General features: G+C 52.9%; 8 protein-coding genes across 13 annotated transcripts; all 8 read left to right on the forward strand.

Moving 5' to 3' along the window:
• Positions 1-304: 304 nt before the first annotated feature.
• S100A13 (S100 calcium binding protein A13) lies at positions 305-4,725 on the forward strand. Its single transcript, XM_029055639.1, has 3 exons — positions 305-398; positions 1,444-1,660; positions 4,493-4,725. The coding sequence occupies exons 2-3, from the start codon at positions 1,508-1,510 to the stop codon at positions 4,625-4,627; spliced, it is 288 nt and encodes a 95-aa protein (XP_028911472.1). The 5' UTR covers positions 305-398; positions 1,444-1,507; the 3' UTR covers positions 4,628-4,725.
• Positions 4,726-7,061: 2,336 nt separating this feature from the next.
• On the forward strand, positions 7,062-8,698 carry S100A14 (S100 calcium binding protein A14). Of its 2 annotated transcripts, XM_029055956.2 has the most exons (4): positions 7,062-7,137; positions 7,419-7,564; positions 7,691-7,837; positions 8,216-8,698. In XM_029055956.2, the coding sequence occupies exons 2-4, from the start codon at positions 7,535-7,537 to the stop codon at positions 8,369-8,371; spliced, it is 333 nt and encodes a 110-aa protein (XP_028911789.1). In that variant the 5' UTR covers positions 7,062-7,137; positions 7,419-7,534; the 3' UTR covers positions 8,372-8,698. The 2 variants fall into 2 exon arrangements, with proteins under 2 accessions (XP_028911789.1, XP_028911791.1); XM_029055958.2 differs by lacking the exon at positions 7,062-7,137 and having other exon boundaries at positions 7,169-7,564.
• A 2,142-nt stretch (positions 8,699-10,840) lies between these two features.
• On the forward strand, positions 10,841-18,438 carry S100A16 (S100 calcium binding protein A16). Of its 3 annotated transcripts, none has more exons than XM_029055617.2 (3): positions 10,841-10,915; positions 15,471-15,641; positions 17,659-18,438. In XM_029055617.2, the coding sequence occupies exons 2-3, from the start codon at positions 15,489-15,491 to the stop codon at positions 17,815-17,817; spliced, it is 312 nt and encodes a 103-aa protein (XP_028911450.1). In that variant the 5' UTR covers positions 10,841-10,915; positions 15,471-15,488; the 3' UTR covers positions 17,818-18,438. The 3 variants fall into 3 exon arrangements, with proteins under 3 accessions (XP_028911450.1, XP_028911447.1, XP_028911449.1); XM_029055614.2 differs by lacking the exon at positions 10,841-10,915 and adding an exon at positions 13,292-13,374; XM_029055616.2 differs by lacking the exon at positions 10,841-10,915 and adding an exon at positions 13,296-13,374 and having other exon boundaries at positions 15,475-15,641.
• Positions 18,439-24,417: 5,979 nt separating this feature from the next.
• S100A2 (S100 calcium binding protein A2) lies at positions 24,418-28,806 on the forward strand. The gene is made up of 3 exons (XM_029055966.2): positions 24,418-24,516; positions 26,972-27,118; positions 28,579-28,806. The coding sequence occupies exons 2-3, from the start codon at positions 26,978-26,980 to the stop codon at positions 28,729-28,731; spliced, it is 294 nt and encodes a 97-aa protein (XP_028911799.1). The 5' UTR covers positions 24,418-24,516; positions 26,972-26,977; the 3' UTR covers positions 28,732-28,806.
• Positions 28,807-32,014: 3,208 nt separating this feature from the next.
• Positions 32,015-36,249, forward strand: S100A3 (S100 calcium binding protein A3). 3 transcript variants are annotated; one of them, XM_029056146.2, is made up of 3 exons: positions 32,015-32,100; positions 34,717-34,873; positions 35,967-36,249. In XM_029056146.2, exons 2-3 carry the CDS (start codon positions 34,733-34,735, stop codon positions 36,141-36,143), a joined length of 318 nt encoding a protein of 105 aa, XP_028911979.1. In that variant the 5' UTR covers positions 32,015-32,100; positions 34,717-34,732; the 3' UTR covers positions 36,144-36,249. The 3 variants fall into 3 exon arrangements, with proteins under 3 accessions (XP_028911979.1, XP_016080939.1, XP_001513302.1); XM_016225453.3 differs by lacking the exon at positions 32,015-32,100 and adding an exon at positions 32,259-32,330; XM_001513252.5 differs by lacking the exon at positions 32,015-32,100 and adding an exon at positions 34,169-34,230.
• Positions 36,250-36,731: 482 nt separating this feature from the next.
• S100A4 (S100 calcium binding protein A4) lies at positions 36,732-39,778 on the forward strand. Its single transcript, XM_001513181.4, has 3 exons — positions 36,732-36,818; positions 39,190-39,333; positions 39,495-39,778. Exons 2-3 carry the CDS (start codon positions 39,193-39,195, stop codon positions 39,657-39,659), a joined length of 306 nt encoding a protein of 101 aa, XP_001513231.1. The 5' UTR covers positions 36,732-36,818; positions 39,190-39,192; the 3' UTR covers positions 39,660-39,778.
• Positions 39,779-42,062: 2,284 nt separating this feature from the next.
• On the forward strand, positions 42,063-44,395 carry LOC100093336 (protein S100-A6). Its single transcript, XM_039910952.1, has 3 exons — positions 42,063-42,081; positions 42,920-43,084; positions 44,137-44,395. The coding sequence occupies exons 2-3, from the start codon at positions 42,947-42,949 to the stop codon at positions 44,275-44,277; spliced, it is 279 nt and encodes a 92-aa protein (XP_039766886.1). The 5' UTR covers positions 42,063-42,081; positions 42,920-42,946; the 3' UTR covers positions 44,278-44,395.
• Positions 44,396-54,833: 10,438 nt separating this feature from the next.
• LOC114807899 (protein S100-A6) lies at positions 54,834-56,775 on the forward strand. Its single transcript, XM_029054714.1, has 3 exons — positions 54,834-54,907; positions 55,621-55,785; positions 56,501-56,775. The coding sequence occupies exons 2-3, from the start codon at positions 55,648-55,650 to the stop codon at positions 56,639-56,641; spliced, it is 279 nt and encodes a 92-aa protein (XP_028910547.1). The 5' UTR covers positions 54,834-54,907; positions 55,621-55,647; the 3' UTR covers positions 56,642-56,775.
• The last annotated feature ends 10,645 nt before the right edge of the window (positions 56,776-67,420 follow it).

A 67,420-nucleotide genomic window follows, 5' to 3' on the forward strand; every position in this document is an offset into this window, starting at 1 on the left:
AGCGCTCAACAAATGTCATCGTTATCATTATGTTACAGATGAGGTCGCTGAGGCCCAGAGAAGTGAAATGACTTGTCCAAGGTCACGAGCGTTTAACAAATGGTGCAGTTATTGTTGTGGTTGTTACCCCTCCCCTGGGTCCCCATTCCATTCTTCTGGCATCGGGGGGCCCCCTCCCCACTGTCCCCCATGCGCGGGGGAGAGGGCCGGTGATCCGGGGGCGATCCGGGGCGGAGTCCCGGCCCTCCAGGAAACTCGACACTGGGAGCGACGCCCCCGAACCGCCCAGCCCTGGCCCTCCTCCTGCCGACCCCGCCCTCCAGTTCTGAATAAAACCGTGGCCCGCGGCGACCCCCGCCCGTCCACCCATCCGCCCGGCCATCCGACCACCAGTCCGGGTAAGGGGACCACCCCCTCCCCCCCAGGCCACCTCTGTGTGTGTATGTGTGTGTGTGTGTTGTCCTGGCCCCCTCCCCTGCCCCTGGACGGGACATCAGAGAGGGATGGGGGTGGAGGGGTGGGTTTGGTGGGGAGCAGAAGTGAAAGGTCACAACTTTCATCATCCCATCCCCAGGGGGAATGAGATCTCAGAGTTGACCCACAGATTTCTCGGGGACACGGGAGAGGAAAAGCCCCCCCATCACAGCTCCCTCCCACCCTTTGTCCCCCACCTCCCAGAGAGCTACAGAGACCTCCCCCAATTCCCTCTTTCTTCTTTTCCCACTTCCTTCTGCGTCACCCTGACTGCTCCCTTTATTCACCCCCCCTTCCAGCCCCGCAGCACTTATGTCCATATCTCTCATTTTATTTATTTCGATTCACGTCCGCCTCCCCCTCTAGAATGTCAGTTCGTCGTGGGCAGGCAGTGTGTCCGTTTATTGTTCTACTGTCTTCTCCCAAGCGCTTAGTATAGTGCTCTGCACAAGGGAAGCGCTCAGTAAATATGATTGAATGAACTGAATCCCATCCCCAGGGGTAATGAGATCTCTGAGTTCACCCACAGATTTCTTGGGGAGCTGGAGGAGGGAGAGGAAACTCCCCCCCATCACCTGGTGCCCCACTGCCCCCCTCCCCACCCTTGTCCCCCACCTCCCAAACAGCTACAGAGACGCCCCCCCTTAAATCCCCCTTTCCTCTTCTCCCACTTACTTCTGCGTTATCCTGACTTTGCTCCCTTCCATCCCCACAGCACTGAAGTCCACATCTGTCACTTTCTTCAGTTCTGTTCACGGCGGTCTCCCCCTCTAGACTGTAAGCTCGTCAAGGGCACGGAATGTATCTGTTTATTGTTCTAGTGTCCTCTTCCAAGCGCTTAGTACAATGCTTTGCACACAGTAAGCACTCCATAAATACAACTGAGTGAATGAATGCAGGTACCCAGCCTGCGGGGACACCCCGCTGTCCAGGGACCCAAACCCAGAGACCCACTGTCTCTCTCTCCAGCCCCTGCCTGGCCCTACCCGCCGAAGTTCCCGATCTGCCCCCGGACCCCAGTCCCCTGGCGACGATGGCGACTGAGCCCCTGACGGAGCTGGAGGCGGCGATCGAGACCGTGGTGACCACCTTCGTCACCTTCGCCGGACAGGAGGGCCGCAAGGGCAGCCTCAACGCCAGCGAGTTCAAGGAGCTCGTCACCAAGCAACTCCCGCACCTGCTCAAGGTAGCAGGCCACCGGGGGCTGGGAGCTGAGAGGGGGGGACCCCGGGGGACGGGGCGGGGAGAAGAAGCGAGGCCTGGTGGCTACGGCATGGGGCTGGGAGTCAGAAGGACCTGGGTTCTCCTCCCGGCTCCGTCGTGTGTCTGCTGTGTGACCCTGGACAAGTCACTTCACTTCTCTGTGCCTCAATTCCCTCAAGTGTAAAATGGTTATCAAGAGTGTGAGCCCCATGGGGGACAGGGACTGTGTCCAACCTGATTAACTTGTATCCACTCCAGAGCTTAGTACAGTGCCTGGTACATAGCAAGTACTTAACAAAAGCCAAAAAAAATAAATAAAGAGAGGGTATGGGCCAGGGGACAAGAAGTAGCGTGACTGGTATTGTGGCTCAGGACAGGGTTGTGATGAAGCGCCTATGAATGCTGCGGCCACTGGGGTGCCACTGTGACCGGACACAACTGTGGTTGTGCGACTGGCTGTCGGTAGCTTTGATTGGGCATCGGGGCCATTGGCGATCACGGCTGATGGGGCGATGGTGCGTACGTGGCTGGGATTGGACGGTTGGGTTGTGCGTGGCTGTTTTGGGGAAGGGCCGCCACCATGGGCGATTGCGGCTGATGGGGCGATGGTGCGTACGTGGCTGAGATTGGACGACGGGTCGTGCGTGGCTTTGATTTTGCCCGGCTGGGGTTGGGCGATGGGTTGCATGTGACTGGAATTGGGCAGCTGTGACCGTCGGCGATGGTGAGCGACTGGGCAGTGGTTTGTTTACTGCTGTGACTGTTCACCATGGCTGATTGGGTGTGGGGCAGGGGGGTGACTAGAGGGGGCGGGGGACTCAGAAAGGGGCTGGGTGACCATGACTTTGGTGGTTTGAGGTCAACAGGGGCTTGAAGCACTCTGGTACATATCTTTAAATTATAAATTATTTATTCATAATAACGCCTGTCTCCCCCTCTAGACTGTAAACTCATAAAAATAATGATAATATTTGTTTAGCGCTTACTGTATGCCAAGCACTGTACTAAGTGCTGAGATAGATATAAGATAATTGGATTGGACACAGTCCCTGTCCCTCATAGTCTTAAACCCCATTTTTCAGATGAGGGAACTGAGGTCCAGAGAGGTGAAGCGACTTGCCCAAAGTCACAAAGCTGTCAGGCAGCAGATCCGGGATTAGAACCCAGGTCCTTCCGACTCTCAGGTCCAACATGCTATACGTTAGACCCTACTGCCTCTCTGTTATGGGCAGGGATTGCATCTGCTAATTCTGTTATTTTGTACTCCCCTAAGCGCTTATTACAGCACTCAATAAATACCACCGATTGATCGATTGGAGGTGCCTGGGTGACTCTGGAGATCAATAATTCTGGACGACGGTGAGAGAGGGTAGTAGGAGGTGGCGTGGTTTAGTGGAAAGAGCATGGGCCTAGAAGTCAGAGGACCCAGTCCAGCGAGGCTTAGTGGCTAGAGCCTGGGCCTGGGAGTCAGAAGGAACTGGGTTCGACTTCCGGCTCTGCCGCTTGTCTGCTGTGTGACCTTGGGTAAGTCACTTCACTTCTCTGAGCCTCAGTTACCTCATCTGTAAAATGGGGATAAAAGCTGGGAGCGCCACTGAGGACATGGACTGTATCCAACCTGATTTCTTTCTATCTGCCCCAGCGCTTAGAACAGTGCCTGGCACCTAGTAAGTGCTTAACAAATACCATTGTTAAAAAAGAAATCCCAGCTCTACCACTGTCCTGCTGTGCAACCTTGGGCAGGTCACTTAATCTTTCTAGATCTCAATTTCCTCATCTGTAAAATGAACATAAAATATCTGGTCTTCCCACCTTTTAGCTTGTGAACCCCTGGTGGGCCAGAGATGGTTCAATCTCATTATCTCGCTTCAAGCCCAGCGTTTAGCACAGTCCTTGGCACTTAGTAAACACTTAATCTACACCATGATGATTCATTTGGTCCAAACAAATTCCTTCCACTCCACCCCCGTGATTTGGGGATTGGAATAGTCTGCTTCTGCTTCCCCGCCACCAGTCGTACCCCTATGGATGATGTGTTTGTGTGTTGGGAGTGCTCTGGGTGCCTGAGACGGGGGTGGGTGTTGTGTGAACATGGAATGTGATGCTGTGTGTCATGTCGAAGTATGTGCGTGTGTGTTTTGTGTGTCTATGGGAGTGTGTTTGTGTCTGTGGTAGTCTGTGGGTGTGTAGAATGCAAGGAAGGGTGTGTCTTGTGAGTCCAGGCAAGGGGAATGTGTCTCCCGTAGTATGTAGATGTATAAAATGCAAAGGTGTGTGTTGTGAGTCCGTGGGAGGGTGTGTGTGTGTGTGATTGCGTGAATTCATTGGTGTGGGAGGGGCTTGGGCACAGTGGGGGGGTACTTTCATTCATTCATTCAATGTATTTATTGAGCGCTCACTGTGTGTAAAGCACTATACTAGGTGCTTGGGAGAGTACAATATAATAATAATTTAAAAACCCCTAGTATTTATTAAGCGCTTACTATTTGCCAGGCACTATACTAAGCCCTGCGGTGGATCCAAGCAAATTGGGTGGGACACAGTCCCTCTCCCACGTGGGGCTCACAGTTTCATTCCCCATTTTACAGATGAAGTAATTGAGGCACAGAGAAGTTAAGTGACTCGCCCAAGGTCACACAGCAGACAAGTGGTGGAGCCAGAATTAGAACCCATGACCCGCTGACTCCCAGGCCTGTGCTCTCTCCACTATGAGACTCATTCCCACCACGAGCTTGTGGTCTAGTCTACTGCTTAGACTCAGTGTCCCATCCTCCACCCCTCCTCCCCGGTCCCTTTCCTCTACCCTCCAATGCAGGACGTGTCCCTGGACGAGAAGATGCGGAGCCTGGACGTGAACCAGGATTCGGAGCTGCGCTTCCATGAATACTGGAGGCTGATCGGGGAGCTGGCCAAGGGGCTGAGGAAGGACAAGATGGCCAAGAAGAAGTGACCGACGAGGGTCCAGTCAGCCGGCCGGGTCGGGCCTGGCATAGGGGAGGGTAGCGGTCTGCCCGAACGACGGAAATAAAGTCAGCCCCTCCACACCGAGACGCCTTAGTGATGCTTACAGACCTCCCTGCCCCTTTCAGTCAATCAGTGGGATTTATTGAGCACTTATGGTGTGCAGAGCGCTCGGGAGAGTATACAGCAACAGAGCTGGTAGACATGTTCCCTCCCCGCAATTTTTTTTTTTAATGGTATGTGTTAAGTGCTTACTATGAGCCAGCCTTTGCTTCTCTGGGCCTCAGTTCCCTCATCTGTAAAACGGGGATTGAGACTGTGAGTCCCAAGTGGGACAGGGTCTGTGCCCAGCTTGATTTGCTTGAATCCACCCAGCGCTTAGTACACCACCTGGCACATCATAAATGCTTAACAACTGCCATAATTATTATTATCATTATTGAGCGCTGCGGTAGATTCAAGCTAATCGGGTTGGACACGGTCCATGTCCCACAGAATAATAATAACAGTGGTATTTGTTAAGCACTTACTCTGTTCCAGGTACTGTACTAAGCACTGAGGTGGATTCAAGCAAATTGGGTTGGACACAGTCCCTGTCTCACATAGGGCTCACTGTCTTAATCCCCATTTTCCAGATGAGGTAAGTGAGGCAAGGAGAAGTGAAGTGACTTACCCAAGGTCCCACAGCAGACACATATCAGAATTGGGATTAGAACACTGGTCCTGCTGACTCCCTGGCCCAGGCTCTACCCACTAGACAACACTGCTTCTCATAGTAATAACTGTGGTATTTTTAAATATAATAATAATAGTAATAGATGTGGTATTTGTTAAGTGCTTACTATGTGACAGACACTGTACTAAGCGTTGGGGTAGATACGAGGTAATTGGGTTGGACACAGTCCTTCTCCCACATTGGGTTCACAGTTTTAATCCCCATTTTACAGATGAGGTAACTGAGGTAGACCTAAGTAAGGCACAGAGATTTGCCCAAGGTCACACAGCCCACACGTGAACCCGAATTGTACTTTCCAAGCGCTTAGTACAGTGCTCCGCACACAGTAAGTGCTCAATAAATACGATGGAATGAAAAAAGGGAGCCAATCGGGGTTGCGCAGAAGGGAGTGGGAGAAGAGTCAGTCAGACAATTGTATTTATTGAGCGCTTACTGGGTATAGGACACTGTACTAAGCACTTGGGAGAGGACAAAAGAACAATAAACAGACACATTCCCTGCTCACAGTGAGCTTACGGTCTAGGACAGGAGAAGAGGAAAACGGCTTAGTCAGGAAGGCCTCTTGGAGGAGATGTACCTTCATTAAGGCTTTGAAGGTGGGGTGAGTTATTGTCTGTCAGAGACACCCCCTAAGAGACCCTGGTCTAAAAGACCCCTCTAAAGGGGCTCAAGCTGGAGAGGAACCTCCCCCCTTCACCAAGAGGGGCTCAGAGATCCTTGGCATAGTGGCTAGAGTCAGAAGGTCCTGGGTTCTAATTCCGCTCCCCACTTGTCTGCTGTGTGACCTTGGGCAAGTCACTTCACTTCTCTGGGCCTCAGTTCCCTCTGTAAAATGGGGATGGAGACCGTAAGCTCCACGTGGGACAGGGACTGTTCAGCCCGATTGGCTTGTATCCACCCCGGCACTTAGTACGGTGCCTGGCACATAGTAAGCGCTTAACAAATGCCACAGGTATTATTCATTCATTCATTTAATCGTATTTATTGAGCGCTTACTGGGTGCAGAGCACTGTACTAAGCGCTTCACTGTAGGGGGACACAGGCTGCAGAGACCACTCCACCAAGAGGAGCCCGTAGAGGATGGCCCCAAGAAAGGCCTAAGGAGAGGGGTACCTCTATCCCAGCCAGGGAACCGGGAATAATCACCCGCATTCCTCCCGCTCCGCCCTCTCCGGCTCTGCCCTCTCCGGCTCTGCCCGGCCCGGTGCCCCAGGGTTGGTGGATGGACGACAAGGGCGCCGGGAGAGAGTTGGGGCGTAGACATTCTGAAAGCCCAGTCGTCTCTCCCTCCCCACCCCTCCACCCCAACCCTCTGTCCCCCCACTCCACTTCCGGTGACCCCCCCCTTTCCCATCCCATCTATTCCCCCCCCCCAAAAGCCCACACCCAAACCTGTCCAACCAGTGAAACCTGCTCCCGCCCCCGGGAAGCGGTGGAAAGGAGGGGGTCCTGGAGAAAGAGGGCTGCAGTTGGGTGGGCCATCAGAGGTCAAAGGTTATGTGATCCTTCTCTGCCCCTCTCCCCCATCAACACCTCCCCCTCCCCTGCAGTCCTGATTTCTGGGTCCTGATTCTGGAGGGGGGACAGAGGGAGTTCATGGGCTGGCCTGGTCCCGTCTGAGTCGGGTGGGGCGGGGACAGGGTGAGTTACTTGCAAGGCCCCACCTCCCCACTCCGCCCTCGCCCTCCCCCACACCCCCCTCCCCCAGATACAAAAGCCGAAGCTGACTATACCCCGACTTACCCGCCCGAGGCCGCCGGCAGGTAAGGGAAGGAAGAATTTTGGGGGGTCCCGAAAGATGGCATGGGCTGGAATCTGAGGGAGGGGCAGACCCACCCATTCCCCAGGGCCTACCCCCATGGTGACCCCTGCTCCGGCCCAACTGCGTGAACCACAGAGGCTGTAGTGGAGGGGGTGGGCCCCCACCCAATCTCCACCCTGCCGGAGAAGAAAGCAATGGGGAGGGGGCTCAGAGTCTACAGGGAGGGTCCCCTTGGGACCCACCTCACCCCTTGTCCCTCTTCCTGTACCCCCCACCTCCCAGGTGGAAGATGAGAGCCGGGACTCTTCGGCGGTGAGAGGATTTAGAGAGGAAGACCACCCACTCACTCTCCCCACCCGAGAAGGACCGGATCGTCCTCCGCCAAAGATAAGGACATCATGGGGCAGTGCCACTCAGCCAATGCCGAGGTATCTTCTTGGGCCTGGGGAGACTCGGGGTGGTCCTGGACCCCGGAAGGTGGGGGCTGGCTTGATTTGAGCGGGGGAGGGGGAGGTTACCGACCCCCCCGGATCACCCCTCCCCGTGTTCCACAGGACGCTCAAGAGTTCAGCGACGTGGAACGAGCCATCGAGACGCTGATCCGCAATTTTCACCAGTATTCGGCCCAGGGCGGTCGTGAGACCCTCACTCCAGCCGAACTCCGAGATCTGGTGGTCGAGCAGCTGCCCCACCTCATGCCGGTCCGTGTGGGGGGGATCCCCTGCAGCCCCTCCCACCCCCCCCACCATCTGACCTCCCTCCTCTCCATTCCATCCTCCCACCCCCAGCTCCTTCCATTCTACCCTCAGCCCCTCCCTTCTTCTAGTCCCCTGGGTAGTAAGATCCTTGAAGGGCAGGGATCCTATCTACCAACTTTATTCTAAGTGCTTAGCACAGTTCTCTGCACACAATAAGAGCTCATTAAATACTATCGAGGTAGCCTCCTACCATCCCATTCTCAAGTCCTCTGCCCATCTCCCGGGGTCACCCTACCCACAATTCCCCACCAGAATGGATCTGAAGGGACCACTCTCCCCCAGTCTGACCCTCCATCTCTCCCCTCCCCATCCCTCCACCAGGGCAGCAGTAACCTGGACGAGAAGATTGCCAACCTGGGATCCTGCAATGGCTCGAAGCTGGAGTTTGGGAGCTTCTGGGAGCTGATCGGTGAAGCCGCCAGGAGTGTCAAGACGGAGCCCACCGGGCGAACGGGGACTGGGGACAGCCGGAATTGAGGAGGGGACCCGACAGAAGAGAGCCCCTGGGGTCCGACTGCCCACGCTGAGGTTTCAGTAAAGCCTGCTGAGAGGCCAGGAACATCCCCCTCCCCATGTAGCCCCCTCGCCTCCTCCCAGCCTCCTGGCCCCCCACTTGATCTTTTGGGGTGAAGGCGAGGGGGATAGGAGTTGGCATTGCCAGGGAGAAGGGTGTGGAGAGGAGGATGGGAGAGGGGAAGGGGCTTATTTGGTGCTAAAGCAGGGAGGTGAGGGGGGCTGCAGACTGCCCCACTCCCCCAAGCAGGCCTCCAGTCCCTCCCCGTTATCAGTGCCCACCCCCTACCCTCCCCCGCCACCCCCTCAAGCTTTGCTCTTCTTTAGGGCTGGTCTGGGATGAAGAGGGAGGGGAAGGGAAAAGAGGGGTGGGGAGGGGCGGGGACACAAGCAGGGCAGGACTGGGCAGCTTCAGGGTTAGAATGAGGATCATTTTCTTTTTTTTTGTATGAACTGATTAAAAAACTCTGAAAAAAAATCATATAAAGGTGTCTTTCTGATTGTTTCTCTCCCGGGAAAGTGGGAGGGCCATGTTGGAAGTTTGAGGAGGGAAATTTTCTCTGGTTCTGAGATGGGGGGAAAGTAAATGGAAATGGAAAATGGTAAATGGAAAAGCAGCAGGGCTTAGTGGAAAGAGCACGGGCCGGGGAATCAGAGGACGCAAATTCTAATCCTGACTCTGCCACCTATCTTCTGTGTGATTTTGGGCAAGTCATTTAACTTCTCTGTGCCTTGGTGACCTCATCTGTAAAATGGGGATTAAGACTGTGGCCCCACGTGGGACAACCCAATTACCTTGAATCCTCCCCAGCACTTAGAACAGTGCTTTGCACATAGTAAGCCCTTAACAAATGCCATCATTATTATTATTGTTAGCAGGGGGTGAACCGGAGGGAATCGTGGAAGGGGTCGATTCAGAAAAGCTGCTATGACCTTCGCCCTCAGGTTTCTGGCGGACCCCAGGGAAGCAAAGCTGCACTTCCCAACCCCTTGCCTGATGTTCCGGATATGATCAATTCATTCAATCATTCGATCATATTGATTGAGCGCTTAATGTGTGCAGAGCACTGTACTAAGCATTTGGGAGAGGACAATCCAACAATAAATAGACACATTCCCAGTCCACAGCGGAGCTTATAGTCTACAGGTGGGTAGACAGACCCAGCTCTGAGGCCCAACTGGGTGGTGGGGGGAGGAAATAGGGAAGTAGCCCGGGGCTGAGAGATTCCCCCCACCTCTCCTAGCCCACCAAGAAGCCCAGGCTCTGTCCCTGGATCTCAGCATGGCCTAATGAGTCTGCATGGGCCTGAGGGTCAGAAGGTCATGGGTTCTAATCCCAGCTCCTCCACGTGTCTGCTGTGTGACCGTGGGCAAGTCATTTTACTTTTCTTGCCTCAGTTACCTCATTTGTAACTGATGGGGATTGCCACTGTGAGCCCCTCGTAGGTCAGGGACTGTGTCCAATCTGATTGGCTTGTATAATAATGTTGGCATTTGTTAAGCGCTTACTATGTGCAGAGCACTGTTCTAAGCGTTGGGAGAGATACAGGGAAATCAGGTTGTCCCACATGGGGCTCACAGTTTTAATCCCCATTTTACAGATGAGGTAACTGAGGCACAGAGAAGTTAAGTGACTTGCCCACAGTCACACAGCTGACAAGTGGCGGGGCCAGGATTCAAACCCATGACCTCTGACTCCCAAGCCTGTGCTCTTTCCACTGAGCCACGCTAGCGTTAGTACAGTGCCTGGCACATAGTAGGCACTTAACAAATACCACAATTATTATTTTTTATTATCATTGTGTCTTGAAGAGGCAGGGACTGTGTCCATTCATTCATTCATTCAATCGAATTAATTGAGCGCTCATTGTGTGCTGAGCACCTTTCTAAACATTTGGAAGAGTACTATGTAACAATAAGAGAAAATGCTCACTAAATACAGTTGAATGAATAAAGTGACATATTCCCCCTCCACAGCGAGCTTACAGTCTAGAGACAGACAACTATAGAAATACATGAATACTGCTCATAGTAAGCACTTAATAATTACTATTGCTTCTCCTGTGTGATCTCGAGGCGGTGTCTTGATCTCTCTGAGCCTTGATTTACCCATCTGAGCAGGGTGGGGGTAGGTTTTCCCAGGAAGGTTCTTACGGGGGTGATTCTAAATGAGTCCATATGAATCCCCCGGCCCCAAACACCACCCGGACCCCAAGGTTGGGGGGATGTGGCTCTTTCCTCCAGATCCCCTCCCCTCCAGGGGGTGGGATTTTTCTTCTTCCATGACTGGGGGAGAGAAGAAAAGAAGAAGGCGTCCTGGGGTGTGCTTGTCTCTTTAAAAGGGCTGTCCCCTTCCCTCTCCAGGTAAGGAGGGGAGGGAGACTTTACCTGCCTCACACCCCTCTCGCCTGCAGCCAAGCTGGGGAGGAGTCAGGAGGGCCCGGACCCAGTCTTCCCTAGCCCAGCGCCAGCTCCTGGGAGAACACTTGGGGGGGTCTGAGGAGCCAGGTGAGGGGCGTTGGATGGAGGCATGGCCTGGGTCTGGGGGGTTTGGGGCCAGGGGGACTGGAGGATTGTGTGTGTGAAGGGGACTTTAGGACTGGAGAATTGGGTCAGGGGATTGGCGGTTGGGGGGCTGGGTCAAGGGAATTGGGAAATTGTGGGGCTCGGAGTCGGGTGATGGGTCTGGGGGGCTGGGGATTGGTAAAGGGGGCTGGGGAAGGTTGGAAGGACTGGGGGCTGGTGTTTGGGGGGTCTCGGATGGTCTGGATCTCTAGGAGCATTCTTGGGGTGGAAGGAGGCCTGAAGGAACCAAGACTGGTCTGGGGGTCTGCTTGAGAATGCTGTACTTGAGTGAGGGTGGTCAGCTCTTCCTGGCCGGGGGGGCGGAGAGAGAGATGAGGGGTACCGGAGGTGGGCCAGAGAGGAAAGAGGATGGAATCTTTGCAGGGAGATGGAAGCTAGAGGGTGGGGACTTGTTGCATAAGGTTGGCGCTGGTTGGGAAGGGGAGGCTGGCAGGTAGCCCTGGACCCCCTTCCCCTGCACCCATAGAATCCAAGATGGGGTGAGTGGGTGGCCACCGGGAGCCCCCAACAGGGTCATGGCTGTGGGGCAGTTGATGGGGCTGGAGAGAGTCTCTGGGGGAGATTCTGTGCGAGGAGATGTAAAGGGAGACTTGGGCGTGGCAGGATGACAGGCCTGTGTGGGGTGGGGACTGGGGAGGTGGGGGGTCTCTGGAGGTGGGAGGGGTGGGGCTGGGAATGAACAGGTTCCAGGCCCAGGAGGGCAGGTGCTGGGCCCGGTGGGTGGTTCAGTTATGGAACCCGTGGCCGGGCCACTGAGCGAACTAAATTGGAAGTTGCTGTGTCAAGTAGATGGGGAGCCAAGCATTTTTGTCTCTTCCCTTGCCCTGACACAAAAGGCCACCAGAAGGTCGGGAGGGGAGGGTCAGCGAGGCCTGAATTTTGGGCGGCGGGCATGGAGTCGGAATCTGGGATCAGCATGGCGGGCGGGGGTGATTGGGGTGAGGGAATAAGGAGGAGGAGAGGTCAAGTGAGAGAGGGAAGGAGGGAGGGGGAGGCTGGGGCGATTAAGGCTGTTTCGGAGGAGTCAGCAAGACTGGGGGGGCAGGGAGCGGATGCTGGGGGCCAAGGGCGGAGGAGGGCGGGAGCCGTCCTGAGTTGCTCAAACATGAATCAGGGAGTTAGCAGAAGGAGTGACATCACTGGGCCAGGTGGGCCACCCCCCGGCTCTGACTCACAGGGCCTGAGGAGGAGAAGGAGGGGAAGGGGAGGACCCCCCACCCCAAAAAATAGGGGTGGAGTCACACAGGGAGTCAGAGAAGAGGTTGGGGAACCCGCCTCCACACACACACATGCATACCTCCTCCACAGCCTCCTTCTCCATCTCCCTGGGGCAGAGAGGAGCGATATCTGAGATCAGAGAGGTTGAGTGGCTGACTCAAAGTCACACAGCACAGCAGCGGGGGTGGAGGCCTAAACTCAACAACCTGTTTTGTGGGGTGAGGGTGTTCAGGGCGTCTCCTGGGCTCCTGCCCCCCTCCCCATCCCATATCATACATGTGGACACAAGCATGGGCTCTGGGGGTTAGGGAGAGAGAGAGAGAGAGAGAGAGAGAGAAGAGAAGCGTGGGGTTGGAAGTGAAGGGAAGAGGTGGGTTAGGGTAAGACTGGGATTTTATGGAGACTCAAGTCAGGGCCGAGGAGGTCTCTGTGGAGCTGGGCTTTCTGTGGGGCTTGCGGAGTGGTCAGTGGGAGAATGGGGACTTTTGTGTGCGTTTGCATGTGTGTGTATGTGTATTGGGGCGGGGGGGGGCCAGGTCACAGGAAAGTCCCTGCCTGAGATCTGATTCCTGGGGGGCCTCTCCCAGCTGCCCCCAGAGCTCAACCTCCCTCTCCTGCCCTTTCTGCACCCTTCTAGATAGAATCAAACACTCTACCAGCCTGTAGGCCTACACTTACGTGCACCATTCTGTTATTGGGTCTAGCATGGTTGCTGGGAGCCCTCCGGCTGTGTGGCCACCCCTGGGGTGCAAGCAGAGGCCAGGGAGGAGGTCACGGGGTCACCGTGGGGAATCCGGCCTCACCCGGACCTGGTCAATAACTGGCCTGTTGGCTCAGCCTAGGTGCGTCTGGAAGGTGGGTGGGGAGGATCAGGGAAGGGAATTGGGGGGTGGGTGGGGTTGAGGCTGAAGTGGCCGGGGGGGGTAGGGGATAGGGCGGAGGTGAAACTGGGGTACAGCTTCATCCTGCATTAGACGCCCTCTCCTCCCCACCTTTCCGTATCCTGTTATTCCTATCCAATCTGTATCCTGTTGGGACGTGTCCGCATCCTGTTACCGGGGGGCAGAGGGGGGCGGTTCTGGAGGGCTAGGGAGCTTCTCGGAGTGGGGGGCGGTCAGTAGCTGGAACACTCGGAGGATTCAGATTGGGTTTGGACTGGGCAGGTAATAGCAATGGCGAGGGGTCTCCAGAGCTGGGACAGGAATGAGGGGGTGAGGAGGTGTGAGAGAGGGCTGAGGTTTTCTGTGTGGGAGCAGGGGTGTGAAAAATGGTTAGGGGGTTATCTGTGAGGAACTGGAGGGTCTCTCTGAGGCTGGGATGGGGGTGTATGCTGGGCTGGGATTCTATTTGAGCACGGCTGTGGGGTTGTAAAAGGGCTGTGAGCTGTGTCGGGGGTGCTGAGGGTTTGAGAAGGGGCTGAGGACGAGTCTGTGTGGGGTTGGAGGAGATTTTTGGGGGCTGGGACTGTATCTCTGTGGGACAGGGGTGGTCTCTAGGCAAGGATTGTGTTTTTGGGGGGCTGAAGGGTCTCAGTGTGGGGCTGAGGGGTGTGTGAAAAGGGACTGAGGACATGTCCGTGCAGGGCTAAGGGGTGTCTGTGCAGCACTGGGGTGAGAAGGGGTTTAGAGAGTGTCTCTGTGGGTCTGGGGGGCCAGAAGGGGTTGGGGCAACTTGTCTCTGTGGGACTGGAGGATGAGAAGGGGTTAGGGGTGTGTCTTTGTGGTGCTGGGGCGCCAGAAGGGGCTGATTGCGACTCTAGGGATGGGGTCTTCGGGGTTGGGAGCTGAGCCTTGCCCCCCATCCCCTGTGTCCTGTGTCCCCTGTGGAGAAGCAGCGTGGCTCAGTGGAAAGAGCATGGGCTTTGGAGTCAGGGCTCATGAGTTCGAATCCCGGCTCTGCCACTTGTCGGCTGTGTGACTGTGGGCAAGTCACTTAACTTCTCTGTGCCTCAGTTCCCTCATCTGTAAAATGGGATTAAGACTGTGAGCCCCACGAGGGACAACCTGATTCCCCTATGTCTACCTCAGCGCTTAGAACAGTGCTCGGCACATAGTAAGCGCTTAACAAATACCAACATTATTATTATTATTATCCTGTCCCCCTAGGACCCCATCAGCGTTCTGGGGGTCAGGGACAGCAACGGGAGGGAAGCAGGGCCAAGGGTGACCATCACCCATCACCAAGAGCTGGGGTGGGTGGGGACGGCTCAGCGGGTCTCTGGGACAGGTGGCTGGCAGACTCTATCTTGCGCCTGGGGCTGGGGTGGAGCCGGGCCTGCGGAACCGGTCGCTCAGTCGTGGGGCTACCTGGAGCGTGGGAGACGACCGGTTCCAGTCCCAAGCCCTGCCCTGACCCGCCTGGGGATCCCAGGGCGTGTCTACACCTGCCCCCTCTCCACCCAACCCTGACCCCTTGGGGATCCCGGAGCCGGTCTGCACCCACCCCCTTCCCACCCAAACTTGATCCTCTGGAGATCCTGGGGTATGCCTAAACTTGCCCTCTCTCCAAGGGATCCCAGGGTGCATCTACACCTGCCCCCTGCCCAGCCAGCCCTGACCTCTAGGGGTGTGCCTAAACCTGCCCCTCCCCTGTTATCTCAGGGAGCATCTACACCTATCCCCTCCCTCCCCAGCTACTAGCCTTGGGGCGTGTCCACACCTGCCCTTCCCTTCCCTCCCCATCCCTGACCCTGCCAGGCTTGTCTTCCCATCTGTCAATTGTATGTATTGAGTACTTACCGTGTGCAGAGCGCTATACTGACCTCTTAGGAGAGGACAATAGAACAATGCAACAGACGCATTCCCTGCTCCCAGTGAGTTTACAGTCTAGAGAAGGCATCAGTCCTTAATAGAAATCAGTAATAATAATTGTGGTATTTGTTAAGCCTTTACTATTGCCGGACACTGAACTAAGCGCTGGGCTGGACATCGGATTGGACACAGTCCCTTTCCCTCATGGGGCTCACGGTCTTAATCCCCACTGTAGATGAAGTATCTGAGGCCCAGAAAAGTGAAGTGACTTGCCCCGGGTCACACAGCAGACAAGTGGCAGAGCCAGGATTAGAACCCATGACCTTCTGATTCCCAGGCCCGTGCTCTATCCACTACGCCGTGCTACTTCTAGAAATCAATAAATTACAGATCCTCTGCTACACCCGACCCAGCCGAGCTGGATAAGGGGAAGAGGAGAGGGATGGGATGGGAGAGGGGCCGGGGCCCCGGGGGCCGGCGCTGACCCCCTACGTCCTCCCTGGCCGCAGACAGAGAGGACGGCGGCGATGGCAGAGGGCTACACGGAGCTGGAGCAGGCCATCGAGGTCCTGGTGCGGAATTTCTACAAGTACGTGTCCAAGCACAGCCTCGTCCGCAACAAGATCAGCAAGAGCAGCTTCCGCAAGATGCTGCAGAAGGAACTGAACCACATGCTGACGGTGAGGGATCGCCTGCCCCATGGGACCCTCTACATCCCCCACCCCGCCAAATCATGCACCCCGTATCCCACACCTCGGGGGACCCCCTCCGATCCCCCTCCCAAGACTCCCCTTCCAAACCCTCCCAAATCATACGTCCCATTCATTCAACTGCATTTATTGTTATTATTATTATTTTACTTATATTATTAATAACATAATAATAATAATTGTGGAATTGGTTAAACAGTTACTAGGTGCCAAGCACTGTACTAAGTACTGGGGTGGATACAAGCAAATCAAGTTGGACAGAGCCAACACGGGGCTCACAGTCTTCATCCCCAATTTACAGATGAGGGAACTGAGGAACACAGAAGTAAAGTAATTTGCCCAAGGCCACACAGCAGACAAGTGGCAGAGGTGGATTAGAACTCATGACCTTCTGACTCCCAGTCCCGTGCTCTATCCACTACACCACACTGCTTCTCCACATAGAGCTAAGCACTTGAGAGAGGACAATAGAACAATAAAAAGACACATTCCCTGCCCACAAAGAAATTACAGTGGGGGGGGGGCGACATTGATAGAAATAAAGAAATATGGACATGGGGACCCCTCCGATCCCCTAAATGAGACCTTCCCCAGGGGGCCCCCATCCACACACTCATATGGGGTACCCGTCTCAACCACCCAAGGCACTCCTTGCTTGGAACCCTGCAGCCCCCCAAGACTCCCCTAAACCACACGTCCCCTATAACCTTTTCCAACCCTCCCAGTGGGACTCCCCTCACCCCACTGGATTCCCACCTCTACAGGGTACTCCCGCCCCCCGACAGGATCCCTCCGACTCCCAAAATTGGATCCCCCCAACCATGGACACCCATCCAATCTCTAAATGGGATCTCCCCTGGTGCCCCCAACTCCCCAACTTCACACTCACATGGGATAACTCCCCCCTCCATGTATTACCCACCTTGAAACACCACCCTCGCAAGACTCCCCCAAACCACATGCTCCCCACCCCACTGGGTACCCCCCAAACACACTTTTTTTAATAGGTATTTTTTAAGTGCTTCCTATGTGTCAAGCACTGTACTAAGCATTGCGATAAATGCAAGCTAATCAGGTTGGACACAGTCAAAGTGAGGCTCAGAGTCTTAATCCCATTTTACAGATGAGATAACCGAGGCACAGAGAAGTGAAGTGACTTGCCCAAGGTCATGCTGCTTTCCAGGATACCCTTTTTCCCCAATCCACCTCCCCATCACAGGACAGCTCCAATCCCCCTGCTACAGGACTCCCCCACCATGGGACCCCTTTCTTTTTCAGGACCTCTCCACAGTGCCTCCCCACCAGGGGCCCAGGCCATAGAGACCCTCCAGCGGGACTATGCCCCCCCTCGTGACCCCTTACCAGCGTCCCCTTTCTCTGACCCTGATCCCAGCCCCAGCAGCGACCCCCTTCTCTGATTTGCCCTCCACTTCGGGAGGGTCCTTGGGGGTCTCCCTGATCCGTCCGTCGACCACCTGTTAATTCATTCAATTGTTTTTATTAAGCCTTTCCCGTGTGCAGAGTACTATACTAAGCACTTGGGGGAGTACAGTATAACAATAAATGGACAGATTCCCTGCCCATTATGAGCTTACAGCCAAGAGGGGGAGACAGACATTAATAGAAATAAATTACAGATATAGACTTAAGTGCTTTGGGACTGGGAGGAGGGAGCAAGTCAGGGCGAAGCAGGAGGGAGTGGGAGAAGAGGAAAGTGGGCCTTAGGGAAGGCCTTTTGGAAGGATGGGCCTTCAATAAGGCACTGAAGCAGGGGGAGAGAGATTGTGTGTTGGATCTGAGGAGGAAGGGCGTTCCAGGCCAGAGGCAGGATGTGGGCGAGGGGTTGGCGGCGAGATAGATGAGATGGAGGAACAGTGAGAAGGTTGGCATTAGAGGAGCGAAATGTGTGCGCTGGGTTGGAGTAGGAGAGTAGCGAGGTGAAGTAGGAGGGGGTTAGGGGACTGAGTGATCCCCTCCCCCCCACCAGGACACAGGCAACCGAAAAGCTGCGGACAAGCTCATCCAGAACCTGGACGCCAATCATGATGGACGGATCAGCTTCGACGAGTACTGGACCTTAATCGGGGGCATCTCCAGCCCCATCGCCAACCTCATCCGCCAACAGGAACAACAGAGCAGCAGCTAAATGGACCCCTCCCCTCCCCTCCCCACCCCCCACCGCCCCTGCCCCATCCCCACCCACCTCCCTTTCCTTGGCCTAATTCCATCCTTAATCCATTTACTTGTTTGCTTAAATTCAGGCTGTGAGTTTCAACTCCTTGCATCCACTGGGTTAAGTAACTGACCTTTCAGATTGTGACCTTTAAGACCTTTAAGTGACTTTGAGGTTAAAGTCACTGGCCTTGGAGAATTTGAGCAGTTCTCAGTATGTTGGGAGTGCCAGGCTCAAAGGGCTCTGAGTTTACCCACATCCCGCTGACTTTATAGTTCTCCATTACAACTTTCACGGCCTCCAGGGTCTGAGGAAACCATCCCTGAGTCCTAAGGCTTTGGTCGCCAGCTCTGAGTTTAAGCGGATGAATAGCGAGTGGAATTGCTCAGTTTAAGGATGATGGCTAGCCGGGGGAGGAAACAGGGAAATTCAGGTCAGGGGAGGTGCTGGGTGAAGGGCGTGGGGGTGCGCTCCTGAGGTCATTCCGTCCATGCCCCTGTAGCCACACTCGTCAGGGTATGTCCTTCCCCTGGCTTGGGAGCCAATTTCAATAAAAAAAAACTCCCTCTGGGGCTGTCGTCATGGCCTTTTCAACATCTGCTTCTGTGTGGTTTGCTGAATCCGGGAGGGAGTGGAGGGGAGAGGAGTGGGGGCTTTCCCCATTCCAGCCCCCAAAGGACTCCCCATTCTTCTGGGGGACCCTCCCCCTTCAACTGCACCCCAGATCCTGCTCTGGGTTTCCCCACCTTTCCCAGTCATCCAGATTCAACTGGTCTCCCTAGTTCCCCAGTCCCTATCCCCGATCCCTCCATCCCTCCATAATACTTGTGGTATTTGTTAAGCGCATGCTATGTACCAAGCACTGTTCTAAGCACCGGGGTAGATACAAGGTAACCAGGTTATCCCATGTGGGGCTCACACTTTTAATCCCCATTTTACAGATGAGGGAACTGAGGGCCAGAGAAGTAAAGTGACTTGCCCAAGGTGAAACACCAAACATGTGGCGGAGCTGGGATTAGAACCCGGGTCCTTCTGACTCCCAGGCCCGTGCTCTAACCACTAGGCTGTGCTGCTTCCCTGCTTCCCTCCATCCACCCAGATGCCCCCTTCTCCATTCTGGTCCAAGACCCGTACCAAATTGCAGGGGGGCGGTTCTAGAAAGGCAAGGGAGAGATACTGGGGGTCACCAAGAGAGATTCATTCATTCATTCAATAGTATTTATTGAGCGCTTACTATGTGCAGAGCACTGTACTAAGCGCTTGGAATTGACAATCACATTGGGGTGTGGGAATTGGGAAGGGGGGAAGAAGTGGGGACCTTGGGGGGTCAATACGTCCATCCCCCAGCCTCTGCACACAAGCCATCCCAGCCCTTCGCTCCCGAAGGGGGAGAGAGGGAGGAGTCGAGGGAATTCTTGCTGGGAAAAGGAGGGAAAGGGAGGGAAAAGGAGGGAGGGCAGGATCTCTTTTAGCCACGAGGTGGCAGCGAGCACCCGGTGGAAGCAAGGAGGAAGAGGAAGGGGCTGGAGACCCCCCCCCCCGGGGGGTGGGGTCACGGAGAAGGGGGCGGGAGGCTGCAGGGGTGGGGGAGGAGGAGGGAACTAGAAAGGCTAAAAGTGGGTATCTCTCCCAGCCCCCTGCCGCCTCCTTTTTCTGCTTCTCCTTGTCTATTTCTCCCCTTCTGTCTCTACCAGTTTCGTTCTGCCTCTCCTCCTCCTCCTCCTCCCCGGGGTTGGGGGAGGTCTTGCCCCTCGGGATCCTCTGGATTGGGGGAGGGGGTCTCTGCAGCCTAGGACTCTCTTGGAGGGAGGGGGCTCACAGACTGGGATCTTCTGCAGCCTGGGACCCTCTGGGTGTGTGTGTCGGGGGGAGTTGTTTTTGCAGCCTGGGCCCCTCAGAGTGTGTGTGGGGGGGGGTGGGTTCTGCAGCCTGGATCCCTTTCGGAGGGAGGGGAATCTAAGCCTGGGACCTTCAGGGTGGGTGTCTGCAGACTGGGACCCTCTAGGTTGGGGAAGGTGGGTGGTCTCTGCCGGCTGGGACTCTCTGGGTGGGCTGGGGAGTCTCTGCAGGCTGGGACCCTCAGGGTGGGCTGGGGAATCTCTGCAGGCTGGGACCCTCTGGGTGGAGTAAAGGGGTCTTGGCAGGTTGGGACCCTCTGGGTAGGGTGGTGCAGCTCTGCAGCCCAGGACCCTCTGGGTGCGCTGAGAGATCTCTGTAGACCTGCACTTTCTTGGGGAGGGAGAGCATCTCTGCAGTCAGGACCCTGGGGATGGCAGGGGAAAAATTTCTGCAAGCTGGGCTCCCTGGGGGCCTCGACCAACCCGGTCTTCCTTCGGCCCAACCAGCTGTGTTTTTCCGCTGCCCTCTCCCCTCCATGGACGGTGGGAGCTTGGCAGCCGTGCCTGGAGCACAGGGCGGTGCCCATGAGTCAGGAGCTAGGCAGGCGGGTAGGCGGGCAAACAGGCCTTCCTGGCGCGGCCCAAGACTGTGGTGAAGCCAGGGGTGACTCAGGCCTGGCGTTAGTCACGGGAGGGGAGAGAGAGGGTGGGAGCTGGGAACCGAGGGGAATCTGGGCGCCCCGGGATACCGGGGGTGGCCGCCGGCCAGCCAACCAACTCACTGACCGGAAGAGCGTTGCCGGCCCTGCGGAGTTGCGGGGGGGGTGATGAGGGAGGACTTTGGGGACAACCAGGGGGGACAGGGACTCCCTGTAGCGGGGGGGGGAGACCAAAGGCCACCCTAACCCCAGGGGGAGAGTGATGTGGGTGCTATGTGAGTGGATGACTTTATATGGGTTTGAGCATGTGTATGTAAGTGTGAGTGTGTGTGGGTGTTTTCACATGGGTTTGAGGGAGGAGGGGGCACGGGGACTTCTCAGAGGGAGAGTGTGTGTGTCTTCATATGATTTTGAGTGTTTGTTTTTGTGTGTATATGTCTTTATATGCGTTTGAAAGAGTGTGTGTGTGTGTTTGTGCATGAGCTGATATTTTCATTCATTCATTCAATCGTATTTATTGAGCACTTACTGTGTGCTGTACTAAGCACTTGGAATTTATAATTCGGTAACAGATAGAGACGATCCCTGCTCAACAAAGGGCTCACAGTCCAAAAGGGGGAGATAGCAAAACAAAACAAGTAGGAAGGCATCAATGCCATCAAAATAAATAAATAGAATCATAGATATATACACCTCATTAACAAAATAGAGTAATGAATAATACATACAAATATACACCAGTGCTGTGGGGAGGGGAAGGGCATAGAGGAGAAGGAGGGAGTAGGGGTAATGGGGAGGGGAGGAGGGGCAGAGGGAAAGGGAGGGCTCAGTTTGGGAAGGCCTCACATGGGTTTAAGTGAGGAGGGGGCACAGGGACTTCCCAGGGGGGAAGTGGTGACATGTACGGGGGTAAGTGAGCGTGTCTTCATATGGGTTTGAGTGTGTGTGTGTGTATACGTCTTTATATGGGTTTGAAAGGGTGTGTGTGTGCATGCACCCGCCCCTGGGGAAGACTGGTTTTTCCCCTGGCCCCCTCCAGAAAGCCACCCCCGCCCTCAGACGGAGGAATCTGAGTAGTTTGCAGGAAAACCGAGAGTGACCTCTTCCTCCCCCACAAGCAAGAACACGTGTACACGCACACACACACATTCTTTCTCCTGACCTGGCTCCCCACTCCTTCCAGCAGACTAGTTTCCGGATCTCAGCCGGGCCCTGGCTCAGTTCAAGACGGGCCCAGCTCTCTTCTCTGCCCCCCAGAAACAAGCCCTTTGTCCTCCGGATCCTCCTCTTCATCAGTGATATTTCTTGAGTGCTTACCGTGTGCACGACACTCTACTAAAAGCTTATTATTATTATTATTATCATCAAATGCCATCGAGTCGTTTCCTATTCATAGTGACTCTGCGGATATCTTTTCTCCAGAAAGAAGTGCTCGGGACGACGCAACAGGGTTGGCCGACACGTTTTCTGCCTGGAAAGACAGTCTAAGACAATTCCTTGCTGTGGGAAATGGGGGGGTCTTGGAAATCCCCCCAACAGCCAGAGTCAGAGAGGGAACAACAAGTCCTGGTTTGAAAGAACACCGGCCTGGGGATCGGGGGACGTGGGTTCTAATCCTCGCTCTGCCTATTGCCTGCTATGTGACATCAGGCAAGTTACTTAGCTTTTCTGTGCCTCAGTTTCCTCCTTTGTAAAAGGGGCATTTAATATCCACTCTCTTTCCTGCTTAGACTGTGGAGCAGGTACTGTGTCAGACCTGATTATCTTGTATCTACCCCAGTGCTTATTACAGTGTTTGGCAAGTAGTAGGGACATTTAATAGATGCCACAGTGATTATGGGTAACTCCTTCAGGATGGGCCTGGGGCCTCTGGGTCTTTCTGCCTCTGGCTCTAAGAGGTCTTTCCTGACTAAACCCTCATTTCCTTTTTCTCCCACTCCTTTCTGCATCACCCTGATTTACTCCCTTTATTCACCCCCGCCTCAGCTCCACAGCACTTATGTACACATTTATTTATTTATAATAATGCTTGTTTCCCGGTCTAGACTCTGAGCTCGATGTAGGCAGGGAATGTATCTGTCAAACTGTGCTCTCCCAAGCGCTTAGTAGAGTACTCAACACAATAAGCGCTCAATAAATATGATGGATTGGCCGTGTAATAACAATAATGTTGGTGTTTGTTAAGCACTTTCTATGTGCAGAGCACTGTTCTAAACGCTGGGGCAGATACAGCGTAATCAGGTTATCCCACATGGGGCTCACAGTCTTGATCCCCATTTTACAGATGAGGTAACTGAGGCACAGAGAAGTTAAGTGACGTGCCCACAGTCACACAGCTGACAAGGGACAGAGTTGGAATTCGAACCCATGACCTCTGACTCCCAAGCCCATGCTCTTTCCACTGAGCTATGCTGCTTTGTACCCAGCATTCAGTCTGGGAGGATAGTTGTCAGAGGTTTGGGGTTTTTTTTTTTTTGTGTGTGTATTTGTGAGCAGCACTGTGTAGTGGATAGAGTATAGACCTGGGAGTCAGGAGGTCAAGGGTTCTAGTCCCAGCTCCACGACTTTTCTGCTGTGTGACCGTGGGTATGTCCCTTCACTTCTCTGTGCCTTAGTTCCCTCATCTGTAAAATGGGGATTGAAACTGTGAGCCCCACGTGGAACAGGGATTGTGTGCAACCCAATTTGCTTATATCCACCTCAGCGCTTAGTACATTGCCTGGTACCTAATAAGTGCTTAGTAAATACCACAGTTAGTGTTATTCTCTGTGCTCAGTTCCCTTGTCTGTAAAACGGGGATTGAAACTGTGAGCCCCACATGGGACAGGGACTGCGTCCAACCCGATTTGCTTGTATCCACCCCAGCGCTTAACACAGTGCCTGGAACATAGTAAATCTTTAACAAATATTCATTTGTTCGTATTTATTGAGCTCTTACTGCATGCAGAGAATCGTACTAAGCACTTGGGAGAGTACAGTACAACAATTAACAGACTCAGTCCCTCCCCACAACGAAGCTTACAGTCTAGAGGTGGGGAAACTTGCAATGTAGAGGAGGGGAGCTTGTTATGATTATTATTATATTGGGGGGGGTCAGGGAGGGAGATTGCAGTACAGTGCAGTAGAGTGCTCTGCACATAGTAGGTGTTTAATAAATACGATTGAATGAATGATTGAGGGAGGGAGAGGGGTGGGGAGAAGCAGAGCTGAGCTGGGGGACGGGGGGGGGGGGGGGGGGGGGGGGGGGAGCCTGGGGCCATGAATCCGGTAGGAGCCAGCAGCTGGGTGAGTCATGGGGACAGAAGGAGTGTCTTGGCTCTCTGCTCCAACATGTCCAGCGGGGTTAGTAGCTCACCCTCCGTGGTTCCCACAGCCCACATCACCCCCCACTTCTCCTTTCCCCCCTTTCCACTCCAACCACCCTGACCTTCCTCCTGCTTCAGTTCCACGGGTCATCTGGTCCAACCCCTCACTCTCCCCCGACCCCCGACAGGCCAACCTGAGCAGAGGTTGGGAGAGGAAGGAAAGAGCTTCTCCTGCCCTGGGGACTCGCCACACCCAACCTTTCTGCTCACTAAGTGTTCCCTTCAGCCTAACCTAAATCCCTCTAGCTGCAGAACCCAGGATTATGATCTCCACTCTTCACTAAAGACCCCACCACAAGTCCAGCTCTCCCTTCTCCCTTTCCCCACAACTCTCAGGCTCCTCCCCCATTTCTCAGCACTCCTCCACCCCCGACCCCAATCTCCAGCCTCCCCGAAGGTGCCTGAAGATTCATGACCCTACTCAAGTTGGTGGGCCCCAGCGAGCCCCAATTTCCTCCAAAGACTCCCCCTGCTCCAGTGCCCCCTGCCCCCTGACTGCCCATGGGTTTGGGGGCCCACCTCCAGGCTTCTCGAGTTGTCTCCAGGTGGCTGTCATTCCGTGCATCTGTGATGTCTCCCACAGTGGGAGGGACTCGGGTTAGACTGAGCTCCGGAAAGGGTGGCAGGGGGCCAGGGTTCCAGGCCATAGGAACGGGGAGGAGGGGGCTGAAGGGGTTGGGTCAGGTCTCTACAAGTTTGGGTTTCTCTGGGAAACAACGTCCTTCTGGGATATAAATACAGGGCCCCACTCCCTGATGCCCTGAACTCTTCCTCCTCTTCCTCCTCCTCTGCCTCCTGCTGCTGTTTTGGGTAAGGTTTGGAGAGGGGAATCTAAGTTGGGGAGGATCTGGGATAGGGGACGGAGACCCTAGGGGAATGGGAAGGGAGGTGGTGGAGGAGGAGGATGGGGAGGAGAGAGAGGGTTGAAGAAATAAAGCCCCACCCCTCCCAGGGACAACCACTCTTTGTCTCTTGAGTTGAGGGAAATGATGGGGAAAGGGAGTGGGGGATAATGAGAGACCGGGCGGGGGGGGGGGGGGGCGCATCAGCAAAGGCTTCAGCGTTCTGAGGGGTGGACTAAAAAAAATTATATTAATAATGGCATTTGCTAAGCCCTTTAATATGTGCCAAGCAGTATTCTAAGCGCTGGGGTAGATACAAGGTAATCAGGTTGCCCCACGTGGGCTTAATCCCCATTTTACAGGTGAGGTCACTGAGACACAGAGAAGTTAAGCGGCTTGCCCAAGGTCACACAGCAGACGAGTGGTGGAGCCGCGATTAGAGCCCACGTCCTCTGACTCCCAAGCCCGTGCTCTTTCCACTGAGCCACGCTGCTTCTCAGGATAGTCAGGAGGGGGAGAGGATGAGCCCCACCGCACCAAAAGACCCCCTCAATCAGAAGGGCGAGTGCCTCAGCCCATAGAGACCCCACCCAAAGGGGCTCAGGACTCAGGGACACCTACTATTCCAGTCCCCAGGGAAGTGAGTCATAGAGGATCTTGGCAGGAAGGAGAAGAGGCTGGGCAATCCAGAGGGGCTTCCCGGAGGAGGTGGGCCCAAACAGAGGGAAAAGGGACTCAGGTCTCAGGGTCTTCAGATTTTCCTCACCCACCAGACCTGGCTCACACGGTCCCTCGCTCTCCTTGCCAAATAGGAGAGGGGTCTCCGAAAGGACACTTGCATAACAACTTACATCTCATTAACCTATCACTAATGTCCCATTTTCTCCTCAGCAGCTCAGAGGAGGGTTTTTTTGGGGGGCAGAACGGCTCCCCATCCCCTGCTCAACGGAGAAGGGGAATTTGGGGTTTGGTTTCACCTCTCCTGGAGGCAGGGGGATGGAAGCAGTGACCTGTCCTTGCCCCCTCCCCCCCCTTTTTGGCAGATTTGGGGAGGTGGGGAGGAGGGTGCTGAGGGGAATTCATTCATTCGTTCAATCGTATTTATTGAGCGCTTATTGTGTGCAGAGCACTGTACTAAGCGATTAGGAAGTACAGTTCAGTAACAAATAGAGACAATCCCTACCCAACAACAGACTCCCAGTCTAGAAAGAGGGAGACAGACCACAAAACAAAACAAGTAGACAGACATCAGTAGCATCGATAGAAACAGAATTATGGATATATACATATTAATAAAATAAATGTAATAATACATATATACATATATACACAAGGGCTGTGGGGTGGGGATGGGGGTAGAGCAGAGGGAGTGAGTCGGGCGACAGGGAGAGGAGGAGGCACAGAGGAAGAGGAGGGCTCAGTCTGGAAAGGCCTCCTGGAGGAGGTGAGCTCTCAGTAGGGCTTTGAAGAGGGGAAGAGAGTTAGTTTGGCAGATGTGAGGAGGGAGGGCATTCCAGTGCTCTGCACATAGTAAGCGCTCAATAAATACTAGTGAATGAATGAACTCCAGGCCAGAGGCAGGACGGGGGCCAGGGGCCGATGGCGGGACAGGCGAGAAGGAGGCCCAGTTGAGGAGGTTAGCGGCAGAAGAGCGGAGTTTCGGGGTGGGCTGCCCCTCCTCAGCAGTCTGCAGCACAGATCCTGTCCCTTCAATGTAGCTTCCATACCCTTTAGTAAAGCAGAGGCAGGGAGTTGCCTCAGTTGCTCTCTCCCAGATACAACTCCTCCGTGTGGAGGGAAGAGATGTCGGCTGACTCTCTTGCACACATGTCTGCACGTGTACACACACACACACAAACACCCAGTCACGCATACGCACCACCATATTCAGACTGGCAGCCAGGTTTGCACACACACAGTCACCCATGTGCACACACATAACTGCATGTAGACCTGCAACGGGGCAAGCACCTGCACATGCACACAAACACATAAAAAGTCACGCAGGCACATACGCACACTCCCACATGCAGAGTAGCAGCCAACGTAGACATCTACCCCAGCACTTACTACAGTGCCTGGCTCATAGTAAGCGCTTAGCAAATATCAGCCAGCACGGCATAATGGCTAGAGCTCGGGCCTGGGAGTCAGGAGGTCATGGGTTCTAATCCCGGCTCCGCCACGTGTCTGCTGTGTGACCTGGGGAAAGCCCCTTCACTTCTCTGGGCCTCACTTCCTTCATCTGTAAAATGGGGATTGAGATTGTGAGCCCCATGTGGAACAGGGACTGCGTCCAACTGGATTTGCTTGTATCCACCCCAGGGCTTAGTACAGTGCCTGGCACAGAGTAAGCACTAAATAAATACCATTATTATTATTGTTATACACACACCCATTCTCTCTTTCTCTCTCCCTGACCTCAGCCTAGGATGTGCAACCCCCTGGAGCAGGCCTTGGCCGTCATGGTGTCCACGTTCCACAAGTACTCAGGCCGGGACGGAGACCGGTTCAAGCTGAGCAGGGGGGAGATGAAGGAGCTGCTGGAGCAGGAATTGCCCAGCTTTGTCGGGGTGAGTGGGATTAGGAGTGGGGGTGTGCAGGAGGGGGGCTGGAGGCTGCAGGCAGGGGACGGAGAAGCACGGGCTAGTGTCTAGAGCCCGGGCATGGGAGTCAGAAGGACCTGGGTTCTAATCCCAGCTCTGCCACTTGTCTGCTGTGTGACCTTGGGCAAGTCACTTCACTTCTCTGGACCTCAGTTCCCTCATCTGTAAAATGGGGATTAAGACTGTGAGCCCCACGTGGGACAACCTGATTCCCCAGTGTCTACCCCAGCGCTTAGAACAATGCTCTGCACATAGTAAGCGCTTAACAAATACCAACATTATTACATTATTATTATCTGTAAAATGGGGATTAAGGCTGGGAGTCCTATGGGGGACAGTGACCGTGTCCAAAGTGATTAGCTTGTATCGATCCCAGCGCTTAGATAGTAAAAGTTTAACAAATATCATCATCATCATTATTAGGTGGGAGATAAAGTGACTTCAGCATTAAGGTCTTCCCTACTCCAACCATCCCCCTCACCATATATACATATATATCAGTTAGTTAATTGTATTTATTAAGCGCTTACTGGGTGCAGAGCACTTTACTAAGTGCTTGGGAGAGTACAAAAGAACAATAAACAGACACATTCCCTGCCCACAACAAGTTTACAGTCTAGATTCTACAGTTTACATATAAACATATATGTATATATGGTATTTTAACGATATTTGCTTTTTTATGATATTTTTAAAGTGCTTACTATGTGCTGGGCACTGTTCTAAGTGCTGGGGTAGATATAAATAGTATTTATTGAGCCCTTGCTATGTGCAGATCACTGTGCTAAGCGCTTAGGAAAGTACAGGATACTCTATACTGTAAGCTCGTTGTGGGCAGGGAATATGTCTGTTTTATTGTAATACTGTACTCTCCCAAGTGTTTAGTACAGTGCTCCGCACACAATAAGCGCTCAGTAAATATGATTGACTGACAATACGACAGAGTTAGCAGATGCGTTCCCTGCCCACAGTGAGCTTTCAGTCTACCATCTACATACAAGGTAAACAGATTGGATGCAGTCCCTGTCCCACGTGGGGTTCACAGTCTTCATCTCCATTTTACAGATGAGGGAACTGAGGCACAGAGAGGCCCCAGACACCCCTTCCTCCTGCCCTCCCCCCGGGCCCCTCCCGACCGCCCCTCCCCAGCCACCCCTTCTACTTGCCCTTGCCCTTGGGGGACTCCTACCAGCCCCTTTCCCATTCACTTCTCCCACCTCCCCTCCCCTCTGGGACCCTTCCACCTACCCCCTCTCCATCCCCCAGTTCCCTCCCCACTTGCTCCCTCAACCTGCACCCCCAATCCCATCCCTGGAGTGGAACAAACACCATCCAGTCAGAGGAGGTGAATTGGGACACCCCCACCCGGGGGGCCGCGGGGGAGTGGGCAGAGCGGTGGGCCTGGGACTGACCGTCCCCTCATCCAGGCCCGGGTGGATGAAGAGGGCCTGAAGAAGCTGATGGGAGACTTGGATGACAACAGTGACCAGGAGCTGGATTTCCAGGAGTATGCCGTGTTCCTCGCCCTGGTCGCCATGATGTGCAACGATTTCTTCCAGGGGACCCCTGGTCGGCCCTGAACGCCGACCCCTCCGACCCCCACCCCGTGTCCGCATTTCAGTGTATTTGTCAGAGAAATAAATGCCTTGGTTATAGGGGGTCTCCCAGAGCTTGGGTCTGGGTTAGGGGGGCTGGGGAAGGGAGCGAGGTCCGGGGTGAGGGGAGCGAGACGCAGTCCCTGCCCTGGTGGTATAATTGTAACTGTGGATTTATCGAGAGCTTACTATGTGCCAGGCCCTGAACTAAGTGCTGGGATGGATACAAGTAAATCGGGTTGGACAGTCTCAACCCCCATTTTATAGATGAGGGAACTGAGGCCCAGAGAAGTGACTCTCCCAAGGTCACCTAGCAGACAGATTAGAACCCGTGACCTTCTGTCTCCCAGACCCGAGCTGAGCCACTACACCATGCTGCTGGTTGGGGTGGACGGTGGGGTGGTGGCTGCTGGTGTGGTGGGGAAGACAGGATGACAAGAAGAGACGCACACGTGTACACACCTCACATATGCACTCATATGCATACCACCCCTCCTTTACTGGGGGCTGAGGGAGGGACAAAAGCCAGGTGGAGACAAGGTCCCTGCCCTCGAGGAGCTGCCAGTCTGAGGGGGAGACGGGTCACACTCACTCATTTATTCATTCAATCATATTTATTGAGCGCTTACTGTGTGCAGAACACTACACTAAGTGCTTGGGAAAATATAACAATAAACAGTGACATTTCCACATCCCAGCTCTAAGGTGACCCCAAACCCTTTTTCCCATTTTGCCCACATCCCCTCCTAATCATTCAATCTTTCATTCAACTGAATTTATTGAGCGCTTACTGTGTGCAGAGCACTGGACAAGGCGCTTGGGAGAGGACGATACAACAATTAACAGACACATTCCCTGCCCACAACAAGCTTACAGTCTCTCCAGAGCTCCTCCTCCAGGAGCCTGTCCTGGATTGACTCCCAGCCTTCCTAGTGGATAGAGCCCGGGCCTGGGAGTCAGAAGGATCTGGGTTCTAATCCCAGCTCCGCCACTTTGCTGTGTGACCTAGGGCAAGTGACTTTACTTCTCTGGGCCTCAGTTTCCTCATCTGTAAAACGGAGATGAAGATTGTGAGCCCTATGTGGGGCAGGGACTATATCCAATCCGATTAGCTTGAATCCACCCCCAGCGCTTAGAACAGTTCATGGTACAGAGTAAGCAGTTAACAAATACCACAATTATTTTTCTTCTTATTTCTAGATGCTCTTCCCCAATTCCTAAAAACCTGCAGGCCCTATCTCTCTCTCTCCCCACCCCCTCTGCCTAAGCGGATGGGACCGGTTCCTGAATTTGTCTCCCCACCCCTCCGTCCCCCAAATCTTCCCTCCCCAAACCTTCTCCGCCCCCAGCTCCCAGACTAAAGCTCCGCTGCCCGCATTCCACTGGGGGCCTGGAGGGAAAGGTCCCTTGCTGTGTGACATTCTTCAGCTCACATACCCTCTCTGTGCCGCTTCCTCCTCTCTTCGCCACCGCCTCCACTCTCCCACACGGGCGGGCCCCGGGGAGGGAAGGGGCGTGGGCCTCCGCCCCAGAGAAAGCCCCTGGGGTTCCCCATCTGGAGAGATTCCTGCCGGAGCTCCAGAGATCATTAAGCCGTCACCCCAGCGGGCTGTCGCCGCGTTAATAACGGGGGGCGTGGAGGCCGCCCCAGGGTCCCTCCTCCCGGCCGGGCCGGTCACCCGAGCTTCCTCTGTGCCTCGGTTTACCCATCTGCACAATGGGGGTGGGGAATCTTTGATCTGCGCTCAACCTGGTTATTAAACCTTTGGCCCCTGAGCTCCCGGTGAGAAATTCAGACCAGGCCCTCAAAGCCGGAAGGGAATCGGGGTTGGGGGGAGGTGGGAGAAGCTGGGCAGGTAGCAACAGGCTGGTGCAGCGAGGTTAACCACGGGGCACCGAAGAAACGAGGCACTCAGTTCAACTGAAGGTGGTGGCAGGGAGTTGGGGAGGCTGGGGTTAGGGTTGGGGTGGGGCAGGTTGTCCCCAAGAAATCTGAGGCTGAGCAAGGAGGGTGGGGTGGGGATATTTCAGAGAGAGAAAGAGACCAGAAAGGGTGACGATGGAAAGCCACCCAGCAAAGACACCCCTCTTCCACTGCCCCGGACCTGAGAGATTCGGAGCTGAGCGAGAAGGGTTTGGTGGGGAGATGTTTCAGAGGAAGAAAGGGAACAGAGAGGGTGAGGTGTCTCTGGAAGGTTACACAGCAAAGGCCTCTCTCTCTCCCACTGGCCTTCAATTTGGGGCTCAATGAGGGAACCCTTCAGAGAAAGTTTCATTCAGTCATTCGATAGTATTTATGGAGCACTTACTGTGTTCAAAGCGCTGTACTAAGCATTTGGGAGAGTACAGATACCAATAAACGGACACATTCCCTGCCCACAATGAGCTCACAGTCTAGAGGTGAAGACAGACATGAATAGAAATAAATAAGCGTCTGGGGTGGGAACAGAGACGGTGAGACACCTTTGGAAAGTCACACAGGAAAGTCTGGTCCTGATTCGCTCTTAGTACAGGGGTCTGCACGCAGTAAACGCTCAACAAATATGACTGAATGAATGAATCCAGGGAAGGGGAGGGGGCCAGAGCCAAAGCACGACGCCTCACCCTGACCTGAGAGATTTGGAACTGAGAAACAGAGAGGCTGGGTTGGGAACCGAGAGGATCAGACACCTCCAGAAGGTCACACAGCACAAAGCCCGCTTCAGAATCGGGTGAAGAGTGGGAGATGAAACGGAAGATATTGGGGGTGGGGGAGCCTCTTTCTGTCCCCACCTTGTCCCTTCTCTTGAGGGATTTGAGGATTGAGAGGGCTGCAAATTTCGGACCCCTCTCCCCCAACCGAGCTCTCACCCTGTTCCCCCCACCCTCTCAGCAGAGTGAGCTGCCAGGGGGTGGGTGTTGGGAGATGGGCCCCGTAGGGGAGGCAGATGCGGCGTGGTTTAGTGGCTAGAGCCCGGACCTGGGAGTCAGAAGGTCACCAGTTCTAATCCCGACTCCACCGCTTGTCTGCTGCGTGACCTGGGGCAAGTCACTTGGCTTCTCCGGGCCTCAGTTCCCTCATCTGTCAAATGGGGATGGAGACTGTGAGCCCCCATGGGGGCCAGGGACTCTGTCCAACCTGATGAGCTTGTCTCCACCCCCAGTACGGTGCCTGGCACATAGTAAGCGCTAAACACAAATACCATCATCATCATCATTACCATCTTGGCTAAGACACCTGCAGCGTCTGCAGATCGGGGGGTGCAGGGGGCGGGCGCGGAGGGAGGAGGGGGCTGAGGTTAGCACAAATTTTCCCGATCATAAAGCCGCCCCGTGTCCGGCTCCGGCCTCGAACCCTTTGATGTCACCATTAGGGTAAGTACAGACCCGGCGGCCCGGCCTTGGCGTCGTCTTCGATCTAGATGGGGTCACCGAGGACTGTAATAATGGGAGCGCCCGGGGCGGGTGGAGGAGGGTCGAGGAGCAACCCCCGGGCGTTTCCCCAACACCCCTCTCCCCCCTTCCCCCCCCTTCGAGGAGGAGAGCGACTATAAAAGTGGAGGTTCCGACCTCTTTGCTCCCCACATCTCGCTGGACACCGGCTGGTAAGTTTCTTGGGCTTCAGTGGGGGTGGGAAGGGGTCCCCTTCCCCTTACTTCTCCAATTCTTCCCCCGGGGCTATCAGGTAGAAGGGGCCCTCCCCTCTACTCCCCCAATTCCTCCCTCCGGGTCTGAGTCAGGTAGAATAGGGTCGGAAGGGAAACGACAGAGAGGGCGAGATAACTCCGAAAAGTCACACAGCAGAGGCAGGGTGGGACGGGGGTGGGAGTCGATGGGAAAGCTGGTATGGGAGGCGGGGAGCCCTTCAGGGCCTCCGTCTCCCAGATCTGCTGCCGGGCACCGAGTCTTTTCACAGGAGGGGGCTGGGATTGGAACAGAGAGGGTGAGACAGGCACGGAAAGTCACACAGCAAAGGCAGGCCAAGATTTCTGGAGGAAAGGGAAAGCGCGGTAGCAGGGAACAGGTCAAGAAGGGCCCACTCTTCCCTCATTCCAGGTCTGGGAGATTTGGGACTGAGGAAGGAGGCGTGGGGATTTTCAATGGCAGCAGTGGGACTGGAACAGAGATGGTGAGATGGTCACCTGGCGAAAGTCAGCCAAGATTCCGGGAGAAGGAGCGGTAGCATGAGTTGAACAGGGAATTCTTAACTCCCACTGTTTTTCTCTCTGAGAGATCTGGGGTCGAGTGAGGGGGCGTGAAGGTTTTCTTCAGAGGAGGTGCCGTGACTAGAACAGAGAGGGTTAGATAACTCTGGAAAGTCACGCAGCAAAGGCAGGACAAGGTTCCAGGAGGAAGGGGGTGAGAGCTGTAACTGGCATGTTTCCCTCTCTCCTTTAACTCGAACCCTGAGCCTGATCAAAGGGAAAGAGCACAAGGTTGCAAAAGTTCAACTCTGCAAGTCTGCCCCTGGCCTGCTGTCTGACCTTAGGCATGTCACTTGATCTCTCTGTGCCTCAGTTTCACCACTATAAAATGGGTATAATGAAACCTGCCTCCCCTCGCCTCCTGGGCCTGGCTGTTTGTGGCTAACAGGAGATCACTAATGTGAAAGTACGTTGGGATGATAAAAGCCCAGGTTTGGCTTCATTAGCATTATTGGAACAGAGAGGGTGAGACACCTTCAGAAAGCCACACAGCAAAGGCCAGCTGGAGTTCAGCAAGGAGGAGCTGAAGCAGCATGGCTTAGTGGATAGAAAGCACAGGCCTGGGAGCCAGAAGGACCTGGGTTCTAATCCCAGCCCTGCCACTTGTCTGCTGGGTGACCTTGGGTGAGTCACTTCACTTCTCTATGCCTCAATTTCCTTTTCTGTAAAATGGGGATTAAGACTGGGAGCCCCATGTGGGACAGGGATGGTATCCAAACTGATTACTTTGTATCCACCCCAGCTCTTAGAACAGTACCTGGCACATAGTAAGTGCTTAACAAATACCATAGGGAAAAAAAAAAAGCAGAAGTCAGAACAAGGGAACCCGTCTCTTCGCGCCCTCGCCCTGAGAGATTCGGGGCTGAGTTGAGGATTCTTCGGGGTGGAGGTATGGGGATTGAAACAGAGAGGGTGAGATGCCTTTGGAAAATCACAGAGCAGAGGGAAAGGGAATCCATCTGGGGATAAGGAGCAAGGGCAGGGATTGAGGTGGGAAAATATGGCAAAATTCCCCTCCCTCCTACTGCCCACCATTGCCCAAGGAAGGGCATCCCGGGAATCCCTCCTCCCTTCCCCGACAGTCCCCCTCTCCCCTCCCATCCCCTCCCACCGCTGGCAAGGAACAGAGAATGAGTCATGGAAGAACCCAGGCTCCCCTCCAACAGCCTTCCTCTGTGGGTTTTGCCTTCCGGGGCTTCACAATGGGGGCGGAGGGGACGGGGCGGTGGAGTCACGGGACCAAGGTCTCGGGACCACTTGGAGGAGGAGCTAGGTGGCACCTGCAGCAGGAAGGATTGAGGTTAGATCGGAGAATGGATTTCACTCCTCAATCCCGTTTTAGCATGAGCGCTCTTACAGGGTGTGCCCAGCATTCTAGAACTTCCAGGGCCCTCTCCTGGGTTCCTGAACGCGAGAGTGCTCAGGAGCACTGCTTGAGTGGGAGCACTTTCATGGGTTTCCCAAGCACTAGAGTGCTCCAGCGCACTGCACAATCAAGGACACTTTCCTAGGTTCCTGAACTCTTGCAGAGCACGGTCCAAGGGCACTTTCTCGAGCTTTCCGAGCACAAGACCACAATCGAGAGTACCCTCCTGGTTTCCTGAACGCTAGAGTGCTCCGGAGCAATGCTTGAGTGGGAGGGAGGAGGATGGTCAAGGAACAACCACCGGACGTTTCACCACCTCTCTTCACCCCCCCCCCCCGAGGACAAGAGTGGGAGCACTTTCTTGGGTTCTGTGAGCTCTACAGTGCTCTCTTCTGACACTCTTTCCTTCGTCCCTCCCAGCATCTGACCTCCAATCATGTCGAGACCCCTGGAAGAAGCCATGATGGCGGTCATCTGCACCTTCAGGGAGTATGCTGCAAAATGCGGGGACCCTTATAAGCTCAGCAAGGGGGAGCTCAAGGAACTCTTGCTCAAGGAGCTGCCCAGCTTCACCCCGGTGAGTGCCCAACACGAGGCAGGGGGATGGGCCAGATGACCCTGACCTCTTATCCTCCACCGTCCCCTGCCTGAGTCGAATTGTTTCCTGAACCCGAGGTCTGGAGGCAGGGGGACGGACAAGATGACCCTGACCCTTTATCCTCTACCCTCCCCTGCTTGAGTAGAATTGATTCCTAGACCCCTGACCTGGAGGTGGGGAGAAGGACAAGATGACCCTGACCCTTCATCCTCCTCCGACCCCTGCCCAAGCAGAATCGGATCCTGAACCCAAAGCCTGGAGGTGGGGGGACGGACCAGCTGACCTTGACCCCTTATCTCCCACCTCCTCCGGCTCCACCACACGTTTGCTGTGTGAATTTGGGCAAGTCATTTCACTTCTCTAGGCCTCAGTGACCTCATCTGTAAAATGGGGTTAAGAGTGTGAGTCTCCTATGGCACAGGGACTGTTTACAACCTGATTAACTTGTAACCACTTCAGTGCTTAGAACAGTGCTCATCACATAGTAAGCATTTAATAAGTATGATCATTAGTATTACTATTAACTGGTTCCTGGACCCAAGGCCCAGAGGCAGGTAAATGGACTAGTTGACCTGTCTTCTACTCCTCACTCGTCTGTGGAGTTGTCTCCGTGGATCCTGGCCTAGAGACAGGGGGATGGCCTGGTTGCAACCAATGGTATTTATTAATAATAATAATAATAATAATTATGGTACTTGTTAAGCATTTACTATGTGCCAGTCACAGTACTAAGTGCTGGAGTAGATATAAACAAATCAAGTTGGACACAGTTCCAGTCCCACATGGGGCTCTCAATCTTCACACTTTACAGATGAGTTAGCTGAGGCCCAGAGAAGCAGAGTGACTTGCCCAAGGTCACACAGCAGACAAGAGGCAGAGCCGGGATTAGAATCCATAACCTTCTGACATCCAGGCCCAAGCTCGATCCACTACGCCACACTGCCTTATTACTGAGTGCTTATTGTGTGCAGAGCACTGTTCTAAACAACCCTGTGCTAAGCTCTTGGCTAGCGCCCCTCTCTACAGGGATCCTGATGCGAGGGGTTGTCTGAGTTGACCTCTCTCCTCTCAGAGTCAGCTGAGCGAGTGCGACTACAACCAGCTGTTCAACGCACTGGACGTGGACAAGGACTGCGAGGTGAACTTCCAGGAGTACATCACGGCCTTGTCCTCCCTCGCTGTCCTCTGCAACGAGTTCTTCCGCGACTGTCCTCGCGATTGCCCCGCCGAGCCCACCTGCCCCAAATAAAGCCACGTGCATGACCTCCCCGGTCCCGCCCCCTCCCCACCCCACCCCACCACGGGGAAGGGCAGTGGGAGAGCCGGTGGCCGGGGAGGACGGGCCTGAAAAACGACCCTCTGTCTGGCCTGGCGTCTGTTCCTTCGAGGGTCGAGGCTACCCCTGAGGGTTGCCCCAGTGGGAGGGGTCGCTACAGCGGGAGCGGTCCCTGCAGTGGGAGGGATCGCCGTTAGACTCTCTCCTCCTTCTTTTAGGCGGCGCCCACCTGAGAGTAGCTGAGGACAGAGATGGGGCTCAGAGTCCGGAAGGGGGTCGGCTATGGGGTGTGGGAGGCCTGCGTGGAGGAGGGGAGGTCCTGGGGGGGCGAGTTCTGATGGAGGGGCATGGACCCCCTCCCCATCCTCCCCCTCAATGTGCCCCACCCCATATCCCTGAATTCCCACCCTCCTCCATGACAGCGGGATGACACCCAGGCCTGGCTGGGCAGGGTGTGTCTCACCATTGGTTCCCGCTAATTGGCATTCGGGAGGGGGTGGTCCCCCCACTTCCTGGCCCCCCTTCACCAGCCCTCCCTCTGCCCCACCCCGTCCCCTCAACCGACTATAAAAGTTTCCGCAGCCTCCATCCCCAGCACCACACCCCAATCCAACCTCTTTCTACTATCCTTCCTTCTGCTTGGTCTTGGTGAGTTCCTGTGCTTGATTGTGTATGTGGTTGCGTGGGCTTGCATGCACATGTGTGGAGATCACGGTGGGGCACCGAGGTTGGTGTTCACTAGCGGGGAGGGGACCACACGTCCAGGTGTAGGCGCATACCCAACAGTGGATGCGTGTCGCGTGGTGTGTGTCTGGGTTGTGTATGCACGCCTGTGTGTTGCGCATACGTGGGAGGCACGGTGGGCCTGTCTGGAAGTGTGTTTGAGGGTGTGTAGGTGTGAACCTGGGTGGATGCCTGTAGGTCTGTGTTATGAGTGTGTGCCCATATGTGTTGTGTGTATTGAGTGTTGTGTCGGGGGTGTGTCTGGGTGGGCTTGGTGGGTTCTATATGTCCTCTGAATAATTTCATATGTGCATTGTGTGTTGTGTGTTTATACGCGCATAAGGTGCCCTTGGGGTAGGGTGTGGCACAAGTTGTCATCATTCATTCCTACTTATTGTGCGCTTAGGGTGTGCGGCATCATGTGGGGAGTGTGTGTGTGTGTTGTGCGATTGGATGTGTTGGCACAGGCCGGTGTGTGCTTGTGGTGCGTGTCTGTGTTTTGCGGGTATTTTGTGTGTGGGAGGTGCGTCTCTGGGGGTCTTGCATTTGCGAGGGTTATGGGGTGATCAGGTGTGCGTTAGCCTGTTGTGTGTGTGGTGTGTGGTGTGTGTGTGTTGCGTGCCAGGGTATGCCCTTGTGTGTGTAGGCGCTGCCCGGGGAGACGGCGCAATAAGGTACAAACTTTGTGGCTGAGAGTTGTGCGGTTACCTCTGACATCATCCCTCGGGGGCCTGGGGGGGTGGGTTTTGGGGGAGGTGGGAGGGGTCGTGGGGACCCTTCTGGACCCCCTGCTGCCTCCCCCCCAAGGGTCGGTCCGGTCCCGGGGGGCCCCGGCCTCCTTCCACGCAAGTCCGTGGAGCGGATGACTCGGGGAGAAGTGGGTTTTTTCCACCCGTCGGACTCTGGATAGGAGGAGAGGGGGTGGGCCGGGGGCGGGGAGGGAGGGCGGCACCAGCCAGATGGAAGAAAACAGAAAAATTTATTTGTTGTGGAAGAAGCCCTGCCTCCCAACCCCCCCGGGCCCGGGGGAGGCCGGAGGAAGAGGAGGGAGGAAGGGGCTGAGGGAGCGGGACAAGGGGTTCCTGCTTCAGGGGGCTGCAGTCTAGTGGGGGCTGGAGGGGCGACAGGACTCGCACACTGTGCTGGGAAAGAGGGAGGGGATGAGGTCCCCGTCCATGGCTGGGGGGTGGGGGGCTTTCATTGCGGAGAAAGGTAAGGCAGTCAGCCGGTCAATCGTCCTTATTAAGCCCTTACGGGGTGCAGAGCACTGTACTAAGCGCATGGGAGAGTACAAGAGAAGCGGCGTGGCTTTTTGGAAGGACCACGGGCTTGGGAGCCACAGCACGTGGGTTCTGATCCCGACTCCGCCACTCATCTGCTGTGTGACTGTGGGCGAGCCACTTAACTTTTCTGTGCCTCAGTTACCTCATCTGTAAAATGGGGATTAAGACTGTGAGCCCCACGTGGGACAACCCGATTACCTTGTATCTATCTCAGCGCTTAGAACAGTGCTTGGCACATAGTAAGCGCTTACAAATACCATTACTATTATTACTATTACAATATAATAATAAACAGACACATCGGAGAGGACACAGGCGTGCACACACACATACTCTGAGCTGGGTGTAAAATCCCCACCTCATCCCCATGGCCAAGTGGTCAGTCTTATATTAATGATAAAGATGATATTTGTTAAAATAAATAAAAAATAAAGCACTTCCTATGTGTCAAGCAGTGTTCTAAACTCTGGGGTAGATACAAGCTAATCCGACTAGATGTGCTCCCTATCCCTCTTAGGGCTCACTGCCTTAATCCCCATTTTACAGATGAGGGAACCGAAGCATAGAGAACTGAGGTAATTTACCTAAAGTCACACAGCTGATAAGTGGCGGGGTCAGGATTAGAACCCCAGACCTTCTGACTCACAGGCCTGGGCTCTAGCCACTAGCCCATGCTGCTTCTTAGGGATCCCTCCTCCGGTGGCTAGAAGAGCAACTCCTCAACTGTGTTCTGACTCTGCTTTGCGACCCTAAGAGAGCTGCTTACCCTCTCTGGGCCTCCTTCATGGACTGTCCCCTTCCCCTCCCTGCCCCCTACCACCAAACACCCATCAGAGGGGAACTTGGGTTGAGTTTGTTGTTCCGAGGCAAGGAGGGAGGAAGTGGGGGGCGGATGCAGAAGGGCCTTCTGGTCCATCCCTCTGCCTCCGTGCCGGCAGCTCCCCGCCCCAGCCCTCCGCTCCCCGAATAACCCCAGTGATGGTGTCTCTGCCCTCCTCGACCCCGCTGCCCAGGCCATGGCCCATCCCCTGGAGCAAGCCCTGGAGGTGATGATTTCCACGTTCCACAAGTACTCTGGGAAGGATGGAGACAAATTCAAACTGAATAAAACTGAGCTGAAGGACCTTCTCACCAAGGAGCTGCCCTCCTTTATCGGGGTACGGCCGGTGGCGGGGCGAGGGGCCGGAGGGGTGGGGGCTGAGGGCGGAGGGGCTTGGGCTGGGGGCTGAGGGCCGGTGGCCGGTGGGGCGGGGGCTGGGATATATGTGGGGGTATCTCTCGGCCTCCTCCGGCTGACCGGGCCGCCCTCTCGGAGCAGAAACGGGATGATGAAGCGGGCCTGCAGAAGCTGATGAGCACGCTGGACAACAACCAGGACAACCAGGTGGACTTCCAGGAGTACGCCTGCTTCCTGGCCTGCGTGGCCATGATGTGCAACACCTCCTTCCACGGGTGCCCTGACAAGATGCCACGCAGGAAGTGAATTTGCCCCCTCCCCCCGCGGGGAGGAAGGGATTCCCTGGCTCTGCCCCAAACGGGGGTCATCCGCAGACCACCCTCCCCTCCGTGGCCTCTTAATAAAATTCATTTCAATCTCCTTTGTATCTGGTTTTCACTCAAGCAGATTTGTTGAGTGCTTACTATGTGCCAGGCACCGTACTAAGCGCTGGGGTGGATACTAGCAAATCGGGATGGACACCGTCCCTGACCCACATGAGACTCACTGTCTCAATCCCCATTTTATAGATGAGGTAACTGAGGCACAGAGAAGCGAAGTGACTTGCCCGAGGTTACACAGCAGACAAGTGGTGGAGCCGGGATTAAAAGCCATGACCTTCTGACTCCCAGGCCCGGAAAGTTTCTCTGACCCCTCACGCCGTCCCTTCCCCTTTTCTTCTCCCTCCTTCCGATGTGGGGGAGGCAGCCAGTGGGGTGGGAGACAGACTCCCTCTTTCCAGAATCTCCCCCATCGATAAACCCCATCTACTGCAGGACCCTACCACTCCCCCGGGCTGGCTCAACCCCCTCCCCATTTTGGAAATGCTGGGGTGGTGGTGCGGGGACACTTGTGTGGAGGCAGGGAGATGGACGAGATGACCTTTCAGAGCCATTGGGAGTGCAGGGACAGGCAGAGCACGGGCCTGGGAGTCAGAAGGCCCTGCGTTCTAATCCCAGCTCTGCCACATGTCCGCTGTGTGTCCTTGGGCAGTCGCTTTACTTCTCTGTGCCTCAGTTCCCTATCTTTATAAGGGGGATTGCGACTGTGAGCCCTAGGTGAGTCAGGGACTGAGTCCAACCCGATTTGCTTGCATCCATCCCAGCACCTGATGCAGTGCTTGGCATATAGTAAGCACTTAACAAATAGCATCACTTTTTGTTTGTTTCAGAAACTTTCCTTACTACTTCTCGTAGCTAAGCAACAAACGATCCCCTCCTCACCCCCCTTCTCCCCTGGGTTGGGTGGTGGCATGGGGTTGCCAGGGTGATGGCATCACCATCCTCCCCTGCCAGCCCTTGGGAGGCAGGAGGAAGTAGACACATCCGGAGGCGGGCTGTGGTGGGTAATCTGTCTCACTATCTCTGCTCCTGCTGATTCTGCTCGGGGAAGGCCCATCCATCCATTCGATCGTATTTATTGAGCTCTTACTGTGTGCAGACCACTGTACTAAGTGCTTGGGAGAGTCCAATATAACAGTAAACAGACACATTCCCTGCTCACAACAAGCTGGCAGTCTAGATTGGGGCAGGAAGGATGGGAGGGGCAGGAGAAAGATTCCATTTGGCTGGGCAGGGTGCTGGGGAGAGATTCTCCATCCATAGGTGCAACCTCCCCTCCAGAAGAAGAAGTGTCTAGATTCCTGTGGAAGGTGGTGAAGGGTAGGTGAGACAGAGACAGAGACAGAGATGAAGATGCTGAGAGACAGACACATAAAGACAGAGACTGAGAGACACAGGGGCAGACAGACAAAGTGAGACAAAGAAAAACAGAGACAGAGAAAGGTGGGAACTTAGACGCAAAGACAAAGAGAGTCAGAAAGAGATGGTTCAGAGAGACTTGGATAGACACAGAGAAAAAGGGGAGGCCTCAGAGATACTGAAACAGAGAGACAATGGGAGTCAGGGAAAGAGAGATAGATCAGAGATTCAGGACAGATTTAGAGAGACAAAAGGAGGCAGAAGCTTCAGTGAGACTCGGAGATGGATTCAGAGAGGCAGAGATGGAGAGATGCCCCGATCTCCCCCAAATCATTCATTCATTCAATCGTATTTTTTGAGCGCTTACTGTGTGCAGAGCACTGTACTAAGCGCTTGGAATGTACAATTCGGCAACAGATAGAGACAATCCCTGCTCAACAACGACCTCACAGTCGAAATGGGGGAGACAGATGACAAAACAAAACGAAATAAGTAGTCAGGCATCAATACCATCAAGACAAATGTCTGACAGGGGATGGAACAGAAAGACCCGGTCCTGTAAAGAGATGGATAGAAGGGTGCCAATTCAATGGAGAAAGGGGGAGCGGGGGGAGCGTGGGAATGATGCTGAGCTGGCTGTCCCCCCACCCACTTTCCCACAAAAAGTGAAAGAGAAGGCATCGAAAAGTTGATGAGTTTTATATTTATATTGATACTTATTTCCCCTTCTAGACTGTAAATTCATCAAGGGAAGGGTCCGAATCTGCTGATTCTGTTATACTGTACTCTCCCATGTGCTCAGGACTGTGTTTTTCACATAGTAAGTGTTGGGGTGGGGAGGGGGGATGCTTGAGGATTTGTGTAATCTAGGGGCACGGGGTAGGGGGCGGGGAGCGGGGGGCGGTCTGTCCCCCTTCTCTATAAAAGAAACTGGACTGGGCCAGCACCCTCCAACCTACCAGCCCCATCAAGCCTTTTCTGCCGCTGAGGTGAGCTGGGGAGATTGGGTAAGGGAGCATTCAGTCTCCAGGGATGTAAGGGGAGGGTTCTGCAGTCTTTGGAAGCCTCCTCTCCCTCCCCATCCTTCTTCCCCTCCTACCCTGCCATCCCTACTGCATCAGTGGGGGACATAAAGAGGGGGTTCGAGGAGAAGGTGGGGAGAGTTAGGGGGGATAAGGATTGGGGGATAGAAAGAGTTTGGGAAGGGGTGAAAACAGCGGTTTGGAGGTGGGGGGAGGGGAGAGTCAGAGGAGAAGGGGAGTGGGGAGTGGTGGAGATGATGTAGCAATATAGTCCATTGAGGTAGTGAGGTGTGTTAGTGTTAGTGGGGGGTGTGTGAAAGAGAGACAGAGAGAGACAAAGACAGAGATGACTGGTGTGGCTAAGAGTGGGGCCCTCGGTGTGGGTGTACATGGGGGTGATGGGGGGGGTGTATGCCTGTGTGTGATCTGATTTGGCTGTGCCCCATTCGTGTGTGCCCCCGAGTTGTGAGTTGCAGGCGGGGATGCGTAGGCCCTGTGTCGCAGATCTGGGTGTTGCCGTTCTACATGGGTGTTGTGTGCTGTGGGTCGCTGAGTGTGCCTTGCGTGGTATGCATGTGGTTGCGTGCTCCATAGTTGTGCGTGTGCGTGTATGTGTGTGTGGGGTGTATGTGTGTGTGCACTGTGAGTAGCTCAGTCAGGGACACGGACAGGGTAGGTGGGAATGGATGGCTCCAGGGCCGGCAGGAGGAAATCGAGGATGGAAAGGGAGGCATCCTAATTCACTCAGTCCCATCCCTCCCTCCCCACTCACTCAGTCCCATCCCTCCCTCCCCACCCCACCCAGACCCCCAGGTCCCTTGAAGGCCACGCCATGTCATGCACCCTGGAAGAAGCTCTCGTGTGTCTGACTTTCACCTTCCACAAATACTCGGACAAAGAGGGCGACAAGAATACCCTCAGCAAGAGGGAGTTCAAGGCGCTGATACACAACGAATTCACCAGCAAGGAGGTAAACCCCCGATCACCCACTGGACATCAGTTTTCCTCCTTCCCGCCCACCACCCCCAACCAACCTCCCTCCATTATTCCATTAATAATTGTGGTCTTTGTTAAGTGCTTAATATGTGCCAGGCACCGTACTAAGCACTGGGGTGGATACGAGCAAATCGGGATGGACACGGTCCCTGTCCCATGTGGCATTCCTAGTCTTCATCCGCATTTTACAGATGAGGGAACCGAGTCTCAGAGGAGGGAAGTGATTTGCCCAAGGTCCCACAGCAGATGAGTGGTGGAGACAGAATTAGAACCTGTGCCCTTCTGACAATCATAATAATCATTTTGGTATTTGTTAAGTGCTTATTATGTGCCAAGCACTGCACTAAACATGGGGGTGGGTACAAGCAAATCAGTGACTCCCAGGCCCATGCTCTACCCATTACGTCACACTGCTTCTGTCTCCCCCCCACCCCCAACTCTTTGGGATTTACTTATTTTTAATGATATTTGTTACATGTTTACCCTGTGCCAGTCACTGTACTAAGCGCTGGGGTAGATGCAAGCTAATCAAATGGGACACAGTCCCTGTCCCACATGGGGGCTCAAGGTCTCAGCCCCCATTTTATAGAGGAGGGAACTGAGGCGCAGAGAAGCAAAGTGACTTGCCCAAGGTCATACAGGAGACAGGTGGCAGAGCAGGAATTAGAACCCAGGTCCTTCTGACTCCCAGATCCGGGCTCTATCCACTAGGCCATGCAGCTCCTTCACCAGAAAACACTGCTGGGAAACAGCTTCCCATTATCCAGAAAACTGGGGATTCCAAAACCCTGATATTCTTCTGAAAGCCTCTTTTCCCCTCATTTGTTTATTCATTCAATCGTGTTTATTGAGTGCTTACCGTGTGCAGAGCACTGTGCTAAGTGCTTGGGAGAGTACAAAACAACAATAAACAGACACATTCCCTGCCCACAAGGAGCTGACACTTGGCGGGGGGGGGGTCCCTGGGAGGGCCGGGCTTAAGAGAAGGTCTGGGGAAGTCTGAATCCACTTATTCTCTCCTTGCAGAAGCTCAGTGACAAGACTATCAGGAAGATGATCGATGAACTGGACGATGACCTGGACCAGGAACTGAACTTCCAGGAGTACCTCAAATTTCTGGGCGAATTAGCCATTATTTTGAACGACATGCTAAAAGATGTTCTGTGAGGCTGTCGAAGACAGATAGCCAGGTGTAGGGAGGTTGATCTCCCCTCCCCCTTCAACCACTTAAGTGTGTGTGAGTATGAGCAGAAATGCCAACATTAAATTTTTTTTTTAAAGTTGACCCCGCTTTATGTGTCTCCTTTTTTTTCCCCTGACCAAAGGGAAGTGGGAGAAGAAGATTTAAGCTCTATAAGCTTAAAAATAAACTATATTTATAAGCTTAACAAGGGGGAGCTCAAGAAACTCTTGCTCAAAGAGCAGCCCAGCTTCACCCTAGCGAGTGCCCGGCATGAGGCGTGGGGATGGACCAGATGACCCTGACCCCTTATCTTCCACCAGCCCTGGCCCAAGCAGAATCAGTTCCTGGACTCCCCCCCTGGAGGCAGGTGGGTGGATAAGAGGAGCCTGACCCCTTATCTTTAATTCCCTCGATCGTATTTATTGAGCACTTACCGTGTGCAGAGCTTATCCTCCACCTCCCTTTGCCCGAGTAGAATCGGTACCTTAACCCAAGGCCTGGGGTGGGGGGGAGATGGACCAGTTGACCCTGACCCCTTAACCTCCACCTCTCCCTGCCTGAGAAGAACTCCTGCTCCGCCACGGGTTCACTGTGTGACCTTGGGCAAGTCACTTCACTTCTCTGTGCCTCAGTGACCTCATCTGTATAATGGGGATAAGAGTGTGAGCCCCGTGTGAGACAGGGTCTGTGTCCAACCTGATTAACTTGTATCTACCCTAGTGCTTAGAACAGTGCTTAGCACCTCGTAAGCACTTAATAAGTGTGATCATTATTATTACCATTATTAATTGGTTCCTGGACCCAAGGCCCAGGGGCATGGAAAAAGGATGAGTTGACCTTTCTTCTGCTTCCCCTTAACTACTCCCCACCCCCTGTGGAGCTGACTCTGTGGATCCTGGCCTAGAGGCAGGGGTATGGCCTGGTTATCTCTTCAATCAATTCATCAATCAATGGTATTTATGAATAGTAAACGTAAAAATATTAATAATGGTATTTGTTAAGCTTTTATTGTGTGCCAGGCACTGTAATAAAAGCTGGGGTGGATACAAGCAAATCGGGTTGGACACGGTCCCAGTCCCAGGTAAGCTTCATGGTCTTCATCCCCACTTTACAGATGAGGTAGCTGAGGCCCAGAGAAGTGAAGTGATTTGCCCAAGGTCACACAGCAGACAAGCGGTGGAGCTGGGATTAGAACTCATGACCTTCTGACTCCCAGGCCTGGGCTCTATCCACGATGCCACCTGCTGTATTTATTGAGCGTTTACTGGGCGCAGAGGATTGTCCTAAACAATGTCTACCCTGTGCTAAAAGCTCCTGGCCAGCACTCCCCTTTTCAGCAGTCCTGATAATAATAATGTTGGTATTTGTTAAGTGCTTACTATGTGCAGAGCACTGTTCTAAGCGCTGGGGTAGATATAGGGTAATCAGGTTGTCCCACGTGAGGCTCACAGTTAATCCCCATTTTACAGCTGAGGGAACTGAGGCACAGAGAAGTGAAGTGACTTGCCCACAGTCACACAGCTGACAAGTGGCAGAGCCGGGAGTCGAACCCATGACCTCTGACTCTGAAGCCCAGGCTCTTTTCACTGAGCCATGGGGGGATGTCTGAGTTGACCTCTCTCCCCTCAGAGTCTGCTGAGGGAGTGCGACTACAACCAGCTTTTCAGTGCGCTGGACGCAGACCAAGGACTGTGAGGTGAACTTTCAGGAGTCCATCACGGCCATGTCCTCCTTCGCTGTCTTCTGCAACGAGCTCTTCCGCGATTATTCTTGCGACTGCCCCGCCGAGCCCACCTGCCCCAAATAAAGCCACGTGCATGTCCCCCACCCCTGTTCTGCCCCCTCCCCTTCCAAAGACAAAGAGGGTCAGGGAGAGATGGCTCAGGGATAGAGTCAGGATGGGCACAGAGAAAGAGAGGTGGGGACTCAGAGAAACTGACCCAGAGAGGCCAAGGGAGCCAGGAAGAGAACCATAGACTCAGAGACTCAGGATAGATTTAGAGAGACAAAAGGAGGCAGAAGCTTCAGTGAGACTCGGAGAGAGATGGACTCAGAGAGGCAGAGATGAAGAGAGACTCCCCTCCTCCCCAAATCCCAGAGAAGCAGCGTGGCTCAGTGGAAAGAGCCCGGGCTTTGGAGTCAGAGGTCAGAGGTCATGAGTTCAAATCCCGGCTCTGCCACTTGCCAGCTTTGTGACTGTGGGCAAGTCGCTTCACTTCTCTGTGCCTCAGTTACCTCATCTGTAAAATGGGGATGAAGTCTGTGAGCCCCACGTGGGACAATCTGATTCCCCTGTGTCTACCCCAGCGCTTAGAACAGTGCTCTGCACATAGTAAGCGCTTAACAAATACCATCATTATTATTATTATTAAATCCCTGTCTGACAGGGGATGGAAAAGAGAGTCCCAATCCTACAAAGAGATGGATAAGAGGGTGAAAATCCAGCAGGGGTGGGAGGGTGTTGGAGGGTGTGGGAATGATTCTGAGCTGGCTGTCCCCTCCACTACCCCACAGAAAGTGAAAGAGAAAGGCATTGAAAGGTTGATGAGTTATTTATTTATATGAATGCTTATTTCCCCCCCAGACTATAAATTCATTATGGGCTGGGCACAGATCTGCTGATTCTGTTGTACTCTCCCAAGCACTCAGTACTGTGCTCTTCTCAGAGCAAGTGCTCAATAAATGCCAGTGATTAACTGATGAGAAGCCTGGCCTGAAAATGTGACCAGTACAAGGCTGATAACTAGGGTATTTGCTAAGAGCTTACTATGTGCCAGGCACTGTTCTAAGCGCTGGGGTAGCTACCAGATAATGGGGTTGGATGCAATCCCTGGCCCACATAGGGCTCACAGTTTTAATCTCCTTTTAACAGATGAGGGAACTGAGGTACAGAGAAGTGAAGTGACTTGCCCACTGTCACACAGCAAACAAGTGGAGCAGAGATTAGAACCCATGACCTTCTGACTCCCAGGCCGTGCTCTAGCCACTAGGCTGAGAGTGGCTTCCTTACTGTGCAGGGCCCACAGTGACTTCTCTCAGGGGGAGAAATCAGTTGGGGAGGCAGAGGGGAGAAGCAGCGTGGCTTAGTGGACAGAACCCGGGCCTGGGAGTTAGAAGGACCTAGATTCTAATTCCAGCTCCACACTTGTCTGCTGTGAGACCTTGGGCAAGTCCCTTCACTTCTCCGGGCCTCAGTTCCCTCAACTGTAAAATGGGGATTAGGAGTGTGAGCTCCACTTAGGACAGGGACTGTGTCCAACCTGATTAACTTGTATCTACCCCAGTGCTCAGAACACTGCTTGGCACATAACGAGTGCCGTGATTATTATCATTTATTCATTCAATCATATTTATTGAGTGCTTACTGTGTGTTAAGCACTGTACTAAGCGCTTGGAATGTAAGTTCGTCAACAGATAGAGACAATTCCTGCCCAACAAGGGTTTCATAGTCTTAACAAGGAAGGGGGCAACTGAACCTCTCCCTATAAAGTCATTTCCCACCGCACACCCGACCTATGTGGATGTGCTGACTCCCCTATCCCGATGTCCCTCCGTGGGAGTGGAGGGTCTTCCTGATAGAGGGAAGATGAGGTTCATATTGAGGTAGGAAGAGTTGCACAAGGGGAAGGGCACACGGAGTTACCGGAGACACCAAGAACCCACCCTCGCTTCACACAGCACCTGAGCGACGGAGCGTCCTGCCTCTGCGATGTTGAATCCACCCCCCCTCCCCAACTCTTTCTCTTTTCAGTCTAACCACACTCCTTCCCCCAACCCATCCTCCGGGCAAGTCCTCCCTTAAGTCTCACCACACCTCTTCTAGCTGCAACAAGGAATCTGCCCCTTGTCCCCCAAATAATAAGAATAATTGTGGTATTTCTTAAGCACTTACTGTGTGCCAGGCACTGTAGTTAAGCGCTTAGCACAGTGCTCTGCACACAGTAAGCGCTCAATAAATATGATTGAATGAATAAATGCGGGGTGAGGTGGGGGGGACACAAGCAAATCGGGTTGGACACAGTCCCTGTCCCACTTGGGGCTCACATCCCAACCCTCAATTTACAGTTGAGGCCCAGGGAAGTGAAATGACTTGCTCAAGGTCACACGGCACCCAAGTGGCAGATCTGGGAGGAGAACCCACGGCTTTCTGTCTCCCAACCGCTACGCCATGCCGCTTCTCGGTTGAGGGGAAAGTCCGGATTCAGTCTGCCCGCACTCCCTCTCGCTGCAGTGCTAAATGCCGTTCCTCGAGCGGCTACCCCTCCCTCCCGGAACTCCGGGAAGGCTGGGTGGAGGAGGAACTGGGAAGGGCTAGGGTGGGGAAGGGGGATGTTTGCAGATTTGTGTAACCTAGGGGCACCGGTTGGGGGGCACAGGGTGGGGTCAGTCCCCCTTCTCTATAAATGAACTGGACTGGGCCAGAGCCCTTTAACCTACTAGCCCCATCCAGCCCAGTCTGCCGCTCAGGTGAGTTGGGGGGACTGGGTAGGAGGGCGTTCAGTCTCCAGGGATGTAAAGGGAAGGATCTGCAGTCTTTGGAAGCCTCCTCTCTCTCCCCATCCTGCTTCCCCTCCCACCCTGCCATCCCTACTGCATCAGTGGGGGACAGAAAGAGGGGGATCGAGGAGAAGGTGGGGAAGAGTCGGTGGGGATAGGGATTGGGGAATAGAAGGATTTTGGGAAGGGGGGAAATGGAGGTTTGGAGGTCAGGAGAGTGGAGTCAGAGGAGAAAGGGAATGGGGAGCTGTGGAGATGATGTGGAGCGGTGGAGATGACGTGGTGGTGGAGATGATGTCTGTTGAGGTAGTGAGGTAGTGTGTGTGTGTGAGTGAAAGAGACAGAGAGAGACAGAGACAGAGATGACTGGTGTAGCTAAGAGTGGGACCCTCCGTGTGGGTGTAAATGGGGGCAATGGGAGGGTGTATCTCTGTGTGTGATCTGATTTGGGTGTACCCCCGAGTTGTGAGTTGTGAGTTTCAGGTGGGGATGCTTAGGCCCCATGTCATAGATCTGGGTGTTGCAGTTCTGCACGGGTGTTGTGTTCTGTGGGTCGCTGAGTGTGCCTTGCATGGTATGCGTGTGGTTGTGTGCTCCATAGTTGTACGTGTGCTTGTGTGTGAATGTTCACTGTGAGCGGCTCAGACAAGGACATTGACAGAATGGGTGGGAATGGATGCCAGGAACGGCTGGAGGACATTGAGGATGGGAAAGGGGGCATCCTAATGAACTCAGTTCCCCCCTCCCCACCCCACCCAGACCCCCAGGTCCCTTGAAGGCCACGCCATGTCATGCACCCTGGAAGAAGCTCTCATGTGTCTGACTTTCACCTTCCACAAATACTCAGACAAAGAGGGCGACAAGAATACCCTCAGCAAGAGGGAGTTCAAGGCGCTGATGCAGAACGAATTCACCAGCAAGGAGGTAAACCCCCGATCACCCACTGGACATCAGTTTTCCTCCTTCCCGCCCACCACCCCCAACCAACCTCCCTCCATTATTCCATTAATAATTGTGGCCTTTGTTAAGCGCTTAATGTGCCAGGCACTGTACTAAGCACTGGGGTGGATACGAGCAAATCGGGACGGACACGGTCCCTGTCCCATGTGGGAATTCTAGACTTCACATTTTACAGATGAGGGAACCGAGTTTCAGAGGAGGGAAGTGATCTGCCCAAGGATCCACAACAGATGAGTGATGGAGTCAGAATTAGAAACTGTGCCCTTCTGACAATCATAATAATCATTTTGGTATTTGTTAAGTGCTTATTATGTGCCAAGCACTGCACTAAACATGGGGGTGGGTACAAGCAAATCAGTGACTCCCAGGCCCATGCTCTACCCATTATGTCACACTGCTTCTCTCTCCCCCCCACCCCCAACTCTTTGGGATTTACTTATTTTTAATGATATTTGTTACATGTTTACCCTGTGCCAGGCACTGTACTAAGCGCTGGGGTAGATGCAAGCTAATCAAATGGGACACAGTCCCTGTCCCACATGGGGGCTCAAGGTCTCTGCCCCCATTTTATAGAGGAGGGAACTGAGGCGCAGAGAAGCAAAGTGACTTGCCCAAGGTCATACAGCAGACAGGTGGCAGAGCAGGAATTAGAACCCAAGTCTTTCTGACTCCCAGATCCGGGCTCTATCCACTAGGCCATGCAGCTCCTTCACCAGAAAACACTGCTGGGAAACAGCTTCCCATTATCCAGAAAACTGGGGATTACAAAACCCTGATGTTCTTCTGAAAGCCTCTTTTCACCTCATTTGTTTATTCATTCAATCGTGTTTATTGAGTGCTTACCGTGTGCAGAGCACTGTGCTAAGTGCTTGGGAGAGTACAAAACAACAATAAACAGATTCCCTGCCCACAAAGAGCTGACATTGGGGGCGTCCCTGGGAGGGCTGGGCTTAGGAGAAGGTCTGGGGAAGTCTGAATCCACTTATTCTCTCCTTGCAGAAGCTCAGTGACAAGACTATCAGGAAGATGATCGATGAACTGGACGATGACCTGGACCAGGAACTGAATTTCCAGGAGTACCTCAAATTTCTGGGCGAATTAGCCATTATTTTGAACGACATTCTAAAAGCTGTTCTGTGAAGCTGTCGAAGAGAGATAGCCAGGCGTAGGGTGGTTGATCTCCCCTCCCCCTTCAACCATTTTAAGTGTGGGTAGGTATGAGCAGAAATGCTGACATTAAAATTTTTTTTTTTAAAGTTGACCCTGCTTTATGTGTCTCCTTTCTTTTCCCCTGACCAAAGGGAAGTGGGAGAAGAAGATTTAAGCTCTATAAGCTTAAAAATAAACTATATTTATAAGCTTAGCAAGGGGGAGCTCAAGGAACTCTTGCTGAAGGAGCTGCCCAGCTTCACTCCAGTGAATCGCCGCCATGAGGCATGGGGAACGACCAGATGGCCCTAACCTCTTATCTTCCACCGGCCCTGGTCCGAGCAGAATCGGTTCCTGGACTCCCGGCCTGGAGGCGGGGGATGGACAAGAGGAGCCTGATCCCTTATCATTCATTTGCTCAGTCGTATTTATTGAGCACTTACCATGTGCAGAGCTTATCCTCCACCACCCCTTGCCCGAGTAGAATCGGTACCTTAACCCAAGGCCTGGGGTAGGGGAGAGATGGACCGGCTGACCCTGACCCCTTATCCTCCACCTCTCCCTGCCCGAACTCCTGCTCTGCCACAGGTTCACTGTGTGACCTTGGGCAAGTCACTTCACTTTTCTGGGCCTCAATGACCTCATCTGTATAATGGGGTTAAGATTGTGAGCCCCATGTGAGATAGGAACCGTGTCCAACCTGATTAACTTGTATCTACCCTAGTGCTTAGAACAGTGCTTAGCACATAGTAAGCACTTAATAAGTATGATCATTATTACTACCATTATTAATTGGTTCCTGGACCCAAGGCCCAGGGGCATGGAAAAAGGACAAGTTGACCTTTCTTCTGCTTCCCCTTAACTACTCCCCACCCCCTGTGGAGTTGACTCTGTGGATCCTGGCCTAGAGGCAGGGGTATGGCCTGGTTATCTCTTCAATCAATTCATCAACCAATGGTATTTATGAATAGTAAACATAATAATATTAATAATGGTATTTGTTAAGCTTTTATTGTGTGCCAGGCACTGTAATAAAAGCTGGGGTGGTTACAAGCAAATTGGGTTGGACACGGTCCCAGTCCCAGGTAGGCTTCATGGTCTTCATCCCCACTTTACAGATGAGGTAGCTGAGGCCCAGAAAAGCGAAGTGACTTGCCCAAGGTCACACAGCAGACAGGCGGTGGAGCTGGGATTAGAACTCATGACCTTCTGACTCCCAGGCCTGGGCTCTATCCACGATGCCACCTGCTATATTTATTGAGTGCTTATTGTGTGCAGAGCATTGTCCTAAACAATCCTGAGAAGCAGCGTGGCTCAGTGGCTCTGCCACTTGACAGCTATTTGACTGTGGGCAAGTCACTTAACTTCTCTGTGCCTCAGTTACCTCAACTAGAAAATGGGGATTAACTGTGTGCCTCACATGGGACAACCTGATTACCCTGTATCTCCCCCAACGCTTAGAACAGTGCTCTGCACATAGTAAGTGCTTAACAAATACCAGCATTATTATTGTTATTATTAAAAGCTCCTGGCCAGCACCCCCCTTTTTAGCAGTCCTGATGCAGGGGGATGTCTGAGTTGACCTCTCTCCCCTCAGAGTCTGCTGAGGGAGTGCGACTACAACCAGCTTTTCATTGCGCTGGACTCAGACAAGGACTGCGAGCTGAGCTTCCAGGAGTACATCACGGCCATGTCCTTCCTCACTGTCCTCTGCTACGAGTTCTTCCACGATTGTTCTTGCGACTTCCCTGCCGAGCCCACCTGCCCCAAATAAAGCCACGTGCATGTCCCCTTCCCCCGTTCTGCCCCCTCCCCTTCCAAAGACAAAGAGGGTCAGGGAGAGATGGCTCAGAGAGACTCAGGACGGGCACAGAGAAAGAGAGGTGGGGACTCAGAGAAACTGACCTAGAGAGGCCAAGGGAGCCAGGAAGAGAACCATAGACTCAGAGACTCAGGATAGATTTAGAGAGACAAAAGGAGGCAGAAGCTTCAGTGAGACTCGGAGAGAGAAGGACTCAGAGAGGCAGAGATGAAGAGAGACTCCCCTCCTCCCCAAATCCCTGTCTGACAGGGGATGGAAAAGAGAGTCCCACTCCTACAAAGAGATGGATAAGAGGGTGAAAATCTAGCAGGGGTGGGAGGGTGTGGGATGGTGTGGGAATGATGCTGAGCTGGCTGTCCCCTCCAACGCCCCACAGAAAGTGAAAGAGAAAGGCATCGAAAGGTTGATGAGTTATTTATTTATATGAATGCTTATTTCCCCCCCAGACTATAAATTCATTATGGGCTGGGCACAGATCTGCTGATTCTGTTGTACTCTCCCAAGCACTCAGTACTGTGCTCTTCACATAGTAAGTGCTCAATAAATGCCAGTGATTAACTGATGAGAAGCCTGGCCTGAAAATGTGACCAGTACTACTACTGATAATTATGGTATTTGCTAAGAGCTTACTATGTGCCAGGCACTGTTCTAAGTGCTGGGGTAGCTACAGACCCTGTCCTCTCCCTGACTTTCCCGTCACTGTGGACGGCACTACCATCCTTCCCGTCTCACAAGCCCACAACCTTGGTGTCATCCTTGACTCTGCTCTCTCATTCCCCCCACACATCCAATCTGACACCAAATCCTGGCGGTCTCCCCTTCACAACATTGCTAAGTTCTGCCCTTTCCTCTCCATCCAAACTGCTACCTTGCTGGTACAAGCTCTCATAATATCCCCACTGGATTATTGCATCAGCCTCCTCTCTGATCTACCATCCTCCTGTCTCTCCCCACTCCAGTCTATACTTCATTCCTCTGTCCGGATTATCTTTCTACAGAAACACTCTGGGCATGTCATTTCCCTCCTCAAAAACCTCCAGTGGTTGCCTATCAACCTTCTCATGAAAGAAAAACTCGACCCCTGGCCCACGTCTTACCACTGACCTGGAATGCCCTCCCTCCTCACATCCTCCAAACTACCTCTCTTCTCCTCTTCAAAGCCCTACTGAGAGCTCACCTCCTCCAGGAGGCCTTCCGAGATTGAGCCTTCCCTTTCCCTCTGCCTCTCCTCCCCATTCCCCCTACTCCCTCTGCTCTACCCCCTTCCCCTCCCCACAGCACTTGTGTATGTTTGTATATATTATTTATTACTGTCTTTTATTCATGATGTGTATATATCTATGATATTATTTATCTCAATGATATTGACCCCTGACTACTTGTTTTGTTGTCTGTCTCCCCCTTTTAGACTGTTGGTCCTGCCTCTGCGATGCCCTGCCTCCCCAACTCTTTCTCTTTTCAGTCTAACCTCACTCCTTCCCCCAACCCATTCTCCGGGCAAGTCCTCCCTTAGATCTCACCACACCTCCTCTAGCTGCAGCAAGGAATCTCCCCTTTGTCTCCCTAATAATACTAATAATAATTGAGGTATTTCTTAAGCACTTACCATTTGCCAGGCACTGTAGTTAAGCGGTTAGTACAGTGCTCTGCACCCAATAAGCGCTCAATAAATACGATTGAATGAATGAATAAGTGGGGGGACACAAGCAAACCGGTATGGACACGGTCCCTGTCCCACCTGGGGCTCCTATCTCAACCCACATTTTACAGTTGAGGTCCAGGGAAGTGAAATGACGTGCTCAAGGTCACACAGCACCCAAGAGGGCGGATCCGGGAGGAGAACCCACGCCTTTCTGCTTCCCAGGCCCGGGCTCCAACCGCTAGGCCGTGCCGCTTCTCGGCTGAGAGGAAAGTCCGGATTCAGTCTGCCCACACTCCCTCCCGTTGCAGCGCTAAACGCTGTTCCCCGAGGCGTCTATCCCTCCCTCCCGGAACTCCGGGCGGCCTGGGCGGGGGGAGGAACTGGGAGGGGCTGGGGTGGGGAAGAGGGATTTTTGCGGAGTTGTGTCACTGCGGGGCTGGGGGCGGGGCCTGGGGTCCCCCCCCCCCCCCGCTCAATAAAAGAAATCGTACTGCGCCAGTGCCCCTCATCCTACCAGCCCCATCCAGCCTTTTTTGCCACCGAGGTGAGTTGGGGGGACTGGGAAGGGGGGCGTTCAGCCTCCAGGGGTGGAAGGGGAGGGGTCTGCAGTCTTTGCAGTCTCTCTCTCCCCATCCTGCTTCCCTACCTACCCTGCCATCCCTACTGCATCAGTGGGGGACAATTAGAGGGGATTTGGGGAAAAGGGGAGGGAGTCAGGGGGGATAGGGATTGGGGAATGGAAGGAGTTTGGGAAGGGGGAAAATCAGGGGGTTTGGGGGTCGAGGAAGGGGAGAATCAGAGGAAAAAGGGAGTGAAGATGATATAGCAAAATAATCTGTTGAAATAGTAGAGGGGGGTGTGAATAAGAGAGAGAGAGAGATGACTGGTGCAGCTAAGAGTGGGACCCTCAGTGGGGGTGTATATGAGGAGGGTGATGGGGGGTGTCTTTTGGTGTGATCTGATTTGGGTGTGTCCCCGAGTTGTGAGTTGTGTGTTGTGGGTAGGCCCCGTCTCTCAGATCTGGGTATTCCCCCGTCTGTACGGGTATTGTGTGCAGTGGGTCACTGAGTGTGCCCTGCGTGGTATGCGGGTAGTTGTGTGCTGCATAGTTGTGTGTGTGTGCGTGCTTTGTGAGTGGCTCAGACAGGGACCCAGGCAGGGTGGGGACAGATGGCGCCAGGGCCGGCTCGAGGAAGTAGAGGTTGGAAGGGGGGGACGTCCTAATTGACTCAGTCACCCCCTCCCCACCCCACCCAGACCCCCAGGTCTCTTGCAGCCCACGCCATGTCCTGTCCCCTGGATCAAGCCCTCGGTCTCCTGGTTTGCATCTTCCACAAATACTCGGGCAAAGAGGGCGACAAGAATTCCCTCAGCAAGAAGGAACTCAAGGAGCTGATCCAGAACGAGCTCACCATCGGGCCGGTAAGCCCCTGACCACCCAGACCACCCACTGATGTCAATTTGCCTACTTCCTCCTTCCCCCCACCACCCCCGACCAACCTCCTTCCATTATTCCATTGATAACTGTGGTATTTGCTAAGCGCTTACTATGTGCCAGGTACTGCACTCAGCGCTGGGGTGGAAACAAGCAAATCGGGATGGACAGTCCTTGTCCTGCATGGGGCTCCCAGTCTTCACCCCCATTTTACAAATGAGGGAACCGAGTCTCAGAGAAGGGAAGTGATTTGCCCAAGGCCACACAGCAGATGGAGGCGGGATTAGAACCTATGAATTTCTGACAATCATAATAATCATTTTGGTATTTGTTAAGCACTTACTATGTGCCCAGCACTGTACTAAACCCTGGAGTGGATACAAGCGAATAAGTGACTCCCAGGCCCATGCTCTACCCATTAGGCCACAATGCTTCTGTCTCTCCCCCACCCCCCAGCTCTTTGGGATTTATTTTTAATATTGTTAAATGTTTACTCTGTACCATTTGTTCATTCATTCAATCGTATTTACTGAGCGCTTACCATGTGCAGAGCACTGTACTGAGCGCATGGGAGAGTACAAAGCAGCAATAAACAGACACATTCCCTGTCCACCAGAAGTTTACACTGGGGGGGGTCCCGGGGAGGGCCGGGCTTAGGGGAGGGGCTGGCCAAGTCTGAATCTATTTCCTTTCTCCCTGCAGAAGCTCAATGATGCAGAGATCGTGAATCTAATGAATGACCTGGATCAGAACAAGGACCAGGAAGTGAACTTCCAGGAGTATGTCACCTTTCTGGGCGCCTTGGCCATGATTTACAACGACGCCTTAAAAGGTGTTCTTTGAGGCTGAGGCTGTTGAAGAAACAGGCAGGTTTTGGGAGGCTAATTCACTCTCCATTTAAGCGTGTCTGTGTGTGTGTTTGTGTGTGTGTGTGTGTGCGCAGAAATGCTGACATTAAAGATCTTTTTTTAAAAGTTGCCCCGCTATCTGTGTCTCCCTTTTTTTCCCTTGACCAAGGGGAAGTGGGAGAAGAAGAAGAAGAATGGTATTTATTAAGTGCTTACTAGGTGCCAGGCACTGTACTGAGCGCTGGGGTGGATACAAGCCAATCGGATTATTAATAATAATAATTATTATTTTGGTATTTGTTAAGCACTTACCATGTGCCAAGCACTGTTCCAATTGCTGGGGAAGAGACAAGGTCATCGGGTTGTTCCCTGTGGGGCTCAGAGTCTTCCATTTTAGAGATGAGGGAACTGAGGACCAGAGAAGTGAAGTCACTTGCCAAAAGTCACACAGCAGCCAAGTGGCAGAGTCGGGATTAAAGCTCACGACCTCTGATTCTCAAGCCCGTGCTCTTTCCACTTAACCACGCCAGGTCCTTCAGCTCCCAGGCCTGGACTTTATCCACTAGGCCACAGTTAACTTCTCTGCCTCAATTACCTCATCAGCAAATGGGGATTAAGACTTTGAGCCCTTTGAAGAACTTGGTCTGTGTCCAACACGATTATCTTGTATCTACCCTAGAGCTTAGTATGGTGGCTGGCACACAGTAAACATTTAACAAATACCATTAAAAAAATACACCCTGAACAATTCAGGTCACTCAATAGTATAGATGCAGAACCACCTCCATCTGTCTACACCCTCCCTGGTGGTTGGGGGAAGGTAGACCATGGGGGTCTCGGGCTCGGTTGCAAGGTGGGGGCGGGGTTCAAAACCACTTGGGTGATTTCCCACTAGGGAGTCACGGCCTGTGCTACAGATGTGGCCTAGTGCCTAGAGTCTGGGCCTGGGAGCCAGCAGGACCTGGGTTCTAATCCTGCCTCTGCTACTTGTCTGCTGTGTGACCTTGGACAAATCCCTTTCTTTCTCTGGACTTCAGTTCCCTCATCTGTAAAATGGGGATGAAGATTGTGAGCCCTCTGTGGGACAGGGACTGTGTCCAACCTGATGATCTTGCCATCTACCCTAGTGCTTAGTACAGTGCCTGGCACATAATAAACGGTTAACAAATACCACAGTTAAGGCTCTCCCTCCCTGGTCCCCACTTTTCTCCGGGAGAATCAGGCTGCTGAGCCCCTTCTCCCTTTTCCTCTTCCTTTGACTCTGCCCTCCCACCCCCTGGGGGATCTCGCCCTTCACACCATCCGACCTCCATGAGCTCACCAGGTTCCTCAGCTGCCGCGGGCCGTCCCAGGTGGGCAGGGCAGAGGCCCAGGCACACAACACACACAACGGCCTTTATTGTTCCTGTTCCTTTTGCCGCCCCCGGGGAGACCTGGCTCTGGGTGAGCAAGCCTGGGTGCGCCCCAAGATAGGGCTCGGATTGCAGTGAGAGGGAACAGAGGTAGACCCCCGGGATAGGCTTCCTTATGAGGGACTTAAGGGCAGGGGACTGGACAGGTTGACCTTGCCCCCCTCCTAGGACCCTTATACATTCAATCAAATTTATTGAGCACTTACTGTGTGCAGAGCACTGTACTTGGTGCTTGGGAGAATCCAATACAGCAATAAACAGGCACATTCCCTGCCCACAACGAGCTAACAGTCTAGCGGGGAAACAGACCATTAAGAGAAATAAATAAATGAGGGATATGGACATAAATGGACTGGGGCTGGGACCGGGGTGATAAATGAAGGGAACAAATCAGGGTGATGCAGAAGGGAGAGGGAGAAGAAGAAAGGAGGGCTTAGGCAGGGAAGGCCTCCCGGAAGAAATGGGCCTTAAATACTAATAATAATAATAATGTTGGTATTTGTTAAGCACTTACTACGCGCAGAGCACTGTTCTAAGCGCTGGGGTAGATACAGGATAATCGAGTTGTCCCCCGTGAGGCTCACAGTTAATTCCCATTTTCCAGTTGAGGTAACTGAGGCACAGAGAAGTTAAGTGACTTGCTCACAGTCACACAGCTGACAAGTGCCTAAGCCGGAATTCGAACCCATGACCTCTGACTCCCAAGCCTGGGCTCTTTCCACTGAGCTATAAGCTTTGAAGGGGGGAGAGAGTCATTATCTCTTCCCAGTTTTGATTTCAAGGGTCGTTTTGTATATTGGTCTGAGTAATAACCTCACAAGTTAATTTACTCTCATTATTCCCCCCTCCCTCAGCCCCACAACACTAATGTCTGTAACCGTAGTTTATTTATTTCTATTCATGTCTGTCTCCCCCTCTAGACTGTTAACTCACTGTGGGCAGGGAATGGGTCCACCCACTCTGTTGTATTGTCCTCTCCCAAGCGCCTAATACAGTGCTCTGCACACAGTAAGGGCTCGAAAAATACTATGGATTGCTTGATTGATTGATGGGAGGGAAGTTAAAGATTCTCTCTCTTTGTCTCGGGTCTCTTTCCTTCAGAAACCCCTCCTCCGCTGCCCCTAACAACAGGGAAAGGCCCTCAGGCCTCCATGTTCCAACTGGGTAAACCCTCTGTTCCCGGGCCCGCGACCTTTCCCCGGTGGGGGTGAATCCAGGCTCATCCAGGGGGTCCCTGTCTCAGGTCGAACGAGCCCTCCTTTCTCCCCGCCCTAAACCGGCTTTGGAAGTCTTTTCTAGGTCTAACCACGGTCCCTCTCGCTGCAGTTTCAACCTCTGGTCACGAGGAGATAGGGCACGGCAAGGGGGAGGAGGAAAAGGAAGGAATGGCAAATGGGAAGCTCCAGTGAGAGATGGAGCGACAGGCTGGTCCAGTGGGGACCCCTGCTGCTTGAGATGGGCCTAGTGGTAGGAAGGGAGGAAGCATTGGGAGAATAATAATGCTATGAATAATAATAATAATAAGCTCCTTGTGGGAAGGGAATGTTCATTCATTCAATCAATCGTATTTATTGAGCGCTTACTGTCTTCAAAATCCCGACTCTGCCACTTGTCAGCTGTGTGACTGTGGGCAAGGCATTTAACTTCTCGGTGCCTCAGTTACCTCATCTGTAAATGGGGATGAAGACTGTGAGCCTCACGTGGGACAACCTGATTATCCTGTATCTACCCTAGCGCTTAGAACAGTGTTAAGCGCTTAACAAATACCAACATTATTATTATCATTATACACATTGATACATATGCAGGCATACAAACACATTCATAGTCACACAGCCATTAATGACATTTATTGAGCGCTTACTGTGAGCAGAGCACTGTATTAAGAGCTTGGGAGAGGACAGTGCAACAGATACCCAACAGAGTCCAAGAGATACCCACACCGATAGTATTTTTTTACTTCTGTATATATCTGTGTGTGTCTAATAAACTGACAATTGCACACACCCTCTGTTACAAAATCATACACACATCTAAACACCTGTAGATCTTCTTGGGAACAATGCCATATCATGCCACTATAAGTCTCCCTAGCAGCAGCCAACGACCTCTTGCCTTTAAATAATAATAATACAGTATTTAATAATAATAATGATGGTACTTGTTAAGTGTTTACTATGTACCAAGTACTGTTCTAAGCTCTGGGGTAGATACAAGGTAATCAGGTTAGACACAGTCCCCGTCCCACACAGGGCTCACACTCTTAATCACCATTTTACAGATAATAATAATTAATAATTATGGTATTTACTATGTGCCAAGCACTGTTCTAAGCGCTGGGGTAGATACAAAGTAGTGAGGTTGTCCCACATGGGGGTCACATCCTTAATCCCCATTTTACAGATGAGGTAACTGAGGCCCAGAGAAATGAAGTGATTCACCCAAGGTTGCACAGCAAACATGTGACAGATCTGGGGCCTTCTGACTTCTAGGCCCGTTCTCTAACCAGTAAGCCAGGCTGTTTCTCACCTGTGTTCCTATATGGCACTTTTACTACCAAAGCGCCTTACATTATTTAGTTGCGGCCCATGCTCTTACCACTACGCCATGCTGCTTCAAGTATAGACACACATACACACTCAGATCTTAATAAATCAATCAGTGGTATTTATTGGGCGCTATCCTTACTGAGAGCTCATCTTTTCCAGAGGCCCTCCCTTTCCCTCCGCCCCTCCTCCCCTCCCCATTGCCCCTACTCTCTCCTTCTGCTCTACCCCCTTCCCCTCCCCACAGCACCTGTGTATATTTGTTCATATTTATTACTCTATTTTATTAATGATGTGTATCTATCTCTGATTCTATTTATCTATTTTGATGGTATTGATGCCTATCTACTTGTTTCATTTTGCTGTCTGTCTCCCCCTTTTAGACTGTGAGCCCGTTGTCGAGCAGGGATTGTCTCGATCTGTTGCTTCACTGTGCACTCCAAGCGCTCAGCACAGTGTTCTGCACACAGTAAGCGCTCAATATACGATTGAATGAACGAATGAATGTGCCGAGCACTATACTAAGAGGTTGGAAGAGAACAATAGAGTTGGCAGACACATTCCCTGCCCACCATGAGTTTCCAGTCTAGGGAAGGAGAATATAAACATAACGATGCCCAAACAGGTCCATAGATACACACACACACACACACACACACACACAAAATCACACACACAAATCACACAATCACACACACAAATCACACACACATTCAGTCATTTCCAGCAGTTGCCACCAGGGGTCTCCCCACTCCTAGGCAATCAGTGAATCAGTGGTATTCATTCATTCATTCATTCATTCATTCATTCATTCATTCATTCATTCATTCATTCATTCATTCATTGGTATTTATTGAGCGCTTACTATGGGCAGAGCACTGTACTAAGCGGCTTGGAATGGACAATTCGGCAACAGAGAGACAATCCCTGCCCAACGACGGGCTCACAGTCTAAACGGGGGAGACAGCAGAGCAAAACAGAACAAAACAAAAACAAGACAACATCATCAAGATAAATAGAATCAGGGGGATGTACACCTCATTAACAAAATAAATAGGGTAATAAATAATATATACAAATGAGCACAGTGCTGAGGGGAGGGGAAGGGGAAGAAATAGAAAGTGTGTGGGGGATCAGTGGGAAAGGGGGGGCTCAGTCTGGGAAGGCCTCTTGGAGGAGGTGAGCGCTCATGAGCGCTTACTATGAGCAGAGCACTTAGGAGTATTGTACAATTCAGCAGAATTAGCCGATTCCTTCCCTGTACGTAACAAGCTCACGGTCTAGAGAGGGAGACGGACAGTAATGTATAAGGGTAACCTTCTCACATGTACCTCGATCTCGTCCATCTCACTGCCTATCTCCCGCCCAACATCCTGTCTTGGCCTGGAGCGCCCTACCTCCTCATAGGAGACAGATAATTGTTCTCCCCCGCTTCAAAACGTTATTATATGTATTAATGTCTGTCTCCCCCTCTAGACTGTGAGCTCTTGTGGGTAGCAATTTGTCTGCTGTTATGTTGTACTCTCCCAAATGCTTAGTAGGGTGCTTTGCTGAATACAATTGAATAAATGAATAAGTAATTTATAATCTATAATTGAAAGATATATATTTAAGTGCTGAGGGGTTGGGGGTGAGGTGAATATCAAATGTTCAAAAGTCACATTTCCAAGCCTGGAAAACCCAAAAGCTTTTGACAGGCATTTATTCTAGTTCCCTGCTGCCAGAAGATCCTGAACTTGCATTCATTCATTCATTCAATCGCATTTATTGAGCGCTTACTGTATGCAACACTCCGTACTAAGCCCCCTCCCCCCACCCCACAGCACGTATGCATATATGCATAGATCTATAGTTCTGTTTATTTACACTGATGCCTGTTTACTTGTTTTGATGTCTGTCTCCCCCCTTCTAGACTGTAATCCTATTGTGGACAGGGATTGTCTCTCTGTATTGTCCTTTCCGAACACTTAGTACAGTACACAGTAAGTGCTCAATAAATATGATTGATTGAATGAATGAATGAACTAATAACTTGGAAGAGTACAATATAACAACAGACACATTCCTTGCCCACAGCTATCTGACCATCTTCACTGAATTTGAAAATATAATAATAATAATGATAATTGTGGTATTGGTTAAGTGCTTTCTATGTGCCAGGCACTGTTCTAAGCACCAGGGTAGATACAAGATAATCACATTGGACACCATCCTTGTCCCATAGAGGGTTCACAATCTTAATCCCCATTTTGCAGATGAGGTAAGTGAAGCCCAGAGAAGTGAAGTGACTTGCCAAAAGTCACACAGCAGACAAGTGGCCAAGGCAGGATTAGAACCCAGGTCCTTCTGTCTCCAAGGCTAATGTTTTATCTACTCAGTTCCCTAACTCTGGACTGCTTGTTCTCTCTCTCTCTCTCAAGGCTGACACTTTGGGTCCCCCTCACTACCCCCAGACCCAGATCTCTCCCCAACCCCTTTTCTCCTCTCCCTCCCATGAGGGAGCCTGTAGGTCAGAAGACTGAACACCAAAGAAGGAACTTCAGAGGCCTGATCCCAGTCTCTCCTGAGAGCACACACATTGAAGGGCAGAACAGATGGAGGAAGAAAATCAATCACTGGTATTTACTAAGCACTTACTGTGAGCAGAGGACTGTATTAAGCACTTGGGAGAACACAATACCATAAAAATGATGGGATTTGGTTAAGCAATTACTACGCCAAGTACTCTTCTAAGCGCTGGGGTAGATTCAAGCTAATCAAATTGGGCACAGTCCCTGTCCCACATGGGGCTCACTGTCTTAATCCCCGATTTACAGATGAGGGAACTGAGGCACAGATAAATTAAGAAACTTGCCCACGATCACACTGCAGACAAGTGGCAGATCTAGGATTAGAAACCAGATGTCCTGTTGCCCAGTAATAATAATGATGGTATTTGTTAAAAGAGTTACTAAGTTCCAGGCACTGTACTAAGCCCTGGGGTGGATATAAGCAAATCGGGCTAGACACAGTCTCTGACCCGCATAGGGCTCACAGTCTCAAACCCCATTTTACAGATGAGGTAACTGAGGCACAGATAAGTGAAGTGACTTGCCCAAATTCACAAAGCAGACAAGTGGCAGAACTGGGATTAGAACCCATGACCTTCTGACGCCCAGACCCGTGCTCTATCCACTACACTAGGCTGCTTCTGTCCTTTGCTCTTTCCATTTCAATCATTCATTCAATCACATTTATTGAGCACTTACCGTGTGCAGAGCACTGTACTAAGTGCTTGGAATGTACAATTCGGCAACAGAGACAATCTGCCCAGCGACGGGATGTGCTTCCTGTCTAGGACTCTAACGCTAGCAGACAAAGCTCCGGAGTCTTCGGGGGGAGAGGGGTTGGTGATCACAAGTATGTGAGTGTGTATGTCTGTGTATTGTTTGTGTGTGTGTGTGTCCATCCTGCTATGTGTGGGAAGAGCAGAGTAGTCTACTGGACAGAGCACGGGCCTGGAAGTCAGAAGGACCTGGGTTCTGATCCTGCCTCCTCCACTTGTCTGCTGTGTGACCTTAGGCAATCACTTCACTTTTCTGTGCCTCAGTTCCGTAAAATGGGGACTGGGGACTGTGAGCCTTATGTGGGACAGGGACTGCGTCCAACCTGATTTGCTTGTATCCACCTCAGCTCTTAGTCCAGGGCCTGGCACATAGTGGGTACTTAAATTATTATTATTAAGTGAATCCTGGCAGGAAGAGGAGGGGAAAGAGGGGAGTGGGGAGGTGAGGCGCCTTGAACCGTCACTTGAGATGACGCCCCCCCCCAGGAAGAGCGGGGCCCAGGGGACCCTGATTTTTCTGACTCTGGTGACCCCGAAGCCATTTATTTCTTAATTCCCAGTTAGCTGTCGAAGGGAGAGTGTGAACGAGGCCGGATGAGTTAGTCTGAAGGAGCGAGTTGATTTACAGTGGCCGAGAGGATTGCTGAATCTGTTTATTTGGGAAGAGAGAACCGTCACTCAACGGGAACCCAAGCCACCCTCACCCCCAACAATGACCTCCCTCTCCAAACCGCACCCCTCATCCTTCCACACTCTTCCCCGCCCGGTACATCCTCCTCCTGGAAGCCCTCCGAGGTTCATCCCTGCTCCAGGCGGAGGTTGGTCAGGCCGGTTGGTGACTGACCATCGGGGGGAGAAAGAGCTCGGGGTGCGGGTGGGTCCTGGAGGTTAGGGACGCTGGGGTTCGATGCCCAGGCTTGTTGGAGAGTCACTTTTGGAGGAGGCTGGAAGGGGAGGGCGGGAAGAGGGGTGCCCTGAGCTCTACCTGGGGCCTTAGAGAGGTCTGGATGGGAGGCTGGAGTCCCTGGGGAGAGGGAGAAGCTCAGAATCCCATCTGGGGGCGATCAGAAATGGGGGGGTGGGAAAGGGGGTGCCCAGCACCCATTCTGGGAGGGGTCGAGAGCGGGGAACTGGGGAAGGGGTGGCCTGGCACCAGGCTGGGGGCTTGGGGAGGTCTGGATGTGTTATCTACTGAGGGGGGCTGGCATCCAGGGGCAGGGGGAAACTGGGAAGAGGGGGTGCCAAGCATCCCAATTGGGGAGTTGGAAATGTCTGGACAAGGCAGGCTGGGGGACCTCAGAATCCCATTTTGGGGGGCGGGGGATGGGATCTGGGAACTGGGGGGAAGGGGGTCTACATCCGGTCTGGAGGATTTGGAGATGTCTGGGTGGGGAGCTGGAGCTCAGGGCAGTGGCTGACTGGAAACCAACCCTGGTTGTTTCGACAGCTCCCTGGGGCTGAATGTTCTAATATTCCGGCTCATTCACGGATATTTGCATGTGGGCAATTCTAACTCGGGTGAGTCAGTGTTCCTCTATTGGGGTAGGGCGGGCACGGCTGTGCCCAGGGCCAGGCGGGTTCTGTAAGTGTGTGTTTTTGTATGTGTGTGAGAGAGAGAAGTTCCTCCCTCCCCAGGGTCCCCCCTCAATGAGGAGAGGACTCCAGGGTTCCAGGTGGACAAGGGAGAGAGGTGCCTGGCCGCCTCAGGACTTCAATAATTGTGGTATTCGTTAAGTGCTTACTATGTGCCAGGTACTGTACCAAGCGCTGGGGTGGATAGAAACAAATAGGGTTGGACACAGTCCCTGTCCCACGTGGGGCTGCCAGTCTCAATCCCTATTTTACAGATGAGGTAACTGAGGCCCAGAGAGTAATGATGATAACCATAATAATAATAATAGCATTTGTTAAGCACTTACTATATGCCAAGCACTGTACTAAGCATTGGGGTGGATAGAAGCAAATTGGATTGGACACAGTCCCTGTCCCACATGGGGCTCACAGTCTCAATCCCTATTTTTCTAATCCCGGCTCTGCCCTTGCCTGCTGTGTGACCTTGGGCAAATCCCTTCATTTCTCTGGGCCTCAGTTACCTCATCTGTAAAAAGGCGACTGAGATTGTGAGCCCCATGTGGGACAGGAACTGTGACCAACCTAGTTTGCTTGTATCCAGCCCAGCCCTTAGCACAGTGCCTGGAATTTCGCAAGCACTTAATACCATCAGTATCATTATTATTATTATTTTATAGGCGAGGTAACTGTGGCTCAGAGAAGTGAAGTGACTTGCCCAAGATCGCACAGCTGACAAGTGGCAGAGCCAGAAATAGAATCTGACTCCCAGGCCTATTCTATTCTCTATCTACTAGGCCACACTGTTTCCTTTAGGCTCTTCCCCATTGCCTCCCATCCCTCCCCCTGGGTCTGTGAACCTAGTTAAGGCCGGGCAGAGGGTGAAGTTACAGTGACAATTCCAGTCTCTTATGGGAACAAACTCACAGGAAGAGAGGGAGGCTCAGAGCCAAGCAAAATTTTCTAATCATTCAACCCCTTGGCCATTGGACCTCATTGACATAGTGGATCGAGCACGGACCTGGGAGTCAGAAGGTCGTGGGTTCTAATTCCGGCTCTGCCACTTGTCTGCTGTGCGATCTTGGGCAAGTCACTTTGCTTTTCTGAGCTTTAGTTTCCTCATCTGTAAAATGGGGATTGAGGCTGTGAGCCTCAAGTGGGACAGGGACTGTGTCCAACCCGATTGGCTTCTATCTTCCCCAGTGCTGGACACATAATAAGTGCTTAACAGAGAGCATCATTACTAAGGACCTTAACTTCTCGGGTCCTTAGTTTCCTTATTTGTAAACTGGGAGTTCAATATCCATTCACCCTCCTATTTAGGCTGTGAGCCCAGGGTTGGACAGGGACAGTGTCCAACTTGATTTCTTGTATCTACCCACTTCTATGCTTGCTTCATAGTAAGCACCTAACAAATTCCACCAAAATTATCATTATTAGTCTTCTTGTCTAATATGATCTTTCAAAGAGGGTGAGAAGCAATGTAGCCTAATGGATAGACCACGGGCCTGGAAATCAGGAGGACCCAGATTCTAATTCCAGGTTTGCCACTTGCCCGTTGTGTGACCTTGGGTAAGTCACTTCACTTCTCTGGGCCTCAGTTACCTCATCTGCAAAATGGGCTTAAAATGTGAACCCCCTGTGGGACGGGCACTGTGTCCAACCTGATTAGCTTACTTCCTTCTTACCCCAGCTCTTAGGAGAGCATCTGACACATACTAAGCGCTTAACAAATGCCATAAAAAATGCTGCTGACTGTCTCGTTTTTATATCTCTCCATCTACTGCTTGCTCAGCTTTCTCCTGCCTGGAATTCTCTCCCTCTTTACATCCGGCAGCAGACTACTGCTTGCCCCATCTTCAAAGTCCTTCTGAAAACACCTGATCGTCAGGAAACCTTCCTGGTTAACCTCTCAATTCCCC

Source organism: Ornithorhynchus anatinus, chromosome X5 (assembly GCF_004115215.2).
Source record: "Ornithorhynchus anatinus isolate Pmale09 chromosome X5, mOrnAna1.pri.v4, whole genome shotgun sequence".
In the NCBI taxonomy this organism is placed as follows: Eukaryota; Metazoa; Chordata; class Mammalia; order Monotremata; family Ornithorhynchidae; genus Ornithorhynchus; species Ornithorhynchus anatinus.

Bases quoted from the DNA above. Each gene is read 5' to 3' on its own strand.
- S100A13 (XM_029055639.1), top strand. From the start codon at position 1,508: ATGGCGACTGAGCCCCTGACGGAGCTGGAGGCGGCGATCGAGACCGTG. The intron at 1,661-4,492 runs GTAGCAGGCCAC...CCTCCAATGCAG, and splicing joins AACTCCCGCACCTGCTCAAG to GACGTGTCCCTGGACGAGAA.
- S100A14 (XM_029055956.2), top strand. From the start codon at position 7,535: ATGGGGCAGTGCCACTCAGCCAATGCCGAG. The intron at 7,565-7,690 runs GTATCTTCTTGG...CGTGTTCCACAG, and splicing joins GCCACTCAGCCAATGCCGAG to GACGCTCAAGAGTTCAGCGA. The intron at 7,838-8,215 runs GTCCGTGTGGGG...TCCCTCCACCAG, and splicing joins AGCTGCCCCACCTCATGCCG to GGCAGCAGTAACCTGGACGA.
- S100A16 (XM_029055617.2), top strand. From the start codon at position 15,489: ATGGCAGAGGGCTACACGGAGCTGGAGCAGGCCATCGAGGTCCTGGTG. The intron at 15,642-17,658 runs GTGAGGGATCGC...CCCCCCCACCAG, and splicing joins AACTGAACCACATGCTGACG to GACACAGGCAACCGAAAAGC.
- S100A2 (XM_029055966.2), top strand. From the start codon at position 26,978: ATGTGCAACCCCCTGGAGCAGGCCTTGGCCGTCATGGTGTCCACGTTC. The intron at 27,119-28,578 runs GTGAGTGGGATT...CCCCTCATCCAG, and splicing joins AATTGCCCAGCTTTGTCGGG to GCCCGGGTGGATGAAGAGGG.
- S100A3 (XM_029056146.2), top strand. From the start codon at position 34,733: ATGTCGAGACCCCTGGAAGAAGCCATGATGGCGGTCATCTGCACCTTC. The intron at 34,874-35,966 runs GTGAGTGCCCAA...CTCTCCTCTCAG, and splicing joins AGCTGCCCAGCTTCACCCCG to AGTCAGCTGAGCGAGTGCGA.
- S100A4 (XM_001513181.4), top strand. From the start codon at position 39,193: ATGGCCCATCCCCTGGAGCAAGCCCTGGAGGTGATGATTTCCACGTTC. The intron at 39,334-39,494 runs GTACGGCCGGTG...CTCTCGGAGCAG, and splicing joins AGCTGCCCTCCTTTATCGGG to AAACGGGATGATGAAGCGGG.
- LOC100093336 (XM_039910952.1), top strand. From the start codon at position 42,947: ATGTCATGCACCCTGGAAGAAGCTCTCGTGTGTCTGACTTTCACCTTC. The intron at 43,085-44,136 runs GTAAACCCCCGA...CTCTCCTTGCAG, and splicing joins ACGAATTCACCAGCAAGGAG to AAGCTCAGTGACAAGACTAT.
- LOC114807899 (XM_029054714.1), top strand. From the start codon at position 55,648: ATGTCCTGTCCCCTGGATCAAGCCCTCGGTCTCCTGGTTTGCATCTTC. The intron at 55,786-56,500 runs GTAAGCCCCTGA...TTCTCCCTGCAG, and splicing joins ACGAGCTCACCATCGGGCCG to AAGCTCAATGATGCAGAGAT.